Source organism: Thermobia domestica, chromosome 5 (genome assembly GCF_964235325.1).
Source record: "Thermobia domestica chromosome 5, izTheDome1.hap1.1, whole genome shotgun sequence".
Classification (NCBI taxonomy): Eukaryota; Metazoa; Arthropoda; class Insecta; order Zygentoma; family Lepismatidae; genus Thermobia; species Thermobia domestica.
This window is the reverse complement of record NC_137458.1, coordinates 275,321,234-275,393,322: the sequence shown is the minus strand read 5'-3', so window position 1 is coordinate 275,393,322 and position 72,089 is coordinate 275,321,234. Positions and strand designations below refer to the sequence as shown.

Below are 72,089 nucleotides of genomic sequence, written 5' to 3'. Positions count from 1 at the left end.
GCTGTTGTTTGAAGTAAAGTATTATCCAAAGAAACACAACTAAAATGTCATTATTAAGTGTAAATGAAGTATGTGAGATAAAGCCAAGGTACAAATGTGGACGTTTTATTCTAAGCGTGTGTTCTGAACGTTTCAAGAATTGACAACATATAAACATTTTCGTGTAGAATTTTTATTGCATTTTATGAGATGTGTAAATTCAAACTCTTTTAGTTAGTATGAACTAGCTCTCTATGAGTTATAGAATTCATCGTGACGTCTCAGTGTTATACTATGTAAATTGTGAATTCACATTCACAGTTATAGTGAAAGTGTTCGATAAATTGCATGTAATTTTTCCAATTAATTTTGAGTCTTTTTTAAATTTATACACAGAAGGTTAATTAAATCTTCATTGATGAAGTGCAAACGAAAACATCAAAACTGTTTAAGAGAGAAACGTATTTTCCTCCGCTGTCCAGGTAACTCTCTTTATTTTGGTTTTTAGTAAGAAACATTAAAAGATATATATAAGTCCATCTAATATAGTCTCGCTACTGAAAAGGGCGTTATACTCAAAATCAACTCTAGTAAATCATTACTGTTCCTTTTCCTTATTCATTTGTCTTCAGTAGCTTGCACTGCATAAACGTGGAATGTTAAACCTGGAATTTCATTTCATTTTTCTACTCTAATGTATAGGCGTGATCGTTGCTAAACAAACGTAATATACACTTGATACAAGTATTTTAATAAATTGGATATGGTGATAAATTTAAAATTACATTTCTTAACAGTGTACAATAACATTTTCTATTAAGTGTTAATGTAGTATTTACACAAGAAGATAATATTAAATTGAAAAACGTGATAAGAAAGGCAGCTATTGCGATATCCATATATAGTTTAAAAACGACGGTGTTGCTAAGATATATTTTGAACTAAATTGTTAGATCCAATAATGTCCGTAAATGTTAACCAATATTTTATTTTTATCTTCACTTTTACTTTAATAACGGTGTTATTAAAGCATATGATAAATGTAATAATTGCTTTCTTAAGTGATGAAGGAAAGCATATAAGATTATGACCTTAAATAACATTTCAGGTACCTACACGTAACACTCACAAAACTGAAATGAATTTTAAAGGACTTATTGTAAACAAGATAGAATGTCTTCTTCCTAGCTGGAGCAGTGAATTATGCTATAAATAGATATATTATTCTTTTAATAAAAAATTCTTTTGTAAATTTTCTTCTTATATGTTGCGGCACTCGTATGTACTCTACACACAGCATTAGGATTTTCCAATCAACGAGTTGAAAAGAAAACTTTTTACACGACTGTAAATTTATCTGTTTTACTGGAACGTGTATCCAACTCATTTACAAGTATATGGCATATAAAAAGTCAGTTCCTTAGATCCTTCCATATAAATGGTTCAAACAATTGTTGAAGAATTGGTTACTTTGGAGCCAATTTAAATAGTTTAAATATTAAACAGTCATTAAGTAAACAATCTACTTAGAGTATGTGTTAAACTAAGCCATCAACATCAGTTTTGATTTCACCATCAGCTACTCTTACAATCAGCCAGCAATACCATTGTTTGGAAAATTAACCTAGAAATGGGTTGAAGTTCGTTTGAAATTGTCTGGTAAAATCATAAACTTAGAAAAATGTTTGTTATTTTCTACTAATTTGTTGAATTAGACTTTGAAAGTGTCAATCAATGTGCACATTCTATAGTAATGCTTAAACATTCTACGCCTGTTCATATTATAGACATTTTTTCAATTAATAGGTTGGATGTGTTCAATATGGCTTTTTCCTCAATTATTTAATATGGAATTTAGAACATGTTTGTCTTTAGTGGTGATGTATTTTGAGTTTACGAAAATATTATTAATATTGTTATCCAAGAAATTGTAAGTTTGGAAATGTATTTTTAAGTAAAAAAGACTAATACTGCATCAAAATTTATTTTCTTATAGTAATCATTTGACAGTAACTCATGCAAATACATTTAACCAAGATATCCACCATAACCAGCGTATCCACCATAACCTCCTAGTCCACCAAGGCGACTGTACACATGGACATTTGGACCGATTCTCCTGACAATAGCGTTGAAACCATTGATTCCATCAGCTCCGTAACTCACTTGTCTCAGACTGCCATCAGATTCTACCAAACTGTATTGACCTCTGACCAAGTTACCATCACGTACTTCAGCTTGGTTCTTCTGGTCTCCAGTCAAAGCATCGGAAACAGCGTAGCCAAAGTTGTATCGTGGGTAAGACTGAAAAGCAATATATCGTGGGTAAGACTGAAAAGCAAGTTATACATAATTGTAAATAAAATACTTATTCTTACTCTTGAATAATTTTTGTCTCAGAACATTTCAACCTAAAATTATGTCAGTTGATAATAGTGAGGTTCAATTATTACCTATCTAATCTGATTAGCTTTAAGGTCACATCTGCAAAAGGTTTCTTCTAGTTTGTTAAGCGATAGTTTAACTGCAACTGTTAAAAGAAGTATCAATGATCAGAACTAAGAACATGAAGAACAATTGAACTTAAGAATTGCTATTTTTATTCATACTTTAATCTATATTTGGTATTAGTTTTACAGATCTTGCCTCTGTTGTGTGGTGTCCTTGTTTGGAATCTGGGGAAAATAAGTTTTTGGTAGACAACATTGTGTCCGTGAGTTTTCTCGAGGTGTTCCAGTTTCCTCCCACATTCTCATTCCACCAAATCTTGAGTGATCATTCATTTATCCTAGTCAACCGTCTTCCTTAGACAAAGGCCATAATAATTAGACTTTAAAATGAAAGATCCAATGTATTTGGTATTAAATTAGAGTGCAAAAATAATAATATGATTTATGTAATTTACTAGGACCTTCTCTTTATTATTAACGCTTATTTCATAACATTACTTCCACTTACGTAATAGTTAACACCTCCGCCGATACCTCCGTAAGCTCCAATGCCTCCATAACCACCTAAAGCTCCAATGCCAATCACAGCATTGCTAGCAGCGATTAAGGCAGCAAATGCAACGAGAACCTGAAATGGACGAAAAGAAATTATTAACATAATAATAGAAAATGATATTTTGATACCATCTGTATATCTGCGGTAGTAGTACTAGTAGTTGTTGTAGTAGTAGTAATTTGATATATATACTTAAATTGGTTTAATTTTTATACTTCTAATATTTATACTTAATAATACAAGCTATTATCGATCTTTAATCCTTATTTCGAAAGTGTCAATAAAATTATCTTTTACAGAAATTGTTTTATGTATTGTAGTTCACTAATTATAGTATAGAGTGCAACAAGAATTGCACGCTAGAAAGCATCAACTCTCTGTCATAAATATAGCATACAATTTACTTCTGTAGTATATATTGTATTACCTACTATTAGTATAAATTTTAACAAGAATTTGAGGTAATAAAAAATGCAACAAAAGATTGAGATCTTGGTCACTAATTATTTTCTGAATGAGCGGACACAATTTCTGAACGACCCATAAATCCAGTTTTCTCAATTTCTGGTGAATAAGGACATCGTCCTGGATTAAGTGATAGTTTGAGTTAGACTGTATGAAGTTCACCAGATATAGCGTGTACAAGAAATTTTTTGATTAAAATATATTGGATTTTTCGATCCAACAAAACAGAAATAACTTACAGCGAAGGTATTCATGCTGTGTAGGTGCTGATGTTTCTTGAAGTACGCAAAGTCCCTTAAATCCTCTTGATATTTATATGTAATCAAGCACGGAAAAGAAATTTGATGGAAAGTTGAAAAGAGAAGAAACTATAGCCAAACACAGTGCCAATTAATGTGCATATTAACAAACAATTACTTTGAATACCATTCACTAATTACATCCTTTGAAAGAGATCTGAGGAAATCAAAAGTTATATTATTAGGTGTGAAAATTTCATCTCTGGTTAAACAAGTTTTGGCTTTATTTATAACCAAAAATACTACCTTTTTGTTAATATTATTTTCTTTAATTTTATGTACTTCATAAAATAGACGTGTAGTTAATATTTCTGCTGTTAATTATAACAGTTACCCCTACTATTATAATTAACTACAGTTACCCCTACTACAGTTACCCCAATTTAAATTTCTACTGTATTTCACTTTTATAATTGAACGAGAAATATAGGTTTTCTACAAATCTATATATATATATATTTGGAAAAATTTAGGAACACGTATTTTATACGTAATCATTAATTGAACACGGGTTCACATTCTGATTGATTATTAAGACAACTGTGACACAAAAGTTTTCAGCTATTTTTAATAGATTATGCATCTTCATTAGCTGCCTATTCTAATATAGGGTGTATATATTTTAGATGTGTACTAATATATATTGTAGAAGCATATACTTTTTAATTACATTTCAGTCGGTAAATTATTAAAAAAACGATCATACGGCTATTTCGAGTGAAAAGTAGAAAGTAAAAAATGGTAGTCATTTCCCAAAATAAATTTTGGTTCAGCTTATATGTCCTTTTATGATGTCATCATTGGTAATCCAACTCGACTACAATGAAATAAAATTAGTTCGGGGGAAATCATTTGTTACTGAAATAAAGGTGCAAATTTTATTCAACCACCAGGAAAACAAAACAATGTGGTAGAACATTGAAAAATTGCTAAAAGCTACGAGTATCGGTTCATCTTGATTATGAAGTAATTTTTGCTATATGGAATCTCGGCATTTTCGCAATCGTTTTCGCACTCAATGACAGTGATTCACTTCGGAATAAGAAGGTAAGTTTATTATGGTGATCAATAAGATATCTATCCATTTAAAGTAGCTCCAGAAATGAATGCTAAATTTAATATAAAGAGAGAAATCGGTCAGTAATTGAACCATCAACAACTGTCTTATTGGCATGAGTCTTTATCCTTCCGCTGCAATCGAGCAAACACTAGTGAGAATTAAAACTAGGAATAAACATTTTCATAGTTCCGAGGCATATATTAAACGAACTGAAGTACAGTAGAATATGTTTCAAAGTCAGTTAATTGATATATTTTACTATCATTTACAAAGTGTGGGTTATCATCACCATTAATATAGTTTCAATAATGGCACATTCCTCAAAGATAAGTTTCCTCAAATCGTATTTTTTTCTGGTTCTTTAGGGTACGATGTATCTTACACAACAGCGTTTCGAGCTTCCATTTTTCATCTTCCTGTTCTTCATCTATCTTTCTCGGCTATATTGTTAGTTGCATGATCGTTTAGCGTTACCAAAATGTCAAAATAATCTTCGAAATAATGATCAGATCTAATCATTATATGATGTAACGGAATTTGCTTGATATGCACACAATTTAAGGATATACCAAGCAGAATAGATATACCAGTGTTGAATATCGGGAGAAGTAATACTCGATAATACCTCGGTAGCAAGAACTATATACCGCAGAGTACTACGTACAAAAATATTTATCTGAAAGTTAAAATTCAGAACTATTTTGTTTTTGTTCGAAATCATTAATTGCATGGTTTCTAAGAAGCTACCATCAAATCAGATGATACATATATTTCAGATTATACACCAAACTCGGGCGAATATTTTATGTTAGTCGCTAGTAAGGGTATTTCATATAACACCAATTTAGACTCTTATGTCATTATACTCGTAGAAAATGGAGTACCAAGTGCAAGTAACATATCGCAATGATAATAGCGATAAGGATTGAATATAAACTACAAAGAAGAACAGTTGAACAACTAGGAAAATTATCATTTGGATCAGTAAAACAGGAAAGTTACTTTTTGATCAGCCTTCGCTCTCAGTTTAAAGGCAAGAAAGTTTTAATTTTCAAGGTAAAACTATGCTCGATTTTGTTTTTACTCTTGTGATGGATGATATGTTACGTGATATTGTATACTATGGTTAAACTGTTTGCCACATAAAATAGTACTGATACCATATCCAATATTGATGTATGACATGCACAAAGAAAGTGCGAATTTCCTTTCGAGTTGTAGTTCTAACATTAATAATAATAGATGGTACAGTTCACAAAATGATTTTAAAATATGCCGATTACAATGCATGGATTTTTTGAATACATATTGAGAAGGAAAAATTGGATACTCTGGAATTTAAGATTTATTCCATATGTTATCTATAAATTCTGTACCAAAAATATTAGCAAAAGCGTAAGACTTCCTACAATCTGCAATCAAAACCAGGTACGGTTTAGTCTATGCCACACGCTGTTGTTTGAAGTAAAGTATTATCCAAAGAAACACAACTAAAATGTCATTATTAAGTGTAAATGAAGTATGTGAGATAAAGCCAAGGTACAAATGTGGACGTTTTATTCTAAGCGTGTGTTCTGAACGTTTCAAGAATTGACAACATATAAACATTTTCGTGTAGAATTTTTATTGCATTTTATGAGATGTGTAAATTCAAACTCTTTTAGTTAGTATGAACTAGCTCTCTATGAGTTATAGAATTCATCGTGACGTCTCAGTGTTATACTATGTAAATTGTGAATTCACATTCACAGTTATAGTGAAAGTGTTCGATAAATTGCATGTAATTTTTCCAATTAATTTTGAGTCTTTTTTAAATTTATACACAGAAGGTTAATTAAATCTTCATTGATGAAGTGCAAACGAAAACATCAAAACCGTTTAAGAGAGAAACGTATTTTTCTCCGCTGTCCAGGTAACTCTCTTTATTTTGGTTTTTAGTAAGAAACATTAAAAGATATATATAAGTCCATCTAATATAGTCTCGCTACTGAAAAGGGCGTTATACTCAAAATCAACTCTAGTAAATCATTACTGTTCCTTTTCCTTATTCATTTGTCTTCAGTAGCTTGCACTGCATAAACGTGGAATGTTAAACCTGGAATTTCATTTCATTTTTCTACTCTAATGTATAGGCGTGATCGTTGCTAAACAAACGTAATATACACTTGATACAAGTATTTTAATAAATTGGATATGGTGATAAATTTAAAATTACATTTCTTAACAGTGTACAATAACATTTTCTATTAAGTGTTAATGTAGTATTTACACAAGAAGATAATATTAAATTGAAAAACGTGATAAGAAAGGCAGCTATTGCGATATCCATATATAGTTTAAAAACGACGGTGTTGCTAAGATATATTTTGAACTAAATTGTTAGATCCAATAATGTCCGTAAATGTTAACCAATATTTTATTTTTATCTTCACTTTTACTTTAATAACGGTGTTATTAAAGCATATGATAAATGTAATAATTGCTTTCTTAAGTGATGAAGGAAAGCATATAAGATTATGACCTTAAATAACATTTCAGGTACCTACACGTAACACTCACAAAACTGAAATGAATTTTAAAGGACTTATTGTAAACAAGATAGAATGTCTTCTTCCTAGCTGGAGCAGTGAATTATGCTATAAATAGATATATTATTCTTTTAATAAAAAATTCTTTTGTAAATTTTCTTCTTATATGTTGCGGCACTCGTATGTACTCTACACACAGCATTAGGATTTTCCAATCAACGAGTTGAAAAGAAAACTTTTTACACGACTGTAAATTTATCTGTTTTACTGGAACGTGTATCCAACTCATTTACAAGTATATGGCATATAAAAAGTCAGTTCCTTAGATCCTTCCATATAAATGGTTCAAACAATTGTTGAAGAATTGGTTACTTTGGAGCCAATTTAAATAGTTTAAATATTAAACAGTCATTAAGTAAACAATCTACTTAGAGTATGTGTTAAACTAGGCCATCAACATCAGTTTTGATTTCACCATCAGCTACTCTTACAATCAGCCAGCAATACCATTGTTTGGAAAATTAACCTAGAAATGGGTTGAAGTTCGTTTGAAATTGTCTGGTAAAATCATAAACTTAGAAAAATGTTTGTTATTTTCTACTAATTTGTTGAATTAGACTTTGAAAGTGTCAATCAATGTGCACATTCTATAGTAATGCTTAAACATTCTACGCCTGTTCATATTATAGACATTTTTTCAATTAATAGATTGGATGTGTTCAATATGGCTTTTTCCTCAATTATTTAATATGGAATTTAGAACATGTTTGTCTTTAGTGGTGATGTATTTTGAGTTTACGAAAATATTATTAATATTGTTATCCAAGAAATTGTAAGTTTGGAAATGTATTTTTAAGTAAAAAAGACTAATACTGCATCAAAATTTATTTTCTTATAGTAATCATTTGACAGTAACTCATGCAAATACATTTAACCAAGATATCCACCATAACCAGCGTATCCACCATAACCTCCTAGTCCACCAAGGCGACTGTACACATGGACATTTGGACCGATTCTCCTGACAATAGCGTTGAAACCATTGATTCCATCAGCTCCGTAACTCACTTGTCTCAGACTGCCATCAGATTCTACCAAACTGTATTGACCTCTGACCAAGTTACCATCACGTACTTCAGCTTGGTTCTTCTGGTCTCCAGTCAAAGCATCGGAAACAGCGTAGCCAAAGTTGTATCGTGGGTAAGACTGAAAAGCAATATATCATAGTAGTTTAGTTAGTTATACATAATTGTAAATAAAATACTTATTCTTACTCTTGAATAATTTTTGTCTCAGAACATTTCAACCTAAAATTATGTCAGTTGATAATAGTGAGGTTCAATTATTACCTATCTAATCTGATTAGCTTTAAGGTCACATCTGCAAAAGGTTTCTTCTAGTTTGTTAAGCGATAGTTTAACTGCAACTGTTAAAAGAAGTATCAATGATCAGAACTAAGAACATGAAGAACAATTGAACTTAAGAATTGCTATTTTTATTCATACTTTAATCTATATTTGGTATTAGTTTTACAGATCTTGCCTCTGTTGTGTGGTGTCCTTGTTTGGAATCTGGGGAAAATAAGTTTTTGGTAGACAACATTGTGTCCGTGAGTTTTCTCGAGGTGTTCCAGTTTCCTCCCACATTCTCATTCCACCAAATCTTGAGTGATCATTCATTTATCCTAGTCAACCGTCTTCCTTAGACAAAGGCCATAATAATTAGACTTTAAAATAAAAGATCCAATGTATTTGGTATTAAATTAGAGTGCAAAAATAATAATATGATTTATGTAATTTACTAGGACCTTCTCTTTATTATTAACGCTTATTTCATAACATTACTTCCACTTACGTAATAGTTAACACCTCCGCCGATACCTCCGTAAGCTCCAATGCCTCCATAACCACCTAAAGCTCCAATGCCAATCACAGCATTGCTAGCAGCGATTAAGGCAGCAAATGCAACGAGAACCTGAAATGGACGAAAAGAAATTATTAACATAATAATAGAAAATGATATTTTGATACCATCTGTATATCTGCGGTAGTAGTACTAGTAGTTGTTGTAGTAGTAGTAATTTGATATATATACTTAAATTGGTTTAATTTTTATACTTCTAATTTTTATACTTAATAATACAAGCTATTATCGATCTTTAATCCTTATTTCGAAAGTGTCAATAAAATTATCTTTTACAGAAATTGTTTTATGTATTGTAGTTCACTAATTATAGTATAGAGTGCAACAAGAATTGCACGCTAGAAAGCATCAACTCTCTGTCATAAATATAGCATACAATTTACTTCTGTAGTATATATTGTATTACCTACTATTAGTATAAATTTTAACAAGAATTTGAGGTAATAAAAAATGCAACAAAAGATTGAGATCTTGGTCACTAATTATTTTCTGAATGAGCGGACACAATTTCTGAACGACCCATAAATCCAGTTTTCTCAATTTCTGGTGAATAAGGACATCGTCCTGGATTAAGTGATAGTTTGAGTTAGACTGTATGAAGTTCACCAGATATAGCGTGTACAAGAAATTTTTTGATTAAAATATATTGGATTTTTCGATAAAACAAAACAGAAATAACTTACAGCGAAGGTATTCATGTTGTGTAGTTGCTGATGTTTCTTGAAGTACGCAAAGTCCCTTAAATCCTCTTGATATTTATATGTAATCAAGCACGGAAAAGAAATTTGATGGAAAGTTGAAAAGAGAAGAAACTATAGCCAAACACAGTGCCAATTAATGTGCATATTAACAAACAATTACTTTGAATACCATTCACTAATTACATCCTTTGAAAGAGATCTGAGGAAATCAAAAGTTATATTATTAGGTGTGAAAATTTCATCTCTGGTTAAACAAGTTTTGGCTTTATTTATAACCAAAAATATTACCTTTTTGTTAATATTATTTTCTTTAATTTTATGTACTTCATAAAATAGACGTGTAGTTAATATTTCTGCTGTTAATTATAACAGTTACCCCTACTATTATAATTAACTACAGTTACCCCTACTACAGTTACCCCAATTTAAATTTCTACTGTATTTCACTTTTATAATTGAACGAGAAATATAGGTTTTCTACAAATCTATATATATATATTTGGAAAAATTTAGGAACACGTATTTTATACGTAATCATTAATTGAACACGGGTTCACATTCTGATTGATTATTAAGACAACTGTGACACAAAAGTTTTCAGCTATTTTTAATAGATTATGCATCTTCATTAGCTGCCTATTCTAATATAGGGTGTATATATTTTAGATGTGTACTAATATATATTGTAGAAGCATATACTTTTTAATTACATTTCAGTCGGTAAATTATTAAAAAAACGATCATACGGCTATTTCGAGTGAAAAGTAGAAAGTAAAAAATGGTAGTCATTTCCCAAAATAAATTTTGGTTCAGCTTATATGTCCTTTTATGATGTCATCATTGGTAATCCAACTCGACTACAATGAAATAAAATTAGTTCGGGGGAAATCATTTGTTACTGAAATAAAGGTGCAAATTTTATTCAACCACCAGGAAAACAAAACAATGTGGTAGAACATTGAAAAATTGCTAAAAGCTACGAGTATCGGTTCATCTTGATTATGAAGTAATTTTTGCTATATGGAATCTCGGCATTTTCGCAATCGTTTTCGCACTCAATGACAGTGATTCACTTCGGAATAAGAAGGTAAGTTTATTATGGTGATCAATAAGATATCTATCCATTTAAAGTAGCTCCAGAAATGAATGCTAAATTTAATATAAAGAGAGAAATCGGTCAGTAATTGAACCATCAACAACTGTCTTATTGGCATGAGTCTTTATCCTTCCGCTGCAATCGAGCAAACACTAGTGAGAATTAAAACTAGGAATAAACATTTTCATAGTTCCGAGGCATATATTAAACGAACTGAAGTACAGTAGAATATGTTTCAAAGTCAGTTAATTGATATATTTTACTATCATTTACAAAGTGTGGGTTATCATCACCATTAATATAGTTTCAATAATGGCACATTCCTCAAAGCTAAGTTTCCTCAAATCGTATTTTTTTCTGGTTCTTTAGGGTACGATGTATCTTACACAACAGCGTTTCGAGCTTCCATTTTTCATCTTCCTGTTCTTCATCTAACTTTCTCGGCTATATTGTTAGTTGCATGATCGTTTAGCGTTACCAAAATGTCAAAATAATCTTCGAAATAATGATCAGATCTAATCATTATATGATGTAACGGAATTTGCTTGATATGCACACAATTTAAGGATATACCAAGCAGAATAGATATACCAGTGTTGAATATCGGGAGAAGTAATACTCGATAATACCTCGGTAGCAAAAACTATATACCGCAGAGTACTACGTACAAAAATATTTATCTGAAAGTTAAAATTCAGAACTATTTTGTTTTTGTTCGAAATCATTAATTGCATGGTTTCTAAGAAGCTACCATCAAATCAGATGATACATATATTTCAGATTATACACCAAACTCGGGCGAATATTTTATGTTAGTCGCTAGTAAGGGTATTTCATATAACACCAATTTAGACTCTTATGTCATTATACTCGTAGAAAATGGAGTACCAAGTGCAAGTAACATATCGCAATGATAATAGCGATAAGGATTGAATATAAACTACAAACAAGAACAGTTGAACAACTAGGAAAATTATCATTTGGATCAGTAAAACAGGAAAGTTACTTTTTGATCAGCCTTCGCTCTCAGTTTAAAGGCAAGAAAGTTTTAATTTTCAAGGTAAAACTATGCTCGATTTTGTTTTTACTCTTGTGATGGATGATATGTTACGTGATATTGTATACTATGGTTAAACTGTTTGCCACATAAAATAGTACTGATACCATATCCAATATTGATGTATGACATGCACAAAGAAAGTGCGAATTACCTTTCGAGTTGTAGTTCTAACATTAATAATAATAGATGGTACAGTTCACAAAATGATTTTAAAATATGCCGATTACAATGCATGGATTTTTTGAATACATATTGAGAAGGAAAAATTGGATACTCTGGAATTTAAGATTTATTCCATATGTTATCTATAAATTCTGTACCAAAAATATTAGCAAAAGCGTAAGACTTCCTACAATCTGCAATCAAAACCAGGTACGGTTTAGTCTATGCCACACGCTGTTGTTTGAAGTAAAGTATTATCCAAAGAAACACAACTAAAATGTCATTATTAAGTGTAAATGAAGTATGTGAGATAAAGCCAAGGTACAAATGTGGACGTTTTATTCTAAGCGTGTGTTCTGAACGTTTCAAGAATTGACAACATATAAACATTTTCGTGTAGAATTTTTATTGCATTTTATGAGATGTGTAAATTCAAACTCTTTTAGTTAGTATGAACTAGCTCTCTATGAGTTATAGAATTCATCGTGACGTCTCAGTGTTATACTATGTAAATTGTGAATTCACATTCACAGTTATAGTGAAAGTGTTCGATAAATTGCATGTAATTTTTCCAATTAATTTTGAGTCTTTTTTAAATTTATACACAGAAGTTTAATTAAATCTTCATTGATGAAGTGCAAACGAAAACATCAAAACTGTTTAAGAGAGAAACGTATTTTCCTCCGCTGTCCAGGTAACTCTCTTTATTTTGGTTTTTAGTAAGAAACATTAAAAGATATATATAAGTCCATCTAATATAGTCTCGCTACTGAAAAGGGCGTTATACTCAAAATCAACTCTAGTAAATCATTACTGTTCCTTTTCCTTATTCATTTGTCTTCAGTAGCTTGCACTGCATAAACGTGGAATGTTAAACCTGGAATTTCATTTCATTTTTCTACTCTAATGTATAGGCGTGATCGTTGCTAAACAAACGTAATATACACTTGATACAAGTATTTTAATAAATTGGATATGGTGATAAATTTAAAATTACATTTCTTAACAGTGTACAATAACATTTTCTATTAAGTGTTAATGTAGTATTTACACAAGAAGATAATATTAAATTGAAAAACGTGATAAGAAAGGCAGCTATTGCGATATCCATATATAGTTTAAAAACGACGGTGTTGCTAAGATATATTTTGAACTAAATTGTTAGATCCAATAATGTCCGTAAATGTTAACCAATATTTTATTTTTATCTTCACTTTTACTTTAATAACGGTGTTATTAAAGCATATGATAAATGTAATAATTGCTTTCTTAAGTGATGAAGGAAAGCATATAAGATTATGACCTTAAATAACATTTCAGGTACCTACACGTAACACTCACAAAACTGAAATGAATTTTAAAGGACTTATTGTAAACAAGATAGAATGTCTTCTTCCTAGCTGGAGCAGTGAATTATGCTATAAATAGATATATTATTCTTTTAATAAAAAATTCTTTTGTAAATTTTCTTCTTATATGTTGCGGCACTCGTATGTACTCTACACACAGCATTAGGATTTTCCAATCAACGAGTTGAAAAGAAAACTTTTTACACGACTGTAAATTTATCTGTTTTACTGGAACGTGTATCCAACTCATTTACAAGTATATGGCATATAAAAAGTCAGTTCCTTAGATCCTTCCATATAAATGGTTCAAACAATTGTTGAAGAATTGGTTACTTTGGAGCCAATTTAAATAGTTTAAATATTAAACAGTCATTAAGTAAACAATCTACTTAGAGTATGTGTTAAACTAGGCCATCAACATCAGTTTTGATTTCACCATCAGCTACTCTTACAATCAGCCAGCAATACCATTGTTTGGAAAATTAACCTAGAAATGGGTTGAAGTTCGTTTGAAATTGTCTGGTAAAATCATAAACTTAGAAAAATGTTTGTTATTTTCTACTAATTTGTTGAATTAGACTTTGAAAGTGTCAATCAATGTGCACATTCTATAGTAATGCTTAAACATTCTACGCCTGTTCATATTATAGACATTTTTTCAATTAATAGATTGGATGTGTTCAATATGGCTTTTTCCTCAATTATTTAATATGGAATTTAGAACATGTTTGTCTTTAGTGGTGATGTATTTTGAGTTTACGAAAATATTATTAATATTGTTATCCAAGAAATTGTAAGTTTGGAAATGTATTTTTAAGTAAAAAAAGACTAATACTGCATCAAAATTTATTTTCTTATAGTAATCATTTGACAGTAACTCATGCAAATACATTTAACCAAGATATCCACCATAACCAGCGTATCCACCATAACCTCCTAGTCCACCAAGGCGACTGTACACATGGACATTTGGACCGATTCTCCTGACAATAGCGTTGAAACCATTGATTCCATCAGCTCCGTAACTCACTTGTCTCAGACTGCCATCAGATTCTACCAAACTGTATTGACCTCTGACCAAGTTACCATCACGTACTTCAGCTTGGTTCTTCTGGTCTCCAGTCAAAGCATCGGAAACAGCGTAGCCAAAGTTGTATCGTGGGTAAGACTGAAAAGCAATATATCATAGTAGTTTAGTTAGTTATACATAATTGTAAATAAAATACTTATTCTTACTCTTGAATAATTTTTGTCTCAGAACATTTCAACCTAAAATTATGTCAGTTGATAATAGTGAGGTTCAATTATTACCTATCTAATCTGATTAGCTTTAAGGTCACATCTGCAAAAGGTTTCTTCTAGTTTGTTAAGCGATAGTTTAACTGCAACTGTTAAAAGAAGTATCAATGATCAGAACTAAGAACATGAAGAACAATTGAACTTAAGAATTGCTATTTTTATTCATACTTTAATCTATATTTGGTATTAGTTTTACAGATCTTGCCTCTGTTGTGTGGTGTCCTTGTTTGGAATCTGGGGAAAATAAGTTTTTGGTAGACAACATTGTGTCCGTGAGTTTTCTCGAGGTGTTCCAGTTTCCTCCCACATTCTCATTCCACCAAATCTTGAGTGATCATTCATTTATCCTAGTCAACCGTCTTCCTTAGACAAAGGCCATAATAATTAGACTTTAAAATAAAAGATCCAATGTATTTGGTATTAAATTAGAGTGCAAAAATAATAATATGATTTATGTAATTTACTAGGACCTTCTCTTTATTATTAACGCTTATTTCATAACATTACTTCCACTTACGTAATAGTTAACACCTCCGCCGATACCTCCGTAAGCTCCAATGCCTCCATAACCACCTAAAGCTCCAATGCCAATCACAGCATTGCTAGCAGCGATTAAGGCAGCAAATGCAACGAGAACCTGAAATGGACGAAAAGAAATTATTAACATAATAATAGAAAATGATATTTTGATACCATCTGTATATCTGCGGTAGTAGTACTAGTAGTTGTTGTAGTAGTAGTAATTTGATATATATACTTAAATTGGTTTAATTTTTATACTTCTAATTTTTATACTTAATAATACAAGCTATTATCGATCTTTAATCCTTATTTCGAAAGTGTCAATAAAATTATCTTTTACAGAAATTGTTTTATGTATTGTAGTTCACTAATTATAGTATAGAGTGCAACAAGAATTGCACGCTAGAAAGCATCAACTCTCTGTCATAAATATAGCATACAATTTACTTCTGTAGTATATATTGTATTACCTACTATTAGTATAAATTTTAACAAGAATTTGAGGTAATAAAAAATGCAACAAAAGATTGAGATCTTGGTCACTAATTATTTTCTGAATGAGCGGACACAATTTCTGAACGACCCATAAATCCAGTTTTCTCAATTTCTGGTGAATAAGGACATCGTCCTGGATTAAGTGATAGTTTGAGTTAGACTGTATGAAGTTCACCAGATATAGCGTGTACAAGAAATTTTTTGATTAAAATATATTGGATTTTTCGATCCAACAAAACAGAAATAACTTACAGCGAAGGTATTCATGTTGTGTAGTTGCTGATGTTTCTTGAAGTACGCAAAGTCCCTTAAATCCTCTTGATATTTATATGTAATCAAGCACGGAAAAGAAATTTGATGGAAAGTTGAAAAGAGAAGAAACTATAGCCAAACACAGTGCCAATTAATGTGCATATTAACAAACAATTACTTTGAATACCATTCACTAATTACATCCTTTGAAAGAGATCTGAGGAAATCAAAAGTTATATTATTAGGTGTGAAAATTTCATCTCTGGTTAAACAAGTTTTGGCTTTATTTATAACCAAAAATATTACCTTTTTGTTAATATTATTTTCTTTAATTTTATGTACTTCATAAAATAGACGTGTAGTTAATATTTCTGCTGTTAATTATAACAGTTACCCCTACTATTATAATTAACTACAGTTACCCCTACTACAGTTACCCCAATTTAAATTTCTACTGTATTTCACTTTTATAATTGAACGAGAAATATAGGTTTTCTACAAATCTATATATATATATTTGGAAAAATTTAGGAACACGTATTTTATACGTAATCATTAATTGAACACGGGTTCACATTCTGATTGATTATTAAGACAACTGTGACACAAAAGTTTTCAGCTATTTTTAATAGATTATGCATCTTCATTAGCTGCCTATTCTAATATAGGGTGTATATATTTTTGATGTGTACTAATATATATTGTAGAAGCATATACTTTTTAATTACATTTCAGTCGGTAAATTATTAAAAAAACGATCATACGGCTATTTCGAGTGAAAAGTAGAAAGTAAAAAATGGTAGTCATTTCCCAAAATAAATTTTGGTTCAGCTTATATGTCCTTTTATGATGTCATCATTGGTAATCCAACTCGACTACAATGAAATAAAATTAGTTCGGGGGAAATCATTTGTTACTGAAATAAAGGTGCAAATTTTATTCAACCACCAGGAAAACAAAACAATGTGGTAGAACATTGAAAAATTGCTAAAAGCTACGAGTATCGGTTCATCTTGATTATGAAGTAATTTTTGCTATATGGAATCTCGGCATTTTCGCAATCGTTTTCGCACTCAATGACAGTGATTCACTTCGGAATAAGAAGGTAAGTTTATTATGGTGATCAATAAGATATCTATCCATTTAAAGTAGCTCCAGAAATGAATGCTAAATTTAATATAAAGAGAGAAATCGGTCAGTAATTGAACCATCAACAACTGTCTTATTGGCATGAGTCTTTATCCTTCCGCTGCAATCGAGCAAACACTAGTGAGAATTAAAACTAGGAATAAACATTTTCATAGTTCCGAGGCATATATTAAACGAACTGAAGTACAGTAGAATATGTTTCAAAGTCAGTTAATTGATATATATTACTATCATTTACAAAGTGTGGGTTATCATCACCATTAATATAGTTTCAATAATGGCACATTCCTCAAAGATAAGTTTCCTCAAATCGTATTTTTTTCTGGTTCTTTAGGGTACGATGTATCTTACACAACAGCGTTTCGAGCTTCCATTTTTCATCTTCCTGTTCTTCATCTAACTTTCTCGGCTATATTGTTAGTTGCATGATCGTTTAGCGTTACCAAAATGTCAAAATAATCTTCGAAATAATGATCAGATCTAATCATTATATGATGTAACGGAATTTGCTTGATATGCACACAATTTAAGGATATACCAAGCAGAATAGATATACCAGTGTTGAATATCGGGAGAAGTAATACTCGATAATACCTCGGTAGCAAAATCTATATACCGCAGAGTACTACGTACAAAAATATTTATCTGAAAGTTAAAATTCAGAACTATTTTGTTTTTGTTCGAAATCATTAATTGCATGGTTTCTAAGAAGCTACCATCAAATCAGATGATACATATATTTCAGATTATACACCAAACTCGGGCGAATATTTTATGTTAGTCGCTAGTAAGGGTATTTCATATAACACCAATTTAGACTCTTATGTCATTATACTCGTAGAAAATGGAGTACCAAGTGCAAGTAACATATCGCAATGATAATAGCGATAAGGATTGAATATAAACTACAAACAAGAACAGTTGAACAACTAGGAAAATTATCATTTGGATCAGTAAAACAGGAAAGTTACTTTTTGGTCAGCCTTCGCTCTCAGTTTAAAGGCAAGAAAGTTTTAATTTTCAAGGTAAAACTATGCTCGATTTTGTTTTTACTCTTGTGATGGATGATATGTTACGTGATATTGTATACTATGGTTAAACTGTTTGCCACATAAAATAGTACTGATACCATATCCAATATTGATGTATGACATGCACAAAGAAAGTGCGAATTTCCTTTCGAGTTGTAGTTCTAACATTAATAATAATAGATGGTACAGTTCACAAAATGATTTTAAAATATGCCGATTACAATGCATGGATTTTTTGAATACATATTGAGAAGGAAAAATTGGATACTCTGGAATTTAAGATTTATTCCATATGTTATCTATAAATTCTGAACCAAAAATATTAGCAAAAGCGTAAGACTTCCTACAATCTGCAATCAAAACCAGGTACGGTTTAGTCTATGCCACACGCTGTTGTTTGAAGTAAAGTATTATCCAAAGAAACACAACTAAAATGTCATTATTAAGTGTAAATGAAGTATGTGAGATAAAGCCAAGGTACAAATGTGGACGTTTTATTCTAAGCGTGTGTTCTGAACGTTTCAAGAATTGACAACATATAAACATTTTCGTGTAGAATTTTTATTGCATTTTATGAGATGTGTAAATTCAAACTCTTTTAGTTAGTATGAACTAGCTCTCTATGAGTTATAGAATTCATCGTGACGTCTCAGTGTTATACTATGTAAATTGTGAATTCACATTCACAGTTATAGTGAAAGTGTTCGATAAATTGCATGTAATTTTTCCAATTAATTTTGAGTCTTTTTTAAATTTATACACAGAAGGTTAATTAAATCTTCATTGATGAAGTGCAAACGAAAACATCAAAACCGTTTAAGAGAGAAACGTATTTTTCTCCGCTGTCCAGTTAACTCTCTTTATTTTGGTTTTTAGTAAGAAACATTAAAAGATATATATAAGTCCATCTAATATAGTCTCGCTACTGAAAAGGGCGTTATCCTCAAAATCAACTCTAGTAAATCATTACTGTTCCTTTTCCTTATTCATTTGTCTTCAGTAGCTTGCACTGCATAAACGTGGAATGTTAAACCTGGAATTTCATTTCATTTTTCTACTCTAATGTATAGGCGTGATCGTTGCTAAACAAACGTAATATACACTTGATACAAGTATTTTAATAAATTGGATATGGTGATAAATTTAAAATTACATTTCTTAACAGTGTACAATAACATTTTCTATTAAGTGTTAATGTAGTATTTACACAAGAAGATAATATTAGATTGAAAAACGTGATAAGAAAGGCAGCTATTGCGATATCCATATATAGTTTAAAAACGACGGTGTTGCTAAGATATATTTTGAACTAAATTGTTAGATCCAATAATGTCCGTAAATGTTAACCAATATTTTATTTTTATCTTCACTTTTACTTTAATAACGGTGTTATTAAAGCATATGATAAATGTAATAATTGCTTTCTTAAGTGATGAAGGAAAGCATATAAGATTATGACCTTAAATAACATTTCAGGTACCTACACGTAACACTCACAAAACTGAAATGAATTTTAAAGGACTTATTGTAAACAAGATAGAATGTCTTCTTCCTAGCTGGAGCAGTGAATTATGCTATAAATAGATATATTATTCTTTTAATAAAAAATTATTTTGTAAATTTTCTTCTTATATGTTGCGGCACTCGTATGTACTCTACACACAGCATTAGGATTTTCCAATCAACGAGTTGAAAAGAAAACTTTTTACACGACTGTAAATTTATCTGTTTTACTGGAACGTGTATCCAACTCATTTACAAGTATATGGCATATAAAAAGTCAGTTCCTTAGATCCTTCCATATAAATGGTTCAAACAATTGTTGAAGAATTGGTTACTTTGGAGCCAATTTAAATAGTTTAAATATTAAACAGTCATTAAGTAAACAATCTACTTAGAGTATGTGTTAAACTAGGCCATCAACATCAGTTTTGATTTCACCATCAGCTACTCTTACAATCAGCCAGCAATACCATTGTTTGGAAAATTAACCTAGAAATGGGTTGAAGTTCGTTTGAAATTGTCTGGTAAAATCATAAACTTAGAAAAATGTTTGTTATTTTCTACTAATTTGTTGAATTAGACTTTGAAAGTGTCAATCAATGTGCACATTCTATAGTAATGCTTAAACATTCTACGCCTGTTCATATTATAGACATTTTTTCAATTAATAGATTGGATGTGTTCAATATGGCTTTTTCCTCAATTATTTAATATGGAATTTAGAACATGTTTGTCTTTAGTGGTGATGTATTTTGAGTTTACGAAAATATTATTAATATTGTTATCCAAGAAATTGTAAGTTTGGAAATGTATTTTTAAGTAAAAAAGACTAATACTGCATCAAAATTTATTTTCTTATAGTAATCATTTGACAGTAACTCATGCAAATACATTTAACCAAGATATCCACCATAACCAGCGTATCCACCATAACCTCCTAGTCCACCAAGGCGACTGTACACATGGACATTTGGACCGATTCTCCTGACAATAGCGTTGAAACCATTGATTCCATCAGCTCCGTAACTCACTTGTCTCAGACTGCCATCAGATTCTACCAAACTGTATTGACCTCTGACCAAGTTACCATCACGTACTTCAGCTTGGTTCTTCTGGTCTCCAGTCAAAGCATCGGAAACAGCGTAGCCAAAGTTGTATCGTGGGTAAGACTGAAAAGCAATATATCATAGTAGTTTAGTTAGTTATACATAATTGTAAATAAAATACTTATTCTTACTCTTGAATAATTTTTGTCTCAGAACATTTCAACCTAAAATTATGTCAGTTGATAATAGTGAGGTTCAATTATTACCTATCTAATCTGATTAGCTTTAAGGTCACATCTGCAAAAGGTTTCTTCTAGTTTGTTAAGCGATAGTTTAACTGCAACTGTTAAAAGAAGTATCAATGATCAGAACTAAGAACATGAAGAACAATTGAACTTAAGAATTGCTATTTTTATTCATACTTTAATCTATATTTGGTATTAGTTTTACAGATCTTGCCTCTGTTGTGTGGTGTCCTTGTTTGGAATCTGGGGAAAATAAGTTTTTGGTAGACAACATTGTGTCCGTGAGTTTTCTCGAGGTGTTCCAGTTTCCTCCCACATTCTCATTCCACCAAATCTTGAGTGATCATTCATTTATCCTAGTCAACCGTCTTCCTTAGACAAAGGCCATAATAATTAGACTTTAAAATAAAAGATCCAATGTATTTGGTATTAAATTAGAGTGCAAAAATAATAATATGATTTATGTAATTTACTAGGACCTTCTCTTTATTATTAACGCTTATTTCATAACATTACTTCCACTTACGTAATAGTTAACACCTCCGCCGATACCTCCGTAAGCTCCAATGCCTCCATAACCACCTAAAGCTCCAATGCCAATCACAGCATTGCTAGCAGCGATTAAGGCAGCAAATGCAACGAGAACCTGAAATGGACGAAAAGAAATTATTAACATAATAATAGAAAATGATATTTTGATACCATCTGTATATCTGCGGTAGTAGTACTAGTAGTTGTTGTAGTAGTAGTAATTTGATATATATACTTAAATTGGTTTAATTTTTATACTTCTAATTTTTATACTTAATAATACAAGCTATTATCGATCTTTAATCCTTATTTCGAAAGTGTCAATAAAATTATCTTTTACAGAAATTGTTTTATGTATTGTAGTTCACTAATTATAGTATAGAGTGCAACAAGAATTGCACGCTAGAAAGCATCAACTCTCTGTCATAAATATAGCATACAATTTACTTCTGTAGTATATATTGTATTACCTACTATTAGTATAAATTTTAACAAGAATTTGAGGTAATAAAAAATGCAACAAAAGATTGAGATCTTGGTCACTAATTATTTTCTGAATGAGCGGACACAATTTCTGAACGACCCATAAATCCAGTTTTCTCAATTTCTGGTGAATAAGGACATCGTCCTGGATTAAGTGATAGTTTGAGTTAGACTGTATGAAGTTCACCAGATATAGCGTGTACAAGAAATTTTTTGATTAAAATATATTGGATTTTTCGATCCAACAAAACAGAAATAACTTACAGCGAAGGTATTCATGTTGTGTAGTTGCTGATGTTTCTTGAAGTACGCAAAGTCCCTTAAATCCTCTTGATATTTATATGTAATCAAGCACGGAAAAGAAATTTGATGGAAAGTTGAAAAGAGAAGAAACTATAGCCAAACACAGTGCCAATTAATGTGCATATTAACAAACAATTACTTTGAATACCATTCACTAATTACATCCTTTGAAAGAGATCTGAGGAAATCAAAAGTTATATTATTAGGTGTGAAAATTTCATCTCTGGTTAAACAAGTTTTGGCTTTATTTATAACCAAAAATATTACCTTTTTGTTAATATTATTTTCTTTAATTTTATGTACTTCATAAAATAGACGTGTAGTTAATATTTCTGCTGTTAATTATAACAGTTACCCCTACTATTATAATTAACTACAGTTACCCCTACTACAGTTACCCCAATTTAAATTTCTACTGTATTTCACTTTTATAATTGAACGAGAAATATAGGTTTTCTACAAATCTATATATATATATTTGGAAAAATTTAGGAACACGTATTTTATACGTAATCATTAATTGAACACGGGTTCACATTCTGATTGATTATTAAGACAACTGTGACACAAAAGTTTTCAGCTATTTTTAATAGATTATGCATCTTCATTAGCTGCCTATTCTAATATAGGGTGTATATATTTTAGATGTGTACTAATATATATTGTAGAAGCATATACTTTTTAATTACATTTCAGTCGGTAAATTATTAAAAAAACGATCATACGGCTATTTCGAGTGAAAAGTAGAAAGTAAAAAATGGTAGTCATTTCCCAAAATAAATTTTGGTTCAGCTTATATGTCCTTTTATGATGTCATCATTGGTAATCCAACTCGACTACAATGAAATAAAATTAGTTCGGGGGAAATCATTTGTTACTGAAATAAAGGTGCAAATTTTATTCAACCACCAGGAAAACAAAACAATGTGGTAGAACATTGAAAAATTGCTAAAAGCTACGAGTATCGGTTCATCTTGATTATGAAGTAATTTTTGCTATATGGAATCTCGGCATTTTCGCAATCGTTTTCGCACTCAATGACAGTGATTCACTTCGGAATAAGAAGGTAAGTTTATTATGGTGATCAATAAGATATCTATCCATTTAAAGTAGCTCCAGAAATGAATGCTAAATTTAATATAAAGAGAGAAATCGGTCAGTAATTGAACCATCAACAACTGTCTTATTGGCATGAGTCTTTATCCTTCCGCTGCAATCGAGCAAACACTAGTGAGAATTAAAACTAGGAATAAACATTTTCATAGTTCCGAGGCATATATTAAACGAACTGAAGTACAGTAGAATATGTTTCAAAGTCAGTTAATTGATATATTTTACTATCATTTACAAAGTGTGGGTTATCATCACCATTAATATAGTTTCAATAATGGCACATTCCTCAAAGCTAAGTTTCCTCAAATCGTATTTTTTTCTGGTTCTTTAGGGTACGATGTATCTTACACAACAGCGTTTCGAGCTTCCATTTTTCATCTTCCTGTTCTTCATCTATCTTTCTCGGCTATATTGTTAGTTGCATGATCGTTTAGCGTTACCAAAATGTCAAAATAATCTTCGAAATAATGATCAGATCTAATCATTATATGATGTAACGGAATTTGCTTGATATGCACACAATTTAAGGATATACCAAGCAGAATAGATATACCAGTGTTGAATATCGGGAGAAGTAATACTCGATAATACCTCGGTAGCAAAAACTATATACCGCAGAGTACTACGTACAAAAATATTTATCTGAAAGTTAAAATTCAGAACTATTTTGTTTTTGTTCGAAATCATTAATTGCATGGTTTCTAAGATGATACATATATTTCAGATTATACACCAAACTCGGGCGAATATTTTATGTTAGTCGCTAGTAAGGGTATTTCATATAACACCAATTTAGACTCTTATGTCATTATACTCGTAGAAAATGGAGTACCAAGTGCAAGTAACATATCGCAATGATAATAGCGATAAGGATTGAATATAAACTACAAACAAGAACAGTTGAACAACTAGGAAAATTATCATTTGGATCAGTAAAACAGGAAAGTTACTTTTTGATCAGCCTTCGCTCTCAGTTTAAAGGCAAGAAAGTTTTAATTTTCAAGGTAAAACTATGCTCGATTTTGTTTTTACTCTTGTGATGGATGATATGTTACTTGATATTGTATACTATGGTTAAACTGTTTGCCACATAAAATAGTACTGATACCATATCCAATATTGATGTATGACATGCACAAAGAAAGTGCGAATTTCCTTTCGAGTTGTAGTTCTAACATTAATAATAATAGATGGTACAGTTCACAAAATGATTTTAAAATATGCCGATTACAATGCATGGATTTTTTGAATACATATTGAGAAGGAAAAATTGGATACTCTGGAATTTAAGATTTATTCCATATGTTATCTATAAATTCTGTACCAAAAATATTAGCAAAAGCGTAAGACTTCCTACAATCTGCAATCAAAACCAGGTACGGTTTAGTCTATGCCACACGCTGTTGTTTGAAGTAAAGTATTATCCAAAGAAACACAACTAAAATGTCATTATTAAGTGTAAATGAAGTATGTGAGATAAAGCCAAGGTACAAATGTGGACGTTTTATTCTAAGCGTGTGTTCTGAACGTTTCAAGAATTGACAACATATAAACATTTTCGTGTAGAATTTTTATTGCATTTTATGAGATGTGTAAATTCAAACTCTTTTAGTTAGTATGAACTAGCTCTCTATGAGTTATAGAATTCATCGTGACGTCTCAGTGTTATACTATGTAAATTGTGAATTCACATTCACAGTTATAGTGAAAGTGTTCGATAAATTGCATGTAATTTTTCCAATTAATTTTGAGTCTTTTTTAAATTTATACACAGAAGGTTAATTAAATCTTCATTGATGAAGTGCAAACGAAAACATCAAAACTGTTTAAGAGAGAAACGTATTTTCCTCCGCTGTCCAGGTAACTCTCTTTATTTTGGTTTTTAGTAAGAAACATTAAAAGATATATATAAGTCCATCTAATATAGTCTCGCTACTGAAAAGGGCGTTATACTCAAAATCAACTCTAGTAAATCATTACTGTTCCTTTTCCTTATTCATTTGTCTTCAGTAGCTTGCACTGCATAAACGTGGAATGTTAAACCTGGAATTTCATTTCATTTTTCTACTCTAATGTATAGGCGTGATCGTTGCTAAACAAACGTAATATACACTTGATACAAGTATTTTAATAAATTGGATATGGTGATAAATTTAAAATTACATTTCTTAACAGTGTACAATAACATTTTCTATTAAGTGTTAATGTAGTATTTACACAAGAAGATAATATTAAATTGAAAAACGTGATAAGAAAGGCAGCTATTGCGATATCCATATATAGTTTAAAAACGACGGTGTTGCTAAGATATATTTTGAACTAAATTGTTAGATCCAATAATGTCCGTAAATGTTAACCAATATTTTATTTTTATCTTCACTTTTACTTTAATAACGGTGTTATTAAAGCATATGATAAATGTAATAATTGCTTTCTTAAGTGATGAAGGAAAGCATATAAGATTATGACCTTAAATAACATTTCAGGTACCTACACGTAACACTCACAAAACTGAAATGAATTTTAAAGGACTTATTGTAAACAAGATAGAATGTCTTCTTCCTAGCTGGAGCAGTGAATTATGCTATAAATAGATATATTATTCTTTTAATAAAAAATTCTTTTGTAAATTTTCTTCTTATATGTTGCGGCACTCGTATGTACTCTACACACAGCATTAGGATTTTCCAATCAACGAGTTGAAAAGAAAACTTTTTACACGACTGTAAATTTATCTGTTTTACTGGAACGTGTATCCAACTCATTTACAAGTATATGGCATATAAAAAGTCAGTTCCTTAGATCCTTCCATATAAATGGTTCAAACAATTGTTGAAGAATTGGTTACTTTGGAGCCAATTTAAATAGTTTAAATATTAAACAGTCATTAAGTAAACAATCTACTTAGAGTATGTGTTAAACTAGGCCATCAACATCAGTTTTGATTTCACCATCAGCTACTCTTACAATCAGCCAGCAATACCATTGTTTGGAAAATTAACCTAGAAATGGGTTGAAGTTCGTTTGAAATTGTCTGGTAAAACATAAACTTAGAAAAATGTTTGTTATTTTCTACTAATTTGTTGAATTAGACTTTGAAAGTGTCAATCAATGTGCACATTCTATAGTAATGCTTAAACATTCTACGCCTGTTCATATTATAGACATTTTTTCAATTAATAGATTGGATGTGTTCAATATGGCTTTTTCCTCAATTATTTAATATGGAATTTAGAACATGTTTGTCTTTAGTGGTGATGTATTTTGAGTTTACGAAAATATTATTAATATTGTTATCCAAGAAATTGTAAGTTTGGAAATGTATTTTTAAGTAAAAAAGACTAATACTGCATCAAAATTTATTTTCTTATAGTAATCATTTGACAGTAACTCATGCAAATACATTTAACCAAGATATCCACCATAACCAGCGTATCCACCATAACCTCCTAGTCCACCAAGGCGACTGTACACATGGACATTTGGACCGATTCTCCTGACAATAGCGTTGAAACCATTGATTCCATCAGCTCCGTAACTCACTTGTCTCAGACTGCCATCAGATTCTACCAAACTGTATTGACCTCTGACCAAGTTACCATCACGTACTTCAGCTTGGTTCTTCTGGTCTCCAGTCAAAGCATCGGAAACAGCGTAGCCAAAGTTGTATCGTGGGTAAGACTGAAAAGCAATATATCATAGTAGTTTAGTTAGTTATACATAATTGTAAATAAAATACTTATTCTTACTCTTGAATAATTTTTGTCTCAGAACATTTCAACCTAAAATTATGTCAGTTGATAATAGTGAGGTTCAATTATTACCTATCTAATCTGATTAGCTTTAAGGTCACATCTGCAAAAGGTTTCTTCTAGTTTGTTAAGCGATAGTTTAACTGCAACTGTTAAAAGAAGTATCAATGATCAGAACTAAGAACATGAAGAACAATTGAACTTAAGAATTGCTATTTTTATTCATACTTTAATCTATATTTGGTATTAGTTTTACAGATCTTGCCTCTGTTGTGTGGTGTCCTTGTTTGGAATCTGGGGAAAATAAGTTTTTGGTAGACAACATTGTGTCCGTGAGTTTTCTCGAGGTGTTCCAGTTTCCTCCCACATTCTCATTCCACCAAATCTTGAGTGATCATTCATTTATCCTAGTCAACCGTCTTCCTTAGACAAAGGCCATAATAATTAGACTTTAAAATGAAAGATCCAATGTATTTGGTATTAAATTAGAGTGCAAAAATAATAATATGATTTATGTAATTTACTAGGACCTTCTCTTTATTATTAACGCTTATTTCATAACATTACTTCCACTTACGTAATAGTTAACACCTCCGCCGATACCTCCGTAAGCTCCAATGCCTCCATAACCACCTAAAGCTCCAATGCCAATCACAGCATTGCTAGCAGCGATTAAGGCAGCAAATGCAACGAGAACCTGAAATGGACGAAAAGAAATTATTAACATAATAATAGAAAATGATATTTTGATACCATCTGTATATCTGCGGTAGTAGTACTAGTAGTTGTTGTAGTAGTAGTAATTTGATATATATACTTAAATTGGTTTAATTTTTATACTTCTAATTTTTATACTTAATAATACAAGCTATTATCGATCTTTAATCCTTATTTCGAAAGTGTCAATAAAATTATCTTTTACAGAAATTGTTTTATGTATTGTAGTTCACTAATTATAGTATAGAGTGCAACAAGAATTGCACGCTAGAAAGCATCAACTCTCTGTCATAAATATAGCATACAATTTACTTCTGTAGTATATATTGTATTACCTACTATTAGTATAAATTTTAACAAGAATTTGAGGTAATAAAAAATGCAACAAAAGATTGAGATCTTGGTCACTAATTATTTTCTGAATGAGGGGACACAATTTCTGAACGACCCATAACTCCAGTTTTCTCAATTTCTGGTGAATAAGGACATCGTAATGGATTAAGTGATAGTTTGAGTTAGACTGTATGAAGTTCATCAGATATAGCGTGTACAAGAAATTTTTTGATTAAAATATATTGGATTTTTCGATCCAACAAAACAGAAATAACTTACAGCGAAGGTATTCATGTTGTGTAGTTGCTGATGTTTCTTGAAGTACGCAAAGTCCCTTAAATCCTCTTGATATTTATATGTAATCAAGCACAGAAAAGAAATTTGTTGGAAAGTTGAAAAGAGAAGAAACTATAGCCAAACACAGTGCCAATTAATGTGCATATTAACAAACAATTACTTTGAATACCATTCACTAATTACATCCTTTGAAAGAGATCTGAGGAAATCAAAAGTTATATTATTAGGTGTGAAAATTTCATCTCTGGTTAAACAAGTTTTGGCTTTATTTATAACCAAAAATATTACCTTTTTGTTAATATTATTTTCTTTAATTTTATGTACTTCATAAAATAGACGTGTAGTTAATATTTCTGCTGTTAATTATAACAGTTACCCCTACTATTATAATTAACTACAGTTACCCCTACTACAGTTACCCCAATTTAAATTTCTACTGTATTTCACTTTTACAATTGAACGAGAAATATAGGTTTTCTACAAATCTATGTATATATATTTGGAAAAATTTAGGAACACGTATTTTATACGTAATCATTAATTGAACACGGGTTCACATTCTGATTGATTATTAAGACAACTGTGACACAAAAGTTTTCAGCTATTTTTAATAGATTATGCATCTTCATTAGCTGCCTATTCTAATATAGGGTGTATATATTTTTGATGTGTACTCATATATATTGTAGAAGCATATACTTTTTAATTACATTTCAGTCGGTAAATTATTAAAAAAACGATCATACGGCTATTTCGAGTGAAAAGTAGAAAGTAAAAAATGGTAGTCATTTCCCAAAATAAATTTTGGTTCAGCTTATATGTCCTTTTATGATGTCATCATTGGTAATCCAACTCGACTACAATGAAATAAAATTAGTTCGGGGGAAATCATTTGTTACTGAAATAAAGGTGCAAATTATTCAACCACCAGGAAAACAAAACAATGTGGTAGAACATTGAAAAATTGCTAAAAGCTACGAGTATCGGTTCATCTTGATTATGAAGTAATTTTTGCTATATGGAATCTCGGCATTTTCGCAATCGTTTTCGCACTCAATGACAGTGATTCACTTCGGAATAAGAAGGTAAGTTTATTATGGTGATCAATAAGATATCTATCCATTTAAAGTAGCTCCAGAAATGAATGCTAAATTTAATATAAAGAGAGAAATCGGTCAGTAATTGAACCATCAACAACTGTCTTATTGGCATGAGTCTTTATCCTTCCGCTGCAATCGAGCAAACACTAGTGAGAATTAAAACTAGGAATAAACATTTTCATAGTTCCGAGGCATATATTAAACGAACTGAAGTACAGTAGAATATGTTTCAAAGTCAGTTATCTGATATATTTCACTATCATTTACAAAGTGTGGGTTATCATCACCATTAATATAGTTTCAATAATGGCACATTCCTCAAAGATAAGTTTCCTCAAATCGTATTTTTTTCTGGTTCTTTAGAGTACGATGTATCTTACACAACAGCGTTTCGAGCTTCCATTTTTCATCTTCCTGTTCTTCATCTAACTTTCTCGGCTATATTGTTAGTTGCATGATCGTTTAGCGTTACCAAAATGTCAAAATAATCTTCGAAATAATGATCAGATCTAATCATTATATGATGTAACGGAATTTGCTTGATATGCACACAATTTAAGGATATACCAAGCAGAATAGATATACCAGTGTTGAATATCGGGAGAAGTAATACTCGATAATACCTCGGTAGCAAGAACTATATACCGCAGAGTACTACGTACATAAATATTTATCTGAAAGTTAAAATTCAGAACTATTTTGTTTTTGTTCGAAATCATTAATTGCATGATTTCTAAGAAGCTACCATCAAATCAGATGATTCATATATTTCAGATTATACACCAAACTCGGACGAATATTTTATGTTAGTCGCTAGTAAGGGTATTTCATATAACACCAATTTAGACTCTTATGTCATTATACTCGTAGAAAATGGAGTACCAAGTGCAAGTAACATATCGCAATGATAATAGCGATAAGGATTGAATATAAACTACAAACAAGAACAGTTGAACAACTAGGAAAATTATCATTTGGATCAGTAAAACAGGAAAGTTACTTTTTGATCAGCCTTCGCTCTCAGTTTAAAGGCAAGAAAGTTTTAATTTTCAAGGTAAAACTATGCTCGATTTTGTTTTTACTCTTGTGATGGATGATATGTTACGTGATATTGTATACTATGGTTAAACTGTTTGCCACATAAAATAGTACTGATACCATATCCAATATTGATGTATGACATGCACAAAGAAAGTGCGAATTTCCTTTCGAGTTGTAGTTCTAACATTAATAATAATAGATGGTACAGTTCACAAAATGATTTTAAAATATGCCGATTACAATGCATGGATTTTTTGAATACATATTGAGAAGGAAAAATTGGATACTCTGGAATTTAAGATTTATTCCATATGTTATCTATAAATTCTGTACCAAAAATATTAGCAAAAGCGTAAGACTTCCTACAATCTGCAATCAAAACCAGGTACGGTTTAGTCTATGCCACACGCTCTTGTTTGAAGTAAAGTATTATCCAAAGAAACACAACTAAAATGTCATTATTAAGTGTAAATGAAGTATGTGAGATAAAGCCAAGGTACAAATGTGGACGTTTTATTCTAAGCGTGTGTTCTGAACGTTTCAAGAATTGACAACATATAAACATTTTCGTGTAGAATTTTTATTGCATTTTATGAGATGTGTAAATTCAAACTCTTTTAATTATTGTGAACTAGCTTCTAGGAGTTATAGAGATCATCGTGACGTCTCAGTGTTATAATATGTAAATTGTGAATTCACTTTCACAGTTACAGTAAAAGTGTTCGATAAATTGCATGTAATTTTTCCAATTAATTTTGAGTTTTTATTAAATTTATACACAAAAGTTAATTAAATAATAATGATGAAGTGCAAACGAAAACATCAAAACCGTTTAAGAGAGAACCGTTTTTTCCTCCGCTCTCCAGGTAACTCTCTTTAATTTTGACTTTTAGTAAGAAACATTAAAAGAATATATAAATCCGTCTAATATAGCCTCGCTGCTCAAAAGGTCGTTATACTCAAAATCAACTTTAGTAATTCATTACTGTTCCTTTTCCTTATTCATTTGTCTTCTGTAGCTTGCATTGCATAAACGTGGGATATTAAACCTGGAATTCCATATCATTTTTCTACTCTAATGTATTGGCGTGATCGTTGCTACACAAACGTAATATACACTTGATACAAGTATTTTAATAAATTGGATATGGTGATAATTTAAAAATTACATTTCTTAACAGTGTACAATAATATTTCCTATTAAGTGTTAATGTAGTATTTATACACAAGAAGAAAATTTTGAATTAAAAAACGTGATAAAAAGCCAGCTATTGCGATATCCATATCTAGTTTAAATACGACGGTGTTGCTAAGATATATTTTGAACTAAATTGTTAGATCCAATAATGTCCGTAAATGTTAACCAATGTTGTATTTTTATCTTCACTTTTACCTCAATAACGGTGTTATTAAAGCATATGAAAAATGTAATAATTGCTTTCTTAAGTGATGAAGGGAAGCATATAAGATTATGACCTTAAACAACATTTCAGGTACCTACACATAACACTCACAAAACTGAAATGAATTTGAGGAGGCTTATTGCAAACAAGATAGAATGTCTTCTTTTTAGCTGGAGCAGTGAATTATGCTATAAATAGATATATTATTTTTTAAGCTCTTGATATTTATATGAAATCAAGCACGGAAAAGAAATTTTGTGGAATGTTGAAAAGAAAAGAAACTACAGCCTAACACTTTACCAATTATACTACATTTGCAATACAAGTTTTTTGAATACCATTTATTAATTACATCCTCTGAAAGACATTTCAAGGTATTTTTTTTACCCAAAGGTCATATTATTATGTGCCGAAGAATTACTTCTGATTATACTAGCCAGCAAAAGAAAGTTTTCCTCTATTTCAAGAACTTTAATATGTGAATGTAATAGTATTGACAGGGCTGAATTTAGATTTGATTTCAGGTTTTTCCTTTTATCCACAGCTTTGATGAGACAGAATAACAAATGTGTATTGCGGTTCATGTAACTTATGCATGCAAGAAGGTGCTTTTGAAATAAAACATGTTGAAAACGTACCTCTAAAATGTTTAGATGTACGTTTTGCGCCTGTATTTGGCGTCAGAAATATCCCTATGCAAAATCCAGGTATGATCAGAACATGTAGGGAGGCCATTTTCCCGGGTAACGTTTCACTATTTCTGCAATAGCCTGATGAAGCCTCTCACCATGCTTATCACTCTCAGTTCCAAGGTTTTGGGGGCAAGAAGTCTACTAAACTACTAATCGATATTAAACAATGCGTCAAAATTATGAGTGGTATTCAGAGTAACTGTGAAACAATACTTTTCAGTTATTTTAAATAGATTAAACATCTTTATTAGCACTCTATTTTATTTATTTATTTATTTATTGTTATTGTTTTTTTGTTGTTTTTTTTGGTTAACTGCCAGTTACACATGTGCAAATGGCAAATGTTTTTTTACATTTTAGTTGAGGGGTAGAAAGTAGAACAGACTGATAATTTCAGGTGCATGGGTAGAATTATTTGTGAAGATGGAAGTGTAAAATGGAAATGAAGACAAGAATAGCAACGGGGAACGTATGGTCTATGGTCTATAAAGAAGAATTGAACGTTTTGAGAGAGCGTTACATCCACAAAAAGAGTGATGAAGGAGATACCTCAATCATGGCGTTCATAGACCAAAGGAATCATGCCTAATTACGAAAATTATGAGAGAAAAAGATATAAAGATAGTACAGTTTGCTTAAGTATATGGCAAAGGCAAGACTATTTTTAAATCAGGCTTAAGCAAACTAAGAGGTTGAATGCAAACTTAAGTAAAATGTTAATTATAGAGTTATTATTTTTATTAGTTCATCTCAGTCACTGTATCGTATGTCTGTACAGTATTTCATTCTCTGTTGTATTTTCATCAATTGGAAAGACTGAACTTTACATGTTTCGGAAATAGTACAAGATGCTAATAATAAGGTACCGGAGGGTCATAATGGCTCAGTGTCACCTCTGATGTGAGAACTCTGATTCAAACTTTGCTGGACATGGCAACCATGGGTGTTCTTGAGATTCCCTGTTCCCTTCTCAATTCCCATACCACAAATTATTTCATGACCATTCTCTTCACGTAATCATTTACCTCCTGTAGCATGCAGGGCATAACCGTGGGATGTTGAACTATAAAACTCATTTATTTTACCCATTCATAATGTATCCAAACTGACTGTCAAGGCCCAGAAACCACATACAATAGCTGAATCATTGTTTCCGTTTGATTTTAAAGAGGTGATAGAAATAATCCTGATTTCCGAAGTAGACAGTGATATTTCAGAAGTTCCTTTCTCTCTCTTCTGATACGTTTATTGCCGAATTTATTTGCAATTTCATATTTATCTAAAATTGGCCTTGTCAGAAATTAAAATATCAAAGAGGGAAGACTCAAATGAGATGGAAGAAATTAGACTTGCATTTTCACCAATTACCCTATGAATCGATCACTTCTCTGCAGATAAGCAGCCAAAAGTATCACATTGAAGGAATGAATACAATTATTTACACTGATAGTAAAGAAGAGAAAGGTTTACTTTCTACAGTAGAATAACTTTGTATACGGAGCTTCACCCACTGACTTATCTGACACAATAAAATTTCACTCATGTCCATAAAATTATTAATAAAAGCATGATTTAATTTCTATATAATAATAATAATAATAATAATAATAATAATAATAATAATAATAATAATAATAATAATAATAAGAAGAAGAAGAAGAAGAAGAAGAAGAAGAAGAAGAGTTGATAAATTACAACGTGCATTTATGATGATACAGTTTTTGAAGGATTACCAAGGAAGGAAAGAATTGCGATTACTTCGGAAAAGGGAGGATTTATGCCTATTACTTGAAGTTTTCGATCATGATAATACTAGTTTACAATCTCTAATTAGAGCACATAATTTCTAGTAACACTTTATGATTGTCCAGCTATAGTAACCTCATTGGATAAATTCCATTATAATTCATACATCTGCAGTAAATCGCTGTCCCATTCAGAACGAAATACATTAGCAACATTGCCACGCAGCAGTGATGTTGCGAAATATAATAACTTGGAAGCTTATCATCAGGGTCAATTGTAGCATGGAAATTATATGTGAGCGTCTGAATATGGATGGAAAACATTAGGAGGTATTCTTGTACAAGCAAGAACGACAAAGGAACCCACTCCGTGTAATGTCTTTCATTTAAAATCCTTTAACTGTAAAATTGGCTGTGATCTTATGAGAGGTTGTCGGAAAGCAGGAATTCGTGTAATCTAATTTATGTCAGTGTCAAGGAATTGGATGTAAGAATGCACAACCAAACAATGAAGACCATAGAGACGAACGAGATAATGATAACTACATTGATTTCTAATAAAAAAAAATCAGAATGGACTAGTTACAAAAATTTTCTCAAAGTACATACTAACATCTACTGTAAACAATAAGTTTGATTTGAAGAATAAAAGTAGGAAAATTGCATTCTAGTTATTAACAATAAATTTAAAACAAACTTACATTCAAATGACTATTCGGCCATTCCATTATTACGGACGGAACATTTTAGCTCACGATTGTAACAAAAAAATCCAAAAAAATATACACGATTATTTATATATCTTAAGATTGGTAGCTGGGCTGTTTTACCTAACCTCATTTTTTAATAACAGAAATCGATTTTACCGTCTTTATGATAATCAGTAACTACACTTATAGACGGGACATCTTTTGGACACATGTTGTTGTAGACGTCAACTTCAGAGTCATTTTCTGCGAATTGCAAAATTTTAGCAAGCTTATTTTTTCCTGTTGGGTTTAAACTATTTACTTACATGTTCCCTCACATTTCATCTGAGAAAATTTATATTTCACTTGATAAAAAAAGAGTCAGTAATCTTATGGACGGGACCAAGAATTATCTTACGGACGGGACAAAAAAATAATTGCTAAAAAGGGCTTCTTGGAACACTCTTTACTGTCTGAACTGAGTTATTACTCACAAAAGAACTAAAACTAGGCATAATGTTTACACATTCGAGAAACAGAAAGAAATTATGCACTTGAACTCTTTTAAAAATTAACACAACTACATGTAACAAGTACTTAGCATATTACTCTTTTAACCCCTTCCGGATCCTATGGTACAATTTGTACCATACGCATTTTTCATGGTACATTGCGTTATTTCTCTTCTATTTGAGCTTTTTCGTCCGGTTTTTTTTTTTGCTTTCCAAGTCCAGAGGCCATGTAAAAGAAATTACGTATGGTTTCAGACCGTCCTGCGTCCAGACATAGGAGGTGATGACGTCATAAGTCAAAAATTTCTTTTCTCATTTTCTAAGCGTATGTTCAATATTTTTTGGCGGGCTTATTTTTCTACGTAGAAGATTGAAATTTTGCACAAACATCCAGTCCACCGAGTAGTATTTACCAGATTTTTTGTTCCGATGTCAGTGCTAAAACAGGGGGGGAACCAGAGGGGCAAAGGAATGAAAAAAGGGATATTTTTACCCCCAAAATCCCGTTTTTCGTCATTTTCCCGCCTCATATACATGATGGGGACACTTGAGTCATACCGTCTGAAAGGCAATTCCATTCTGAAGAATATGACGGTCAAATCATTGTCCTAGGGTAATTAGGAACGTCTCAGGAAGTTTTTGAAAAATATACTTCTATATAGGGTAAAATGGGACATGGTGGGTATTTTTTTGGCGGGCTTACTTTTGCACCTAAAAGATTGAAATTGTGCACAAACATTCAGCCTACCTAATAGTATTTATCAGATTTTTTTCAGATCTCTGCATTAAAACATAGGGGGTCCAGAGGGGGAAAAACTGAAAAAAGGGATTTTTAGACCAAAAAATCCCGTTTTTCAGGATTTTCTCGCCTTACATACATGATGGAGACTCGTGAGTCATACCGTCTGAAAGGCAGTTCCATTCTGAAGAGAATGACGGTCGAATTATTATTCTAGGGTAATTAGGGACGTCTTAGTGAATTTTTTTTTTCAAAATATACTTCTGTATAGGGTAACATGGGGAAATTTCTGAATTTTTTTTCTGGCGGGTCTATTTTTGCACCTAGAAGATTGAAATTGTGCACAAACATTCAGTGCACCGAGTGGTATTTAGCGGATTTTTTTCAGATTTCTGCGATGAAACAAGGGGGGTCCAGGGGGGCTAAAAGTTGAAAAAAGGGATATTTCCCAAGCGGCACACCGACGTCGAAAAGACGTGGTTTTTTTGGTGTAAAACACCGTAAAATACACCGAACATGACGTGATTTACACGTCTTTTCCCACGTGGAAATGTCCGGGAATATGACGTGATTTTTATGACGTCTTTTACACGTCATAGAATGTGACGTGATTTTTATGACGTCTTTTACACGTCATAGAAATGACGTGTAAATCACGTCTTTTTTACGTGATTTCCACGTGTAAATCACGTCTTTTTCACACCCTTCATGTGAATTGGGGGGGGGCATTCTCGAAATGAGGCGGCGAGAAGCAAAGGGGTGTAAGTGATATTTGTAATAAAGTATGGATGTCTTAAAAATGGATTCTGCACAGCTAAATATACAAACTGGATGGTGAAGCTCGTCGCAGTCCAATAGAAAGTCTACCCATGAATGCTCTACGCCGAACTTCATTATGCAGTTTGTATATTTTGCAATGCAGAATCCATTTTAGAGACATACATACTCTATTGAAAATGTCACTTACACCCCTTTGCTTCTCGCTACCTCAAATGCCATGGAAGTCTGACAGGATTGTTCAGTTTCAAATGTCAAAACCATTAGAAATTGATGTGAATCCGCAGTTTTGATATTAGGAATTTCAATCCATGTACTACCTCGATTATTCGCCACACTTTTGAGGCTATTTATCAGCCCCTATTCAACCGTTTTGCACCAAAGTTAGGGGTTAGGCTACTAGGGTTACCTAGTTTTGGCCCCGTAAATTTTGAAATAGATCGGTTGAATAGTGGTTGAAACAAATAACCCTGAAACTGTGTCGAATAATCGAGATTCTACTATACATAGAGATTCCTAATGTCAACACTGGATACACATCAACTTATGGTTATTTGGACATATGGAACTGAATAATAATAATAATAATAATAATAATAATAATAATAATAATAATAATAATAATAATAATAATATCTACTCTAAAACACACAGCTTACAACACATTTATTTTAAAAAATGATAAAGAAAAAATCATACTTTTTTCTTAACTGCGTTTTTTTTCTTGACAGTTCTGAACTGATCTCCGGCCGCAACACTTTTCTTGGGTAAAAAAAAAAGTCTACGAATAACAACTGGACAACGATTATTATAAGTAAAAACAATAATGAAAATAAATTTATCCTTGTGGCTGCTGCTTGATTTTTCACCATTGTGTTGTAATTTGCATAATAATTTACAAGCTCCTATACCAGATAAGTAAGACCACTGGGTTATTGTAATAAATAAAAGATCAGGATAGACCCTAAGAACCCTAGATCTTGCCACAACGAAATACATCACACCCTCTCTCGGAAGCACACATTGGGGAACGTCAAAGTATTGTGGTCTATTTGATTGGTCTGTACCAAGAATTTGGAAATTTCGCTTCTCCGAAGGTTCGTATTATCTATGGATTGGGGATTTCCATATCCAATTGACCGCCTCTAGTGTTGTTGATTTATATTTTTTTTAGTATTTGGATAGTAACCTATTGAAGAGTATATATTCGCCTCTTAATGTGTGGTATATTTACCTACATATTAAGAAGCGAATATACAATAGCTGTCAAGGAATAATTATATACGTAGTGCTACAGGAAAGAAACGGCAGCGCTTGCTCCACGAAAGGATAAATTTAAAGCCATACATTAAAAAGAAAACCGAGACGCATTGGATCGACTTGAAAAACATAAAAAAAGCCCTCGAATGTAACACTCACCCTTGGCGGAAAAAAAAGCCCTACAACACTTTTAAGAATGAGAAAAGACGAATAAACATGGTAAAAACAAAGAATGAAATGGAAAAATAAAGGAACATTGTACTTACAGACCTAAGAAAATGAAATGAAATCTTTGAGTTTTACGTCCCACGCTTATACCGGTTAGGCTTAAGGAGACGGTGATAATGAGAAATGAATGAAATGGTGGAATGAAGAAAGTGGGAGAACCCCGAGAAAACCCACGCACACGGTGTTTGTCCACTACAAAGTTCACTTGGCGGGGGCTGGGATCGAACCCGGAACCCCACGCACCATAGGTGAACGCTCTACCACTGAGCCACTGCGGCCCTTAGTACTAAGAAGAATCCACTCATTTCGTCACTGGAATTTATTCATGTGCATTTACTAGTTCCTTCTTCTTAATGAAATTACGGTACAACACGTGCTTCCATAAATTTTATAGCTATCCATTATTACGCTAGTATGCGCACACATAGGGCCTACACACAAACACAACCACCCACATTCAACACACACTCACATACACAAGAACAATGGGTTTTATTGACAGTGCAAAATTTAGGACTAAACTTTTATAACTCCAATTTAAGACACCTTTATTTTGGAGGTGAAAAATCGAAAAAGAAAGTACATTTTAAAATTAATTAACCTCTGAGGGATGAAAGCGAAAACACATAACCATTAATTTGAATTCTATATTTATTAGTTATATGTACAATGTGCACCTTTTGTCGTATAAAATAATATTCATACTATTTGTAATGCAACAAGAAACACTGATTGTCTATATTATTTGTAATACAAACAAGAAATATGTAGACAATGCAAATCTGTTGGTTATAATCTAAAACTTACAGAGATCTTTTAATAATATAAAATAAAAAGAATAAAATTTTCCTATAAATTTCGTATGAGGGAAAACACCTTTCATAGTTATTGAAAGTACAGAAATGCAGCATCATATCAAAAAAGCCTCACGTGCTTAAGTAGGTTAAAAATCGGGACTGCGGTAAGTATCCCACTTCTTTATCTATTATACCAGTAGCAGTCTCTTCCATCTTTTAGTTTTCGAAAGAGATGCCTTTACATTGATTTCCAAACAAAGCGAGGAGGAACAGGTCAACATGTTTCAAGCATGCCGAATCATTTTCATCCTCAAACAACAAGGCAGATGGAAGTGAATATCTTTCTACTAACGTTTTGAAGATTTGTGGCATTTGTTCATTTGAAGATCTTTATTTTTCTCACGAATGATAAGTGTCTTTAAGGCTAGTTTGCACAACGTGAACTTTGCTCTTTTTTCCGCGGGAGTTATATTTCGTCGCCAGCTCTTTGGAAACCAAGCATCAGAGAAAGGTCCCTTTTCCTCCCAACGAAGACAGATAGGAACACTGAAACAGAAAAAAAAAATCATGAACAATCATAGTGCAATTTTTCAGGTGGGGAGAAAATTTTAAAAAATAATTACAATACGTCATGTGTAACTATAATTAATACGCAATAAAACGATTAGTTACTGCACTCGCTTGCATGAAGTCCCACTTTTAACGGCCTTCCATACAGCGAAATTAAACTACCATTAATTTTAGTTATTCTGTAATAGCTTAACTTTTGATTTTATTGCAGCTGTTAACTCTGATTGTTCAGGAGGATCAAACAAGTTGGGGGATATAAGACTTTGTATATACAGATACATGACAAATAATTCTGAAACACTCATAGAAGGCTACATTACGTATGTGCTCAAAATATAAAATGCCACTCCAAGACCAACTTTAGGATGTGAGCTAAAAGTGACGATCAAATATATTGATACGATATTACAACTGATGCAAAAAAAAAATTGAGTTTTACGTCCTACAGTTATGTCGGTTAGGCTAAAGGAGACGGTGATGATGAAGACTGAATGAAATGGTGGAATGAAGAAAGTGGGAGAACCTCGAGTAAACCCACGCACACTGTTTGTCCACCACAAAGTTCACTTTGCGGGCACTGGGATCATAACTGATACAGACTCATGCAGTAAGAATAGTTTTTATGGTATCAAACAAAGAACTTTCTAATAATAAAATAATATAGCTACTCATTTATCAAACACAACTAGACAACGATAGAAATTAGATGTATTATCTTTCACTACTGCTATGTAACCCCCAAAATGAAGTCAAAATTCCGCATTTACATATCGTGACAGAACTGCGCTATCGGATGCAGCAATCTGACAAGCTGCACACAGGTGGAACTAACAAGTAAAGGTATCATTCTGCTGTCATAAGAAATTTCATCCTGATTGGATACGATTTAGTAAGTTAAATTTATGATGCAATTTATGAAACATATATTAGCATTTCAAAATATGACAAAAAATAAAGTGAAAATTACAAACAAAATGGTGCATAACTTATGTATTCCGAAAAATAAAAAATTGTGAGCAAACGCCCCCTCACTTGTTACTGGAGTATTTTTAAAAAATAAGACTTCTAGAACCAGAATTCTGTCACAAGCAGTAGGGTGAAAATCGTCACATTATTTGTTCTGAGCAGGGTTAGAAGTTGAGGCAGTTATTATATTATTATTATTATTATTATTATTAATAATAATAATAATAATAATAATAATAAAACTTCTCTTTGGTGAAAATTATATTTTACCCCTCTGTTGAGAAAAATATTTTCGAGAGGAGTACTTTTTCCCATTCAAAAAAAAAAAAAAAAAAAAAGCGCGAACACTATAACATGAGATATATTCTATATTAAAGCTTTGCTTATATATAAATACTCAAGTCAAATAAAATAATTGCTGAAGGAATAAAAATTAATAAACAAGGAATTCTTTAAAAATCTAAAATAATAAATAAATAAATAAATAAATAGAGTGTATTTGAAGAAGACAACGGTAGTTGCTGAAACAGTTACATTTAAATAAAATTGGCGCAGCTGTGGCTCCGTGATAGAGCTTTCACCTCTGGTGCTTGGGGCCAATGGTTCGATCCCAGCTCACTTCAAGCGGCTTTTCTTGGAGTTCTCCAATTTTTTCCCACATTATTCATTCCACCATTTAATTCACTTCTCATCATCACCGACTCCCTTAGCCTCAGTGCCTGATCGTGGAACGTTAAATTGAATATTTCATTTACATAAAAGTATTGCCTTGTTCAACAATTATTTTATTTTAGTTAAGTACTAATAAAATATTACTACTTTCTTTCTTTTCTTCTTACTCGGCATTTACTGGGTATTATAAAATAACATGTCAAAAACTCACCTGTCGCAACTTTGGTATGTATATCATCCTCCACAGTGATATTTCTAGAGCAGCTCGACGAGCAGAAAGGGGTCAGGGTAACGGCTTCAAGTTCAGTTAAGAAAGATTCCGTGCTAGGTGGTCTGCTGTTGATCAATTCATCATTTGCAGGAGCATTGGCCACACGCTCTGGAAAGTGGGAGTACATGCAAGGCTTATTTTGGGAAATAACATATATTTACACCTAGGCTTATTACAACGACTAAATACATTTAACATGAAATGAAGCAGTTTAATTTCATGTAAACAGTAAAGTGGGTTTTTACATTTTGTATCATTAAAAAAAAAAAAAAAAGAGCTTATAGAAAGAAAAATGAGTTGGCAGGGAAATATCAGCCATAAATTTCACATGCTTTCTGTTCTGGATATTTTCAGCGTAAAGGACGGTGTGAAGAAGAGTCCGAAATCGTCCCAACCTCGGTGCAGGAATGGCCACTTCTTAAATGGAAAGATACGTAAAATAAATATTGACAAACTTGTGGACAGATAGATTTTATGGATTATTGTCTGCCCGTTGTTAACAAGAAGCAGGGATCGGAAAATCTTTGAGTTTTACGTCCCACGCTTATGCCGATTAGGCTAAAGGAGACGTGATGATGAGGAATGGATGAAATGGTGGAATGAAGAAAGTGGGAAACGGGAGAATCCCGAGAAAACCCCCACACACGGTGTTTATCCACCACAAAGTTCACTTGGCGGGGGCTGGGATCGAACCCGGGACCCCAAGCACCAGAGGTGAACGCTCTACCACTGAGCCACCGCGGCCCCATAAGAAGTAGGGATCGGATTTGAGAACGGAATGAGAGCGTAAAATATCGCATCTTGAAATCAAAGAACACAAATGACTACCTGCGTTCTCGAACGCGGACATTTTCTGACCAAAAACACCAAGGCAAGTAATTGCTTGCTATGTATTGCTTCATTTAAATTCTGCAACATGTAAAAAAAAAAAAAAAAGAAAAAAGAAAAGTTTTTATCTTACATTTATAATACAAGCTTGAAAAAATCAAGAGCTCCAATTCTGGGGTAGGTTTTATTTAAAAAAAAATAAAAAAATATCCTGCTCTGGATCCGCCCCTGTTGTGCACACACCTTCCTTTTGGTGGCAGCAGATATGTAAGCCCCGAAGTAATGAGGTATGTTTTTTTTTTGTTTTTTTTTACTAATGGGGCTGCAGTGCCTCAGTGGTAGAGCGTTCACTTCTAGTGCGTGGGCTCCCTGGTTCGATCCCAGCTCGTGCCAAGTGGGCTTTGTGGTGGACAAACACCATGTGCCTGAGTTTTCTCGACACTCTCCCGTTTCCGCCCACTTTCTTCATACCACCATTTTTTACATTTCATTATCACCATCTTCCTTAGGCTCGGTGCCTTTCCTGGGGCGTGAAACTAAATATTTAATTTCATTTCTTTTTAATGATGAGGAATTGGTGTTCCACCTGAAAGCAGGTTTTTGACCCAAAGAGACTTCCGTTGTTAATGTGCGCATAAACATTAGGAGGATATTCCCTTTGTCAAGAGCTCTCTTAAACACATCTGACTGGAACCACCACCAGCCCCCAACAACGGTCCCTTAATAAGACATTTGGTTTCCTTTGAATCGTTTTACGATTAGCAGTGGAAATCATAATAATATAGTCATGTAGAGGATACTTAATTGAGCTGGAATATATTTTTTTGAACTTCAGTGGCAACATTGATAAGTATCCATCATCACATGCTGGCACTGGAGTAAGTACTGTAATCTAAAATGCGAGGGAGCTGTCTACTCAATTAATGAACAAAATATTCGAACAGTCAAAAATCCGTTACATTATTATGATTTCCGCACCGAATTCTGTAGCACAGTTACGGTAGCCAAGTGTCTTCTGAGGGTGTGTAGGTGCAGCAGGGCGATGGTTGCAGTTTGAGAGTGCTCTCAACTGGGGTAATATCCTCCCACTGATTATGCACATATACATTGGGGGCACTACTTTAGCAAACGGGTCTACTAAATATTCATCGATTTTGTGGATTTTTTCACTAGATTTAAGACAGTAGTGCTACAAAAGGTTAAACAAAACATAACTGAGTGAGCGAAGGGGTTAGAACTTCCATAGGGCTCGTTGCTTCTAACTTTGAAGTCATACACGATTGGCATTGCAACAATTGCCGAGGGTCATTTCCCAAAGAGGTTCACTCGAGCAGTCGGTTCTACCTAACAGAAAATTCATAGGTAACATACGATGTGAAACATATTTATGTGAAGGAATAAAAGTGTGAATGTAAGTAATTAATTTCAGTACACAGCAAATTGAAATGAATTTTGGGCATTATTCGAGCAGACGGTTCTACCAAATTTTGACATATTTCTTACAGTTTCATATCAGGTTAGAACAGTGCATTTCTTTTAGCAGAGCATGAACTAAATCAGAAGCTCCATTAGTGCTTGCAGATTGACTTCAGGCCTCAGTACAAATACAGCGTGGACGTAAAGCGTAACAATTTCAGTGAATTAAACACGAACCAATTTATATCCGCTCCCCACTAAAAAGCAGCGAGTCAGGGTAGGAGCACAGCAACAGGGTCCGAGTGGCAGCGACGGGATGCGTCCGTAGGGAGCAGGCGCGTCAGCGACGGGGAATATACGTCTAAAAGAGAATAGTGGAAGACCACACTTACATATGCAATACTTTCACTGATCACTTAAAATTCATTTCAATGTGCTGTACACTGACAGTAATGACTTATATTCACACTCTCATTCCTTCACGAAAAATGTTTCTTATAATATTTTATCTATAAATTTTCTATTTGGTAGAACCGGCTGCTCGAGTGAAGCCGCATTTTGAGTGATAGTGAAATCATTGTAAGCGTAAGTGTGCTTTTCCATTATCCTTCTTTACGCGCATAGTCCCCGTCGCTGACGTGCCTGTTCCCTACGAACGCACCCCCTCGTTGCCGCTCGGGCCCTCTTGCTGTGTTCCTGCACTGATTCCAATAGAATGCATTTGTGCTTTTTAGTGGGCACCTAGCAAAAGTTGTTTCGTGTTTTATGCACTGTACTTAATATGCCACGCGTCGGGAAGGTTCTAGAACACAAGTCCCCCATATAGGTTAACAGCTAGACTGGTTCTTTTCTGTACCAAAGTTTAACATTTAATTCACATAGTATTGTTGAGCGAGCGTCAGCGAGTGAAGGCGGGTTAGAGCCCCGCACGGCACGTTGTTTTCTGTCTTTGTTACAATTAAGTGGGAAGGGGGACCTGTGTTCTAGAACCTTGCCCCATGCGTCTACTCTATATTTATGCTAACCCCCGTGAAGTCAATCTGCAAGTAGTAATGGAGCTCCTCATTTAGTGCATATTCTGCTATAGGAAATACAATGCTCTAACCTAACCTGAAAATGTAAGAAATGTATCAAAATTTAGTAGAACCATCTGTTCCAGTAATGCCTCCAAAAGCATACACTTACTGTCATCTCGTTGCTTGCTTGTATTTAGCAGTCTTTCGCCTTGGCAAACAATACCACAATGCGTGCAGCTCTTATTATACGGATTCATAGTATAAGTAGTAGTAGTAGGAACGGGTTAGAAGCCCCGCGGAGGTTGGTTGGCCCTGTTCTCGACATGAAATAGGCAAATTAAAGACTTGTCCAATTTTTTTCGTATATTTTACAATCTATGGATCTGTATACTAAAACTGCACCACAGAATGACATACTTTCCCATGCATACTCACTCCCATATACGGTTTATTGAGAATAAAAACACACACATTATCATTTTACTACCTTCACTATTAATATTTTATATAGTATTCTACCTAAAATATTTAATTTGATACATGCGTCTGCAAATGTTAACCTAATGTAGGTATCCTCGTTCTTTCTACGGTATTTTAATACACTGTAATAAGAAACCGTAGGCAACGCTGTATGAGGAGCTAATCTTCACAATTACAATACTCAATCTGCTGAATTTTACACAGAATGCACCTAGATAGGAATAGGATAGGAATTATACTTACTTGTCTTAAAGCTGACCTTTATCACAGGTGCCTTTAACAAAGCACATTATTTATATTTACACAAAATAAATCAAAACACGATTCCGCAAATGGCTCACGATTCCCAGCATGCACTGCTCAAACTGCAGTTACAGTACGGGGAACGTCCGCGCTTTTTAGCACCTAAAAAAGACGTCTATTTTAGGTGATGTTCGACACGTGATTCTTTTCTACCATTCTGGCACGTGATAAACACGTACAATTTAGGTCATGTTTGACACGTCATTTTTGTTACCATTTTGGTACGTGATAAAGACGTTCCAAATTTTCAAAAGACGTCATTTTGAATTCGAACCCCAAAAAAAGACGTGTTTATGACGTGACTGTGCTACTTGGGTTAGACCAAAAAAATCCCTTTTTCTGCAATTTCCCGCCTTAGATACATGATGGAGACATGTGAATGGTACCGCCTGAAAGGCAGTTCTATTCAGAAGAGAATATGGGCGACACATGACCCTAGGGTAATTAGAGATGTCTCAGGAATTTTTTCCCCTGAGATCATAGTGTTTTGTGGTAATTTGGGGCATTGTGGGAAATTTTGATAAAATTTCTCCCTCCCTTACTATTCAAGATAGAAACTTGAAATTTAGCACACATGTTCAGTATACCAAGTACTATTTCTCAGATTTTTAGATGGCTACGTTCACACAGGGGGGTCCAGGGGGGCCAAAGTTCGAGAAAAAAATTCCCTCCGAAACTTTCAATTTGACATTTTTCCCGCTTCTGGTATATGGTTTGAGCATGTAAGTGGTACCATTTGAAAGCCAGCTCTATTCTGAAGAGAATGAGGTATGAACCATGATCCTAGGATAAATAGTGACGATACAGTAGCTGCTTGACTGAAAGTCTAAAAAATAGCCCAAAAAGCCAGGATCCGGAAAGGGTTAAATTAGCAATATTACTAGAAAACTACAGATATTCCTTCTGTCCTACGATATTAAGACAAGAAGATTGGATGAGATTTGTAACTTCACAGATTTTTTTCAATTTAATATAAACAGTTGAATTCACAGTTTAAAATATTTAGCAAACTCGGAATCAAGTACAAAGATTCAAAAACATCATTCTTCTCAACACCACCTCAAGTGACAACAATTGTTTGTGGGTGTGTTTACTTTCTTCGAACACTTTAACCAATTTGGCTACTTTTAATGTCACTCTGCTTAATTTATTGGGGGTTATCACATTATTATCCGGAACCCGAGTAAATATCACTGAATTTCACTCGCGATCCTTTCGGACGTTCTTCAATCTCTTCACTTGGATCTAAATCTGAAGATTCTAGCTCAGCGTGCTTCCACACTTCCTAATAACTTGCCTTAGATTGAACAGTTCTTCCGGTTTCATTCTGACGCTCATCAACAAGGGGGAAATAATGTCGAGACTGAACTTGCGGGATAGAACAAACGCGGGTCCAGCTTTTCTCGAGAATATCTCTGTGTTCACTCACAATTTCTTCACCAACGAAGAATAACTGGATTCCGTCGGGCCAGTGGCGTAGCACACTTTTGCGGGCCCCCCCGCAAAGTATAGAGAAGGGGCCCTAGTTGTAAAGCCGACAGAAGTAAGGTTGAAGTTCTACTTCTTTAAATCTTTATTCATCGCAAGACTTCGGGGCCCCCTATACCTCGGGCCCCCCCGCACTGCGGGGGTTGCGGGGGCAGCTGCTACGCCACTGCGTCGGGCTTACAAAGCTCAGTGCAGCATTTGAAAAATTCCCTTGCTGTAGAAACCTCCATCTTTCGCGACTTAACCCTTTCCCACACCATTCTCTTGAGTGTGCCTCTTACACCGTCACGGCTCCTTTCCCATGAGAAGTTGCAAAAAAGTTCCACTCACCAGTCACCCCAAAGTCATTTTTTATCATACACATGTTTGCCAGGGTAAAATTATTTTTGAACTCCTTAGCACAGCCATCTGAGAAAACATTCACATGCTCAATTTTGTGTTTTCCCTTTAAGTCAGTAATTAAAGTTTTCAAGAAGACTCACACACAGGACTTGCCGTGGCTCGTATTGTCACTAATAATCGCATAGCACTGCTTTGAATTCTTCATCTAGGCCACACCAGGAAAAATAGTGACTTGAGTTGGGTTCCAGTGTGCACTCTGTATTTTGTCTCGTGCCACACAGGAATAATTTTCTGCAAAATTTACTTGCAGAACAACTTCACCACACTTCAAGTTCTCTTTTTTCATTTGAAAGTAAGATTCTTGGGTCATGTTAACAAAGCAGTGAGTCTTGAATTTTAACAAGCTTTCTCTTATCACATTTACTTCATCTGTAACAGTCCCATGGACAGTACAACAAGTTGGGTGTCGGTTCACATCAACCCACTGCTTCCAAGAAATTTCTTCACTTAAATCACAATCACTACCAACGAAAGCAAAAATATCTGTTGTACAAAGCTGGCAGTTTCCAGTCATGCAATTTTCATTGGTCACATCACAGTAAAGGCTTTTAAGAAGATCTTGGGCGGTTTTAGGAAAATCATGTATTGCCTTGGCTAGTTTATTCACAATGAAATTGAAGTTCGCGTGAAGCTTACAGACACAAACATTATGTGGCATATTAGAATTCAGCATAATGTATGTTGGTCTCAATTCGTAGAACTTACTTTTCTTTACTTTAATTTCAGGATACTCTGTACGAAACAAAGCAAATGTTTCTTTTACTGCCATTAAAAGTTGCTATAAATTATAGTATAGATGCTATAAATTAAAGAGAATGCACTTAAGAAAAGGGAAAGCTACTAGATGAACATTGAAATCAACCACTCTTCGTTCGCAGCACAGCTGTGATTTGACGTGTAATGAAATTGTGAGAAGTTGGGAGTAGTTCACCATTTAGCGAGCAGTGTATCACTTACTTCCGTGAGAGAGGAAGGAAGCGGAAATTTTATCCGGACTCGTGTCTCAAAAACACAAAACAATTGTTCAAAAGTTTTCAGTTATTGGGATTGTACAGATCAAGGGAAGTACTACGCCGAAATAGCTCTAGCTTCGTGAATATATATATTTGCATCATGAAACATGGTATTGGTCCCCCCCCAAAACATCTAAGCTCTAGGATGGACATGGTTCCTTAAAATAGCGACATAACCAAGGTCGGTAACATGCCTGATAAGAAACAACAGAGGCACCACTGAAAAGCGAGATCTGGCGGTTTACAGTATCACGGAGCTGAGCTGCCATGTTACATGGATGGCCATAGGCACTTTTCATCAAGCGCTTCTTCTGGTGTCCCTTACCATACTAACAAGTCTAGTGGTTAAAATGAGGTGGAAGAACTCATAAACATTATGAAACGTATTCAGTGATCAACCATCTGTGTCGCATGTTCTTGACGCCATTGGCGTAGGGGTATAGCATTAAAGCCCGTTATCGTTTGTTTAGCCGTATAACCCAACAACTTATGTATATGTCACGTAACTCACGGAGCGATATAATTGACGACGCTCACTGAGACAGGTGCTGCTTGAGTTCTCATGTGACTTGCAATCTGCGACATATAAACACCAATATTGTATTTTATCTTTAGTTTTACCATAATAAAAGTAGTGTTAAAGCATATGAAATGTGTAATACCTGTTTTCTTAATAGTAAAGAAAACATCAAAGATCTTAATCAGCGTTTGGTATATATATATATATATAGTCATTACACTTAGATTACTGTAAAAGTGTATAATGAGTAGGTGGTGTGTATAGCGAACTAAGTAGATCATGTTCTTAGCTAGTGCAGTGAATTGCAATTTGAGTAGAAATGCTTGTTCTGATAAAATTTATTCTTTGTTTGATCTTTCATCATACTAGGAGCAATACTCAATTATCCTCTCTACACGGCAATAGTATTTTCCAACCATAGAGTTAAGAAGAATACTTTTTATGGCCCCGTGTGTTTATTAGATTCATTGGAACTAGTATCCAATTCGTAAACGAGTATATGGTTTGTAAATGTTCAAGTATCGAGATTCGTCTTCGCAGATATCACTGACTATACTTGTTAACGCGTTGGCTACTTTGGAGTCATCTTAACTGATAATGATTGAAAACACAAATAGTCATTAAGTAAACAGTCTGCATGGGATATGTATTAAAATAGGCCATCATCATTTATTTTTATTTTAGCATTTAGGCTACTCTGAGAGAGAACTATTCATAGTTACCTAGAATATTAAGTTAGATATTGGTTGATATTTCTTTGAAAATGTCTGTGTAAAATCATAAATACAATAAAATATTACGTTTGTCACAAAAGTTCCAAACCATAACACACAAGTACTTATTGAAAGTGTTATTCAAAGTATACAGGCTATAAAGTACTGTTAGTTGGCTAGATGTGCTTGCGATATATTTATTCATATTTCATTCAACTTTTTGATTACCTTCTTAAATGTGTTTGATATGTCTTACGGCTCAAATCAGTTATTATTAATGGAATTAAGAACATGTTTATCGTTTTTGTGGTTACATATTTTTAGTTTAAGAAAAGACAACAAGCTACTGTTATTGAAAGAATAGTATTTTTCGGGATGTATAAGAATAAGAGAAAACATTACTGCATCAAATTCATTTTCTTATTGTGATAATCTGACATAACAACTCAGACGAATACCCTTAACCAAGATATCCACCATAACCTCCAAGACCACCAAGGCGACTGTATACATGGACGTTAGGGCCGATTCTTCTGACAATAGCGTTGAAACCATTGATTCCATCAGCTCCATAACTCACTTGTCTTAGACTGCCATCAGATTCTACCAAACTGTACTGGCCTCTGACCAAGTTGCCATCACGTACTTCAGCTTGGTTCTTCTGGTCTCCAGTCAAAGCATCGGAAACAGTATAGCCAAAGTTGTATCGTGGGTAAGACTGAAAAACAAATTATATCATAATAATTTAGTTTATTACAACTAATTCTAAATAAAGTGTTTGATGTTATTCTTGAAATGTCTTGGTTTGAAAAGACTTCTACCTAATCTTATATTGATTTACAACAATTAAGTTCAATTAATACCTGTTTGAACCATTTAAACTTTCGTTTTAATCTACTATCTTGTGGAATGATCCGCTTATTTTGTTATTTGAAAATATAATTACTTCTGTTAAAAGAAGTATATATGAAAACGATTTAGAATCTTTAAGGAACACTTTGAAATTTAGAGTATTTGTATTTATTCATACTATAATTTGTATTTGACATTAAAATAAAATGCTAAATTAATATGGTTTATGTAGTGTAATTTTGAAAACTATGTTCAAGCATTTCCTTTCTAATATTGTATATTGTGCTTTTTCAAAATCATTATTTTTACTTACGTAATAGTTCAATCCTCCGCCGATACCTCCGTAAGCTCCAATGCCTCCATAACCACCTAAAGCTCCAATGCCAATCACAGCATTGCTAGCAGCGATCAAGGCAGCAAAAGCTACGAGAACCTGAAATATACGATATAAAATTATCAACATAATAATAATCGTTCTAAAGTGTCTTCTGATATTATCAGTATTTTGCTGGCAGATCTTAAAGGACGGATACATTATATTATTGTTATGGATAAAAATAATAATATAATAATAGCAATTAATTACATATTCTTTAAGTTGTTAATATCTTCATTAATCCTAATTAATATTAACAATAGTTACAATCGCTACCTTAAAGCTTATTTCGACTGAGAGAATAAAATTGTCTTGTGCAAAAAGTCTTTTAATTGAGTTCAGTATACGCTAAAACCAAAATTGCAAGGACATACCGAATAGCCTGATTCTATCGAAATTTTTCAACACTAATTAATGTTAATATCTATATTTGTGGTAGCAGGGAATGAGCTGCTTATACACCAGGCATGAAATGGATTGATATGCAAAATCTTTAAATCTTGACTGAATTAAAACAATGTTTCAACAATTCAAATGTAATCTGTGAAGCAGCTGTAATTGTTGAAAAATATCTTCTTAATATTCAATATTAAATCACTATAAATATTTTTACCATCATGATGCTCATGAGATTAGATAGGGAGGTACGTAGTAGCCTTAACTAATACTATAATTAAAACTTTTAACTTTTGATGGAGTCAATACTTATATTATATTATATTTATATTATTTTAACTATTATCATACGAAATGTGGCCTATGAAGGCATAACAATTTTTGTGATCCTCATGTAACTATAACAAATATTTTCTTCTTGATTTTTGTTTGTGTCACGATCTGTTTAAGATAAAAAATTGTCAAAATTAAACTGATGAAAAATTTTTTGAAACAAAAGAATACCTGCTAGGTACACTACTTTACAAATTCCGTGAATGTCATAATTAATAGACGATAAATCCTCATCGGACAACTATTACTAGAAATTTCTTAGTGTTTTCGCTCTATGACAATGAATATTAAAATTAGAAGTAGAATAAATGTTAATTACTCCCGGTTTTAGTTGAGATCTATGGATTATTACAATATTTTTTTCAGAGGTTAAAGCAATTCCAAAAACTGCTACTCGGTCTAACCGTATTTATTCGATGATAATGAACGTTGAAATCAAAATTTCGTAAATTCTATTACTTCCGATTTGAGAAGAAAATTAACATGTGAAATAGAACCTATTATCCACGCATACTACGTAGATTCCAGAAAAAAATGTTTCCCACTATTTTTTTCCATTTTGGCTCTATTAAGATCAATATTCAAACTATAAATACTTGTAAATTTCACAACCACAGATCTTACTATGGAAATTAAGGGTAAAGATTAGTATATAGTTTCTTCAGACTCTCAATTGATCCCAAAAATGTCTTATCTCTATCTGCTACCGTTCATGTTCTAAAACGATCAACCTGGAAACTGGAAATTGTAACTTTCTACCACTTCCGTTTTGAATGGAGAGTTAATGGATGAAATGGGACATATTCTTGCGACTCTGAACCTATTCCAGGGAACCTCCACTAAATACAGGATATATTGTACCGTATGTATATTATTATACAGCATATACAGTATTTGTTCTGGTGCCCCTCGACGGACAGTCGTTTGGACATACATACGAACAGCCGTTCTATGAGACTTCCCATAGCTATGCATAGCATAGTTTGGAACTTTAATATGCTGGGGTATAATGACGGAATCCAAAGGAACTAATTCGAGTAAACTACTGCAACACATAACTTAGAAAGAAAAGAGAAATAATGTGGTTGTTCTAGGATTTCACCTTGGTAAAGAACGTTGACCAGCTGTCCTAAATGTTCCAACTTAGAGAGTGCTAAAATAATTTAGAGCGGTTACTTCCAGCTCTACCCTCTCCCTTTCTACGGATCTGTGTACTCCTAAAAGTGGCTTTTTACGGGCAGGGAGAAGGCTTCAAATCCTTACCCTTTTGCCGTAGGGGTTTTAGTTCTTCGAAATACATATCAAAATATATTTAACTGCTGGCACACTAAACTACCTACCTAACTAACTTCTGGACTATGGAATCCGAAGGTCCAATGCCGCATTCACAAAAGCTCTCCACTGACTTCTATCCTTAGAGAACTGGATACAGTTCCTACTTTGTATTTCTATTTCTGCGAGATTCATCTGAATATTGTCCTCCCATCTGCGCCAAAGTCTTTCTAATGGTCATTATCCGATTGGGTTTCCAGTTAAGACTTTGAGAGCGTTCTTACTTTCTTCCATCTTAGCCATATGACTTGCCCACCTTAGCCTCCTAGACCTCTAAGTATATTAGGAAAAGCGGATAGATTATGTAGTTCCCCGTTATGAAGTTTCTGTCATTCCCCATTCTCGTTTCTCTTGAGTCCGAGTACTCGTTTCAGGATCTTGTTCTCAAATACTTTCATTCTACGTTTCTCCATCAGAGAAAGCGATCTGGTAGCAAACCATAGTATTTAATATATTTGTATCTAATATATTTATATTTAATACTTAAGTACAATATATTTATTGGAGATAATAAAGTTATGTAATGAGCGTAATAGTGAATATTTTACATAAAGTATTATAAGCAAGCGCGCCTTGTTGTGTGGTGTCCGTGTGTGCCCTCACGACTGTCCTTATGTATCGCTCTTTTGCCTACACCACAAAATTCCTGCAGGTATCTTTCCTCGTAAACCAAACATATTGCCAAAGTGCTAAATTCAAAATTGGTGATGTATCAGATAAAAAATAGTGTATGAATTATAATAGCGAGATAACTCCCAAAGTTGCAATGAGTTACAACAGTAAAAATATTGATATTGGTCCTTATTGAATACTATTCAGTAAATCTTGGTAATCCTTCATAACCAAGGATTTCTTTTTATCTATTTGTTGTTTTCTTCTTTCCTTCTTTTGTTTTCCTTACTCTTTATTTCTTTCTTTCTTTCTTTTTTTGTATTTGACACTATATATGACACATGTTGTGTAGTGCTAAAAGAAATCTCACCCGACTAAAGTCAGTTAATCATCTGTGGATTCAGATAACTAAATTATTTTAAAGTTTACCCCGTATGTCATGCAAACTTAGAAGTAGTGTAGTATCGATTGTTATACTACTTTTGATTTATGCATGACCGTATTGTTAAAACTTGCCAATGGACTTTCGTAAAATACTATAAAAATTATATCGTATGAATTTATTGATTTCAATTAAATCAGTTACTTGCAAACCGACAAGTTTCTCGTGCACTTCAGAAGTTACTGTATATTCGAGTTTATAGGCCTCATTATTACAGAAAAATGCCACAAAAATTAAGGATGTGTTTTTCACATTGGCATTTGAAAAAAAAAAAAAAAAGTTTAACTGGAGTACAAAATAGCATACTTAAGCCGAGCGTATCTGAGGCATTAGGAAATGTTGTTGAGTTGAGGTCACCTGGCATTAAATTAAGCAGGAGTAATTAGTACGAATTTTCCTCCTGGACAACCTGTTTATGTTTAAAAAAAAATCTTGTAGAAATAGTGATTTCATGTTCAGGTGTTTCCATGCAGCTGATGCATTAAAATTCTTTTTATGCTAACTCGAGCGTATAAAAGCAACAATGCTGTGTTTAAGTCAGAAACAAGTGAGTTATCCGAAGCCGGACCAGATTGTGCTTAGGGAAATTCGCTTTTGTAAAACAGTGACCACTTGATATGAACTGCTGCTAACATTGGACATGTACAAATGGTTTGCTTTTGTTATTTCATATCCGTGTAAATCAGGAAAGCAAATAATAATAATAATAATAATAATATAATAATAATAATAATAATAATAATAATAATAATAATAAGAAGAAGAAGAAGAAGAAGAAGAAGAAATTGAATGATAATATTATTGTTTGACTTGCTTCATACCAGAGTACACTGTGGTCCCGCGTAGCTAGTCGCTAACGTTCTCGTTTCTGGTGCGAACGGTCCCGGGTTCAGTTCCTGGTCGGGAGACTCGGTCGAAAAAGTATCAAAAGTTTTCAGGTCAGCCATCCTGAGTGATGATTTCCTGGGTTTTTCCCATTCTCACCAAGTAAATGCCGGGTAAGCATCGAATGTACTGCTCCCAAAAAACTTCCTGCCTTCCCCAATGATTTCTTCCTTCCCTTTCCAGGGATAGTGTGATCGTCGAGGAACGTCATCCCTCAAACATGAAAGGCTAATATCGTCATAAATGCAAAACACCCAGAAATCTAAATCCTAATCCGAACCAGAGTACACTATATACATTCTCATCCATTTCTAAGTTTAATCAAATATTCTTTTGAGTTATTTCGCAACGAACCTTATATCACAACAAAGCATGTATAGAATTTGGCACAACCCTGAAGTGAAGCTTTTTTCCCAATGAGAGCTTGGTGTGATGTACTCACGGTTTACAGAATGTTCTTACCGCACAATAAACAATATTAATTCCACCAGGCTTCACACAGCTCAATTAACACTAAAATATGTGAAAAAGGCTCATGAAAAACATCAACCACTTTTTCTTTACAAATTGAAGCTCAGAATACAACAGGGATAGCAGAGAAAATTTTTGAAAACCCATATATATATATATATGAATAAAACAAATATTCGTGCAAGTGCATTAGTAAACATTCAGTATGACCATAGTTATTGAAATATAAACTTTGGTGCAAATTTATCCTATAGGAGGGGATACTTCGCAGAACGCACCAAAGAGTATGTTCAACATACGAACAGAATGTTTCTGTGTAATGGTTTCCCTTCAGAATTTATACATTTCACTTTCTACACAAAACTGCATGCAGTCTACAAATACTGATATTAGAATGATGGTATCGATATCAGTACTTAGAATGAACTATCGATATTTGTGAAGAAAATGATGTGTTTTCTAATACTGGCACAGGAACCACATTCTGATAGTCTGATGGTTTAGTATATGCCCCATAAAATTGCCAACTCAGTAACAGAAAAAGAAATCCCCGTGAACTGATTTGCGTTGGTTCATCTTTATACCCAAAAATGTCATCCCAAATGTAATCCCCAGTGAAATATATACGTGCTTTGGGATTTTCAGGCTGAAGCCCACCAAAACCGTATCATTTCTTTTTGAAAAACAAATCTAATGTTATTCATTTCTATGCACATAAGCTTCAAGTTCCCTAAAAGTCTAGTGATTTCTATATATATAAGGGTTGGACAAAAAAATCTAAAACGTTTGCAAAACTGTGAAAATCATACGTAGTATGGTGTGGGGCCTCCTTTTGCGTCCAAAACAGGTTTGAATCCAACGTGGAATGAACGTATACAGCCCCTGAATCACGGTATGTAGAATTTTGTGCCATTGTTCCTCCAAAACATGCTCCAGTTCCGTAAGAGATGCTGGTGGAGGGTAATGAGACCGAACACGCCTTTCTAACTCAGACCACAATGGCTCAATAATGTTCAGATCTGGTGACTGTGGGGCCCAGGGGAGGTGTAATAGCTCTTGGTCATTCTCCTCAAACTATGATTTCACCATTTTTGCATTTTTGCAGCGTGACAAGGTACCAAATCATCTTGGTAGATGCCATCAAAATCAGGGAACAATATTTGGGTCATGGGTAGAACCTGGTCATCCAAAATGTCCTCATACGCCTTAGCATTCATCATTCCATTCAGGGTTATGATTGGACCTTCGGAAAACCACGATATCACTGTCCATACTGTAACAGAACCACCCCCATGCTTTACAGTTGGGAGCAGACAGTCTGTATCATAGGCTTCTTCGTACGTAAACACGACCAGTTGTTGGAAACAAGGTGAAGGTCAATTCATCGAACCACATTACCTGTTTCCACTGCTCATGAGTCCATGCCTTATCGTCCTTGTACCACTGGATACGCCTCTTCGCATTTACTGTTGTGACCAGAGTTCAGCGATAGCGGTGCTGCCATGAATTTCCATTTTATGAAGTTCCCGTCACACTGTTTTCGATGAAACCTAGTTCTGTAGGCCAAAATTGAGTTCAGACGTAATTGTGATTGTAGTGGTCTTCTTTTTAGCTGCTACAATCTGTTTTAATGGCCTCTGGTACCTATCTGTCAGGATTGTCTTTCGACCACTGTTGTGCTTTGCAGACATCGTTTGCCCACGAACTGTATATGCCCTCGTGACGTTGGACACAGTGCCTTTCGATACCTCCACAATGTTCGCCACTGTTGCCACTGAAGCTCCAACAACGAACATGCCTCTTTGGAAGTCTGTCAGGTTATCCATTTTACCGCACACTTTGACAGCACGACACTCACAGGTGAACGGTTTACTGCTGACGGAAGAGGAAGGTTCACATGATACATAGAAAACAAAAAACCGTATGAAGTGTTTTTAGAATTTTTGTCAGCCCCTGTATATATATATATATATATATATATATATATATATATATATATATATATATATATATATGTGTGTGTGTGTGTGTGTGTGTGTGTGTGTGTGTGTATAAGGCTATGCTTTTCTGTGTTACGCCCTCTCAAATACTTTTCTGGATTCACCATTGTTCGTAATTTATTTTCCAACAAAAAATCCATTTCGGCATCTACCTAAATAGGAAATGTACTTAAAACTAGAAGCCAGGAAGTACCAGCGGTAGTAATTTATTATCAAAGAGGTTACTTTGGACCGGTGCAAAGTAAACCCGATTAGAGGCTGAAACCGCTTTCTCCCAGTTTTATTTCTTATGACTTTAAAACGTTTCACATTCCAATTTCAACTATTGGTTCAAAGTCCCATTATTCACAGTGTGTACTTATTCTACGAAACTGATTTACTTTGAAGGAAATTTTTATAGATAATATCTTCCAAATTTTCTTGGCCTTTGTAGTGACTGCTTTCCATACCTCTACAACAACAAACTCTCCGGGTAATTAAAACTGGTGTTAACCGCCAACATTAGTGCCAAAATACAGTTAGATGTTGTAACTTACGGTGGCAGTTGAAAATTCCTCTTTACAGTTCATGGTTTTACCGATAAAGGACTGTACAACTCTTTACGGTACTTAATTTGATAACTGTCATAATGGCCTCACTCCGAAATAAGTATATGAATTCCACTCCATAAGCAGAGCCACTAATTTACTTCTGTTGTACATTTGTCACTACCTATTATTATCATAAACTCTCAACAAATCAAAATCTACTTACTGCGAAGGTGTTCATGATGTGTAGTTGTTGATGTTCCTTGAAGTATGTAAGGTCCTTTAAATCCAGCTGATATTTATATGAAATCAAGTACGGAAAAGAAATTTGATGGAAAGCTGAAAAGAAAAGAAACTATAGCCAAACACATTGCCAATTATACTACATTCTCGCAAATGTGTTGAATACCATTTATTAATTACATCCTAAAATAGAGATTTCAAGAAAGTTTCCTTAATCAAAGGACATATTCTTATGTGTCCAAGTGTTGTCTCTGTACAAATTTTGGCTTTACTTATAATTTATATTCTTAGTATCGAGTTTACTGAAAAAAGATTGTTTCTCTTGTCTGTATTTCTTTTATTTTATGTAGTGCAAATAATAAACATGTAGTTTTGCTGTTAGTTATCGTAGTTATCATAGTAGTTCTTATTATTTTTGTGTAATCCTAGTTAAATACTCAATGTATATACATCGACAGAGAAACGTATTTTGTACACAGTGCTTAATTTAACTAACTAACTAAACTAACTAACTCTATGGCCTATGGAACCCGGAGGTTCAGTGCCGCGTTCACAAAAGCTCTCCACTGACTTCTATCCTTAGCTAATTGCATCCAGTTTCTACTTTGTATTCCTATCTCTGCGAGATCAGTGCTTAATTTACACTAAATAATATGTATTAATTATGCTTGCTTCTCAGAATATCAGTGAAACAATACTCCTAAGTTATTTTAAGTAGATTATGCATCTTGATTAGTATTCTATTTTATTATTTTCTTGTGTAACTACCAGTTACACATTTGTTTTTTTTTAAATCAGGCTCCAACAAGATAAGAGGCGCAACGAAAATTTAGGTAATAAATTAATTGTAGAGCTATTATTATTATTATTATTATTATTATTATTATTATTATTATTATTATTATTATTATTATTATTATTATTATTATTATTACTTCTCAGGTAGTGTGTCATCTGCTTTCACAGTATTTCAATTTACGTTATATTTTCATCAGCTGGGTATACTGCTACAGCACATGTTTCGAAAAAAGGTACAGGAAGCTAGTAATAAGCTAGCCTAGAGTCACGATGGCTCACTGGTAGAGGGCTCAGCGTAGTGCATAGATCCATAACTCGATTTTCAGCACACGCGTTTCAGGTGTACAACGCGCGCTATCTATGTTTTTTTTCTCTAGGTTTTCCATTCCCTCCTGCATTCTCATACCAGTAATTATTTCATGATGGTTCACTTCAGATCATCCGTCTTATGTGGCCTATAGAAGGTAAGCGTGAGATGGTAAACTATAAAATTCCTTTTATGTTTATATTCATAATCTATTCAAACTTACCGTGAAGGCCAAGATACCATACACAATTAGCTGAGTCATCGTTAACTCCTGGTAAAAATAATCCTGGGTTCAGAAACTGACAGCGAAATTTGAAAAGTTCCCTCCCTCTCCCTCTCTCTCTCTCTCTCTCTGCTGGTAAATCAATTGCAAGTGTATTTTCAATTGCACATTTATGGGAAATTGGCTGCTCGACGTAGACTGAAATTAAAACATAATAGAAGGAAGACTCAAATCTGTCGGAAAAAATTAGACTTGTATTGGCAACGATCATCCACGAATCAACCACTTTTGTTCAGATAAGCGCGCACAGATGTCACATTGAGGTTATAAATACAATTATTTGCACTAATAGTAAGAACAAAAATGTATTTTCTATAGTAGAATAGCCGAGCTTAATCCTCAGCACTTATCTGCTATACAAAATTTTAATACATGTTCATAAATTATTTTTTTAAAAAAAGTCACGATTTAATTTCTTTTTAATACAATAATAATAATAATAATAATAATAATAATAATAATAATAATAATAATAATAATAATAATAAAATATTAGACATGTTACAGTTCTTGAGACAACAACGTTTTTGTGTACCATGTTAAATCGTGGAATCATGGAATCACGGAATTATGAACAATGTTGAATCATGTTTAAAAAACTGCGAATAACAGTTTGAAATTATAAATATTATTTACGATATTTATACTTGACGTTTTAAGCTCTGAAAGGAAGTTGAGAGAGAGAGATCTTAAACATAATATATATCCAAAATGAAAAAAAAATGGACTTGATTCCATGTGTTCTGAACTCATCAAATATTCAGAACAGAAACGTAGACGCAAAACAATTTAAGTGAGATAGAAGCTTTAGAAGAGGCCGTGAAATGAAAGAATCAGGCTAAAGCAAAACATTTAAATGATTTAGTCGCTTCCCTTCTGGAAAGTTCGATATCCAAAATGCTCCTCAAAACAGAGATGTGCGTCTACGCGTAAAGAACGATAGTTTACGTTTACGTGTCAACTATGCGTAGACAATGTAAAAAACGTAGACTATGTAGAATATGTCAACAACACGTAATTTAATATGGCATCGTGAACAATAAAGGAGCTTTATTTTGTCGTTATCTTGCGAAATTGCGTACAAAAAAATGCCTAGACTAGCGAATAGTAACTTTCGAATACTTAGTTTCGTCTTGATGAAGGAAAATGAAAAATATTATGCATTTTGTAAAATATACAAGAAAAAATTGTCAAATACAGCATATTCAAGACTGAAAGCTCACAGGTGAGAATTAGTTTTGTAAATTTCATTTATAAAAGCAGTGCTCGAAGTGGAGTTGAGTTGAGTTGATTTGGAGTTTAACGTCCCGTTCAGCAGCGAGGCTATATGAGACGTGGACCTACTGATTAACGTGGAATCCGAACCACATGAGCTCCCGCCGGGAAGATGCTCGAAGTGGAAAATCTAAGGAAGTGGTATCTGCAGAGCAGAGTAAACATACAGATTGGATAATTCCCTCTACTTTTTATATGTTACTCGTTTCACTAATCTTTCGCTGCACGCATATTTGCGGATCCCAAACGTTTGAGATATCCTCTGAGCTGATTGGTCGATACAGATAAGATATCACAAGACATGATCTACATATAGCACAAGGTAAATGGCAAGTGGTGTTGGCTCTGGTAGCCGAGTGGGTCAGTTCGCATCAAGCCGCCGTCGAGTAAACACGGGTGCTCTGGTGCTTACACAGTGTACTATAGCCTATAGTATAGTGGACCATATATACTTTAGGCGTATTTCATAGCTTTAATTTCTATATCCAAGCAAATCTACTGAAATAGGAGTTATACTCCGTACTCTCAATTATTGCCGTTTCGGCGTAGTGTCGGTGTATCAGTGCAAACGTGAATATGGAATATAAAAAAGATCTTCAATTTAAACTAGATTTTGACAAGAAGTTCCGTGCAGTTCGACCAGTCCCCTTGGAAATCTACCATTGGATGAACTCCACTTTCCCAGATATTTTTGATCACATCAGTGCCATGCAGTTAAATAGTGAAAATTTTTGTATGTTTCTAAAATTCAAAACGCAACACGAATGCGATGACTTTGCAGCTCAGGCCCCAAGTGAGGTCCCATTCACTCATTCAAATAAGGAAGTGAGTTTAGTTTGTATTATTTCCGCCGCAGATCCGACTACCTTCCTTCGTGTGTTTGAGTTCCCTATCGAGGCACCGAATAACTTATTGAGTGAGGCTCTTAGTGCATTGGTTCAGTGATTAAAATAGAAGATCAGGAATGGGCCCCTCCTTATCCACCTGGTATTAAAACTGGAACTCGCCATGTACATATCAAACTGACATCTCATGTGCCATCCCGACTTCTAGTCCATGGTTATAAAGTAGGAGTATCATACAGTGGACAACCGATTACATGTTTTCGATGCCAGAGCTCTACGCACACCGTAGCGAACTGTGTACTGAAACGGGGGGCTCAACCCCGAGGGGGAACGGGTGTAATCCCGACCACTTCCCCGTCAATTCCTCGCATGACAGAACTCGGAAAAGTGACTCCTATGACCACCTACAAATTAGCCCCACCTGTCATTTCTGGTGACCAAGGAGATGATCTTGAGCATCGACCCCCGGTACCGGACCCAAAGGATTTCCCTGCACTTACAATAAAGTCTCTTAAGAAAGCGAAGGACGATACCCAACTTCCCAGTAAACGAGTGCCTTTATCGACTATATCTGAGGCCTCCGGCATACAGTAGAGCAGCATATTAGCTCACACAACATGGAGGTTGAACCCAACCCCTCACCAGTTGAGGATAGAGAAGTCCCGCAAGAGACACAGGAAGAGTATCTTGAATCCTTTGAAAGCGAGTTTCTCCAGCATGAGACACTAGGGATTAAATTTAGCGATGTTATTTCTAAACAAAAAAGACGCAGATTATCCCGGAAGGAAGAACTGAACTCTCACTTGGAAGACAGCCAAGTCTCTCTGTCTTGCGAACGAGATCCACGTACTCGCACAAAGCAGGTATTCGACACAGACACATAAGGTATTGGTATCAAGGTCAATGGATACGAATTCACCCCAAGTAGTGTGGTGTGTGCCTCCTTTTTGTTTTGTTTTTGTACTGTCTCTACATCACGTGTGTACAACACAAGTGCCCTCCGATTCTAATTGTGCAAGAGTGCAGAATAGAAAAGCGCTAGTTATCACTTCTACAAACAGGAAATCCTTGAGTGTTAGTTGTGTTTAAATCTACCGTCGAAGTATGTGTTTTATTTTAACTGCAACACTTAACATATTCATTAACATCTCTCATGGTTTTTGTAAGTTATTTTTTGCTTCACTTCTTAGTTTTAAGACTCATATTAACTTTCAGTAGAACAAACTTAAGTAGATATAGACATTGCACAGAAGTGTTATACTACGAACTTTTCCTCTATATGACTGTGATAAACTCTTTATCCTTTCTCACGATAAATTTAAATCGCGCAAGTAGTGACGATAAAAAAGCATATTTAAAACAATTTCTTACATCCCATAATCCGGATGTAGTTTGTGTGCAAGAACTTATACATGATTCATTTCACAATATGTTGGACTATGATGTGTTTGCTAATTTAGGACCCACCACTGGAGTAAGGATGTTTATCAGAAAAGGATTGGGGCATACCAATCTTACTCTCTCCCCTGACGGAGGTATTATTCATTGAGTCATACAGGGGCACCTGGTCGTCGGACTATATTCTCCTTCTGGCTATACAGCTAAGAAGGAATGGGCTGAATTTTATATCCAAAGTTTGCCACAATTCCTGCCTCTTCATATTTCTCGTATGGTGATCATGACTGATTGGAATACCACTGAAACCAGCGCAGATTCAATTCCGCCCACCCACCCTCTTGTCCCGCATTTTTGGAATTTTTGAGGGCTTATCACTTAAGGGATGTAGTCATTGTTTCCAATTCACCGAGGATCTATACCCATTGTACTTCACATTCGAAAAGTAGGATTGACAAAATATACATCACTCCTGACTTGTTTCACACTATTATTGACGTACAGACTATTATACCATCTTTCACCGATCATGCAGCGATCAAGCTCCACATAAAAACAGATCAACCCTCGCCAGCCCTTAGCAGGCGAGGATACTGGAAGTTAAATACATCCTTACTTCACCATGACGGTTATCGGGAGGAACTGGCACAACGATATTCCTATTGGGAACGGATGCAAAAATATTTTCCAGATCTCGCCTCCTGGTGGACGACATTTCTTAAACCTAAGATGGCTCGGTTCTTCCAAGGCAAATTACACGAAACACGACACGATCGGCAGTTGATGTTTGAATTCCTCTATGAGACATTCCGTCAGGCATGGTGTGCGGCCCCCTCACTAAAAAATAAACGCACCGTGCAACAGCTCAAACTACGACTCCAAAATCTCCAGGCTCCCACACTCATGCCTTCGTTTATTAATGAGACCACATATTATAGGCTTGCCCAGGAAACTGTCACTATTTACGACGTTGCACGTCTATTGCACCGGCGGAAACAGGCTACAATAGTAGCTTTCCGTCTCCCGAATGGTGATATCACTAGTGATTCGATTCAGATCCTAAACGTTTTCCGTGAGTATTACTATAAATTTGTACAACCCCGACCTTCTGACATCAATGTTACAACTCAGTTTTTGTCGATTATTCCCAAACTGATTACGGAGAAAGAGGGTCGTGATCTCATGCGCCCCATAACTTCTCAGGAAATATTGATTGCCCTCCAGGCAACAAAAGGAAAGGGCGCGCCAGGATATGAAGGTGTGCCGTACGCGTTCTATAAACAATACTGGACCTTTCTTTCAGATACCCTAGTCGAGTTGTTTAATACATATTTAGAGGGAAGCCCCATCCGCGGAGTACAAACCCATCACTTTACTGCCTACCGATTCGAAACTGTTCACCAAAATTCTGACGGCAAGTTTAAAACACATATTACAAAAGTATATTAATCCATATCAGGCAGCCACCCACCCCAAATATAACATCTATTATGTGTTACGTTCGTTACGGGATTTTATAGCGTACGTGCAAACTCGACGCATTAAAGCAGGGGTCCTTGGCATAGATTTTTCTTCCGCATATGACTGCGTTGATCACGGGTTTCTTCTTCAAACTTTAGACGCCTGTGGATTTCCTCCTGCATTTCAACAAGTGATAAGACAACTCTACCAATCGGCTCAATGTCGAGTACAGATCAATGGTCATCTTTCCGACCCATTTGCTCTGCAAGACGGATTACGGCAAGACGATAGCATCTCGACGAGCCTCTTTGTGATCGTTCTAGATACCTATCTCCGGGCTCTGGCTCAGATTACCTCTCCCGGTATACCGGAATACCATCAATTACACGTCTTCGGATTTGCGGATGACGTAACCTTAATTGGAACTACGCCCGAAGATATGCTCACCGCCATCCGCATAACTAACGAGTTCACCCAGTGCTCCGGCTTGGCATACAATAAACACAAGATCAAACTCCTGTCATTTCACGGATTCTCCCTACCCTCCTTACCTGATTCACGCTCTCACATTCCCACGGTTGATGCTTTAACAGTACTCGGCATAACTTTTCATAGCGATGCAAGGAAACAAATGGATGCTGTCTGGCGTCCTATCGTTCATCAGATTTAGCAGATGCTATACTTATAACGGTTCTGAGGTCTGCATATAATACATAACATTCAATATCTCAATCAGTATGTTGCTGCTAAACTTTGGTACTACGCGCGCACTTTTCCCCTCCCTTCTCTTTACGCTCGCCAAATTGAATCTGTATTTATGTGGTTTCTTTGGCGGGGCTACTTCTTCCGACTCCGCCACAACCCTCTTTATCTTCCTCGCAGCGAAGGGGGCCTTGGACTCATAAACATTCGTCTTAAAGTTTTATACATGCTAGATGCTATCAAGACGTTGAGCCCCACATGGACTATACACGGGTGTGGATCGAATGTTTCTGGCCCGAATACTCTCAACCAAGGAATCCGCCTTTCTGCAGATTTGGCAACTTATGTTCTACGTATGTCACCAACCTTGTTCAAGCCTGGACATATTCTGGTGAGCTTGCTTCCCCTACTACATATACTCCCCAAACCTTATACCGGCAATTGTGGAGAGCGTCACTTGTAGATGTGAGAGTCCGGGTACAGGATATGTTCCCCAATAAACAATGGCGCCATATTTGGCAAAATCTACGAACCAATGTTCTCCCTTTGCACACACAAGCAGTATGGACGACCATAGTTCATCACCTGCCTGCCACACAAGAAAGACTTCTGCGCATTGGACGTACCACAATCCTCACCTGCAAATATTGTGACCACTCCGACACACTACAACATCGCTACATGTCATGTTCAGGTGCCAATATTATTTGGAACCTCCTCCTTCGCATGTTTAGCTTGATCTGCCGTACACCTGTTCCTTTATTTACCGTAGATCTCCTATTCTTTCCTGCATTTCAGTATTACCCAAAAATCAAACATAATACGGTCCTCTGGTTAGTTGGTACCACATTGTTATATGTTCATCATTCCATGCCGTGGAATGATGAATGCTTATATTTTGACTTTTTACAACGGGAACGCCGCAAATATTTTTCAGTCGAACTAGAAAGACAGTCTTTCAGTGGCTTTTTGCAAGCAGCTCTGTCCCACCTGTCGGGAAAGACCGGGAGGCAATGAGTTGTGCTTGTGAACATTTTCCTTGTTGTGATGCAAAACCATTATCATCGTACAGCGAAGTAGGTTCGCTCAGAACCACATCTTGGACACTCTTCCCACTGGTCGGTCCTAGATTACACCTATATTGTCTCCATGTAATATTGCTATGTAATATTAGTGACAGAGTACAATAAATATTAAGTGGGCTAGCGCAACATGCTAGTAAAGGAAATGTTTTTGGCGTGGGTTCAAATCCTGCCTACGGACAGTTTTTTTTACTACTTTTAAAAATTTTTATAACACTTCTTTCGTTAAAACAAGATTAAAAATAATATTCAAAAAGTGATTTAAGATCATTTTTAAAAAATTTTCATTGAACTTCTTTCATTGAAATAAGTTTGCCCTTGTACTATATAGATCTACAGCAAATGTAGTAGTAGTACGTTGCCCTTGTACTATATAGATCCACAGCTAATGTAGTAGTTGTAGTAGTAGTAGTAGGAACGGGTTAGAAGCCCCGCAGGGGTTGTTTGGGTCCTTGTTCTCGACATCAAATTGGCAAGAATGCTGAAACGTTTGGGATCGGCAAAAATGCTCGCTGCACCGAAGCGAAACAACTGAGTGAGGAAATATGAACAAACGAGCAACGAAATTGTTCCTTACATTTGATAGTGGTTGTCTACATAGTCTACACGGGAAAAGGTGTAATGTAGATTACGTATAGATTACAGTAGACAATCACGTAAACGTAAAATTATAGTTTACGGCACATCACTGCCTCAAAAGTCCAGTTAGACTCAAGTATAAGCAGTCATGACATCATCAATTACGTCAACATCAAACAACAAACAATGTTAAACCATTTGTAGGGAGCTACGTGTAAAATGAAGCTCGATCCATATTGTATTTGCAAATCTCTGCTGAAACATTGCGAACTGGACTTATTTCAGAAGGGGTTGATCATGGGTGATGAAAAATGGGTAACTTGCGATAACGATGTGCGGAAAAGGACATAGTCGAAGCCAGGAGAAGTTCCACAGTCTGTGTCAAAGCTCACGCTGACGCCAAGGAAAGTTATGCGGTGCATTTAATTTGATTTAAAGATCATCGTGCATCACAAGCTGCTGTCACCTGGGAGAATAATAGATTCTGATCTCCACTCAGTTAGCAAGAGTGCACCTAGCAAGTCAAAAGAATCGGAACTAGTGAACAGAAAAGTATCGTATACTACGGTGGTAAAGCAAGACCACATATTTTTGACGACCCGTCAGAAATTGAGAGAATTTGGCTGAGGTTCTAATGCATCACTATATATCCTGGACCTGTTATATTTTTTTTTCTTGGGGGTCCCTCTCAGAACTTCCTGAGTAGTGTTAAGTTTGTTTCAGAAGATGGTTATGAAAACTACATATCACATCTTTGTTTTCTTTCTTTGACCAGAAACAACATAAGTTCTATAGCTACAAGATAATGGTCATAAGCGCCGACGCGAATAAAACTTTGGGGGAGGGACTCGGGTTGCCTACGAGACAACACTAAACACTATACAGGGTTTTTGTAATACACTACACACTATACTCACTACACTAAATACAAAGGGGACAGTGTGTCTCAGTGGTAGAGCGTTCACCTCCGGTGCTTGGGATTCCTGGTTCGACCCCAGCTCGCGCCGTGTGGACTTTGTGATGGACAAACACTGTGCTACTAGGTTTTCTCGGGGATCTCCCGTTTCCTCCTACTTTCTTCATTCCACCATTTCATTCATTTCTCATCATCACCGTCTCCTTTAGCCTAACCGGCATAAACGTGGGACGTAAAACTTACAGGTTTCATTTCAATTTTTGTATACCAATTTTGGGCCACCCTGTATAATTTACAAACAAACCTAAATATAGATCAAAGGAGGCGAAGTTCGCATAGCAGTATAACTTGTCTTCTGTTGCATTCTTTCGATGATGACAAACTATTTCTATGAAGACAGTGCATGGTATTGTACCTTGTAGATGTTTTATTAGAGCTGTGAAGGTTGTGAGTAAGGAAGTTTAATTACGGAGGTAGCCGAAACTTTCATTTGCATGTTTTATTATGTAATTTTAATGAAAATATTTTATATTAAAGTTTAACTTTAGTTTAATTGCAAAGGCTTCTGTTCATCTTCAAAGCATTGACCTAGTGCCGCAACGTCATTTTAGTTTTGGTTTGGGGAGATAAGACTCTTTTCCAAAATATGCAGTCTTATGCTGTACATTACTGTAATAATGTACTATTGATTGAGGTGTATAACTCTCAAATTGCTCCAGAATTTCTATTTAAAAATTTGACCATAGAATTCATCAGAGAAATTGATAAACTCTGGTAAACTAAGTTCTCCAAAATTGAAGGAAGCCAGGGAGATTATGAAGGCAGGAGGCAAGGTGATGAATTGGAATGCAGGATTCTCGATAAATAAAGAGTGGGAGAAGATTCTGCTTAAAGAAGAAGAAATGAAAAAGAAGAAAGAAAGAGGAAAAAATAATAAGGATAATTAGAGGACAGAATGTATCCAAAAAAATAAACTTTTAATTGGACACGTGTGCAGCTAAAAAGTGAAATTGAAAGTCATACAAGTGTTACTTTTTTAATGAAGGGGCGGAGCCTAATTAAATGTTGATCTCCGGAGAGTATATAAGTGATGACCAGGGCCCGGATCTTGTTGACCTAAAATTTTTTAAAAAGTGACCTATAAAATGACACTAAAATTCCTTTAAAATGACCCTAAAAATCACAAAAATTGACCTTAAAACTTACGTTTTCTCAAACTTTTATTTCGTTAAACATTGACATTTTTTAATATCCATTGGATTTTTAATTAACATTTCTCACTAATATTGAAAAATTTTGTTTGTTAGTTGCAGTCCATTGATTCTATTGATCAGTCTATTGTACGGCATTGTAAGTATTGAAAGCGTCAATTCACTCCCGAGTTGAAACTAGGAAGCACTCTTAAACAATAAAACTTAGCAAGTTTAGACTACATGAAAATAATATACCTGTTTTAAACCCTTGTACGCCTTCTAATCCATTTTTAGTTATTCACGTGATCACATTCTTTGTGGTCAATAACCCAAAACTATCTGTTTGGCTACCTACCAACCTCCACCTTTCATTAACCAGCTACAGTTTAGTGGATAGGTGCTGATTGCTGCGGGTGCTGACTGCCACAGCCAATTATTGGTGCTGACTGCCACGACTGTCGCTGATTGCAAATATGAAGGTGCTGACTGCCACGACGGCGTGACTGCCACGAGCCTGGAAGAAACTGAATTTGGAAAGAGAGGAATTAATCTCTCATACTAAATTTACGATTATTGATTAATTTAGTAGGGATTAATTTAGTAATCATCACAGCAAATCTATGTGGCATCCTATAAGTTACAAAGTTGTTCTCTAAGTGGAACGGCATACACTTGGATGTTTATAAAGGGATTGTCTTTTCTGTTATCTGTACAATTTGCACATTTCATTGTTTATATTAATTATTTTATTGTATTGACTAATTGTATCTAATGTAATGACTAATTGTATCTAACAAACCAGTTAGTTATTGCGAAATACTTTTTTCTCTTACTTCCGATAGCTTTCAATTCGTATGTCAATATTCGTTAATAATTATGTTGTACTTAACGCATATAAATGCGTATATCCTCATTTTCTCATATAAACTTCCAAGTTGAATATCTCAAACCGTTCTCAACCGTACAGGAATTTTATTAGCTTGTTATAATCAGCGTGAATTGGGACTTCAAATGGCATGCTTAGTTTCTCTGCAGGCGAGTGCTTTCTCCTGAACTTCCTTGTGAGGTACAACCAGCAGTGCTTTTCTGATGGAACTTTCAAGAGCTGCTCGAAACAATTTGCCCAGCTGTACACAGTTCATGCTGACATAGGGAGTTCAAGTGAGAATACATAAATCGTACCAATTTTGTACGCACCGCTCCCTGATAAAACTAAAAGTACACTCATGTCCAAAATTACTGTCTTCTTGTAAGAATACAATTTGATAATTTTGCAGAGTACTTTAATATTTATATTATGTGTATAATCAAGAAATTTATATTTGTAATAAATTGCATAGGAAAAGAATTATAAATATGAAAATCATAATGAGTAAAATAAAATGTAACTAAATGGACAAAAAATTTTATTTTCGTTTTATTGTTCTTATTTACTGCTCTTTTGACATGAAATTTACCACATACTTGTCTTTGCCGATTATACACATACTAACATTATAAGAAATACCGGGCGAATTCGTTATTAAATTATATTACTAGAACAACATATTTATAATCATGTAACAATAATTTTGGACATGAGTGTACATACAGAGACCTGTTTACCTTTGTCAGGTGTTGGTCTGAACAACACGAGCCTAAGGATCATCTAGTTTCTTTCATGCTTCTTGGCGTCAGGTAATGTTACGTCTAGCAACTTTCTCTCAGACTCGTGGCAGTCAGCACGCCATCGTGGCAGTCAGCACCTTGATATTGGCAATCAGCGCCAGTCGTGGCAATCAGCACCAATAATTGGCTGTGGCAGTCAACACCCGTGGCAGTCAGCACCCCACCAGTTTAGTTTTCATTAGCTTGTTAAGAATGCAGTTTTTCCACTCCAATAGTCAGGAAATAAGAAAAGAGATTATTCAACTTTGTCTTTTCCACATCCGTAAACCGTGTTCATTTAAAGATTTCCTTATGTAGAAAAAAAGAATAAAAAGACCATAAGTGACCTAAAAGTTACCTTAAAATATTAAAAAATGATATGAAATTTCAAAACAGCGAAAGTGACCAAAAGTTGACCCTAAAAAACTATATTTTTTAGAACCTAGAGTTGATGGATAACATTTTTATTTGAACTTGCCTTGTCCTATGAGTAACAGAAAAAAGTTGACTTGTCAACAAGATCCGGGCCCTGGTGATGACCAACTCCCAAGCAGCCAGAAGGAGTGGAAGTCTGATGAAGACACAGTTATTGTGTTGAAACTGTTACGTGATACTATTTTTTTTTTTTACATATTATCACATAGCCTTGCTCAGTGTGTTATTGTGCATTAATAAATAATGATAAAAGTTTTAAAGTTGTCTCCTGGAAAAGTAATGAAAATTAAATTCGTCTCTAGAGGGACGATGTGTTAATAAATTATAATGTTCAAAATAATCTTAAAGCCTTTCGTAGCAGA

General features: G+C 34.0%; 1 protein-coding gene and 1 long non-coding RNA gene across 2 annotated transcripts; both read right to left on the bottom strand.

The window, feature by feature from the left end:
* Positions 1 to 14,520: 14,520 nt before the first annotated feature.
* LOC145685542 (uncharacterized) lies at positions 14,521 to 28,696 on the bottom strand. The gene is made up of 7 exons (XM_081757941.1): positions 28,682 to 28,696; positions 27,930 to 28,049; positions 27,144 to 27,281; positions 21,697 to 21,816; positions 20,911 to 21,048; positions 15,445 to 15,564; positions 14,521 to 14,796 (listed from the first exon to the last, which is right to left on the bottom strand). The coding sequence occupies exons 1-7, from the start codon at positions 28,694 to 28,696 to the stop codon at positions 14,521 to 14,523; spliced, it is 927 nt and encodes a 308-aa protein (XP_081614067.1).
* An 11,436-nt stretch (positions 28,697 to 40,132) lies between these two features.
* Positions 40,133 to 46,257, bottom strand: LOC145684865 (uncharacterized). Its single transcript, XR_014131418.1, has 3 exons — positions 46,145 to 46,257; positions 42,102 to 42,269; positions 40,133 to 40,228 (listed from the first exon to the last, which is right to left on the bottom strand). It is a non-coding gene; the product is annotated as an uncharacterized LOC145684865 (long non-coding RNA).
* Between the last annotated feature and the right edge of the window lie 25,832 nt (positions 46,258 to 72,089).

What these genes read in the sequence shown, in the direction of transcription:
- LOC145685542 (XM_081757941.1), bottom strand. An exon ending in CTGATGGCAGTCTGAGACAA is followed by an intron (nt 21,817 to 27,143) that starts GTGAGTTACGGA and finishes CGTCCATTTCAG; the next exon opens with GTTCTCGTTGCATTTGCTGC. An exon ending in GCGGAGGTGTTAACTATTAC is followed by an intron (nt 21,049 to 21,696) that starts GTAAGTGGAAGT and finishes ATTGCTTTTCAG; the next exon opens with TCTTACCCACGATACAACTT.